Genomic DNA, 70,214 nt, shown 5'->3' with positions numbered 1-70,214 from the left:
GTGTCGTCAAATAACTCGAATTATGCTGAACCATGTCAGAGACGGTTTCCAGTCAAGATTGTATTATTGTATGGAAGTCAATGGAGGACAATTTGAACATTTGATTTAAACAAGCAGATTTGTTTTTTTTTTATTGTAAGCATGATGATAAGAATGTGATTTTTTGAAGATTGTTTAAGTTTGTAAAAAGAGCTTACTAAAAATGGGCTTGTACATATAATAATAATAATAATAATAGCGTTTATTGCTCAACAGTTTCCCATATATAGAGCAAAACTAACATACTTGAAGGATTAATACTATTTGATATAAAAAAACATAAATGACTTATAGGTACGCACGAGACTTATTTTTAATTTCACAAATACTGCAACAAAAAATATCGATATTAGTAGAGAGCTTGTTCGCATTACGACAAATCAGATTGATTGGTGATTTCAACATTAAGTTAGTTTGTGCCCTTTTGCATAAAAAAGTATTGATGTGCCTAGAAGATATTCTTGGAACAAAGATATCAATTTCTGATAATAGTACAGGACAATCTAATTTGCCATTCAATAGCTTATATATAAATGAAACAGATGCCTGATTTCTTCTTTTTTCTAAGGCTACAAAGTCAAATCTGCATAGCAGATCAGGGTAATCACAGTTTCTTGAAGGATAAGTTCCGGTTATTCTAAAAGTAAGAAATTTTAATAACTTCTTTTAGACTCTATCAATTGCTGATGTGTATTGGTGGTAGGTATATGGGATTCCATATAATGGACCTATATTCTAGTTTTGGCCTCACCAGACTGAAATACAGAGAGGTCAAGGTTAGCATATTATGAACATTTTTGCAGTTCCTTATTATAAAACCGTATGCGCGGTAAGCTGAATTTATAATATGATTAATATGATAGTTGAAAGATAGTTGATGATCAAAATAGATTCTTAGATTCTTAATATTCTCAGCTCTTTCCAATATAATGTTGTCGATGTGGTAAGGAAATTCCAGTGCATTAAATTTTCTACTGAATGTAACAATTTTACATTTAGATATATTCAAATGAAGGCGATTCTTGAGACACCAATTTTGTAAAAGATCAATCTCCATTTTCATACTGTTACAATCATCTAAACTGTTTATAGATATATACAGTTTCAAATCATCAGCAAACATTAATTTATTGCAAGTTATTGAGTTGCACAGATCATTAATAAATTGTAAAAACAATAAGGGACCAATATTGGATCCTTGCGGGACTCCGCTGGTTGCTAAATACATATCTGAAGAAAAGCCGCGATAATATACGTAGTGATTACGTCCGCTAAGGTATGATTCCAAAAGTTGACTATAAATTTCATTGAAAACCATGCAAGAAAGTTTACAAATTACTAACTTACCCTATCGAATGCTTTAGAGAAGTCCGTGTACACCACATCTACTTGCCCTCTACGGTCTAACGATTCACATAAATATTGATCAAAACAGCTAAATTACTGATGGTGGATTTAGCATTCACAAAACCATGTTGGTGATCATTATTATTTGTCGAGAGGATTAATAGATACGACTATACAGAATTGCTTCTAGAAGCTTGGCAAAGTTGTTTAGGATTGAAATAGGTCTATAACTATTGATTTCATTTCGATCTTGAGCTTTATGTATTGGACAAACCTTGGCAGTTTTCCAAAGTTCAGGAAAAACTGATGTTCTCAAGATAAGATTAATAAAAATTTGTAGGGAATAAACTAGTGCTCTCAAACAGTGTTTCAATAGAAATGATGAAATTTTGTCTGGAACTGGGGTCATCTTATTTTTTAATTTTCTTTCAGCTTCTGATATTTCTGACTCTGTTATTGGTTCCACACTAACATCTATTGAGCTATTAGGTTCAAAGTTGAAAACAACGTTTTCTTCATCAGCCTCAGGTGATAAATAGGCATTTTTTAAAAATCTACCAAAAGCATTAACAATTAATTGTGGGTTGTTATAGGATTCACCTTCATATAAAAATAACCAAATTATTCAAGGTGGTTCATTCAAGCTGCAAAATTTATGTTTTTCATACACCGTTGTAAAGAGGCTTCCAAGACCTTTCAAATAAAGTATCACTCATCCCCTCTCTCCTATTCAAGAGGGGTTGAAGAGCTCCGTCTAGCGGGATGCTCGTTCAAGCCTAAAATATACGTCAAAAAATGTCCCCCAAACAAAATCATTCGACGTGTTTCGGGAAATTTTTCCACTCACTATGGGATAAGAAATATATGGGGTGGCTCGTCTGAGATGGAACACCCTGTATTTTGGTTTCGAACAATATTTTCAAATATAATCTGTTTGCCTCTTTTGAAAACGGCCGAGGGCTAAAATCCATGGACCAATAATACTGGACCTATGAAAAATCACTTCCATATCTCGCTCTGTTACAATTCCATCTATTATACTAACTGAGCAGACTGGTATCAATCGGGTCAAAAATTGATTTTCCATTGGCGTTTCGGCCAGTTGCCGATCCGTTAAATAACAATGTGAAGCGTGTGCAATAAATGAAATAAGCTCGGCAAAATAATTATTATTCCAGATTAATTTTAGACAACAATCGACCCACAGCTGATTGTTGATTATGAACACACCCAAAAGAGTAAAAAGGTCTCGGAATTAATGGTACCAGCCGCAAGTTTCTTCGAAATTAAGTTGTGAAATATCGCGATCGAATTCAATAAATAAAGAGTTCCGTCCTTGTCTAACAAACGGCGCGAACGGAGGTTTATAATTAAGAGAACCATACTGGCTATCTGTTTCAATTCAATTATTTTTTTTGTGGTAGACTGCACATTGATCCGAGGTTAACTACTGGTTGTGGGATCCGAATTATGGGGTTGCTGCGGGATATAATTTAATTTTCATGTTGGGTTCACAGATGTAAATGAACATAAACTCGTTTCACGACCTGAAGAGACAATATTGCATTAATTATCAAGTGAATACGTGTAGTCTCTGCAGTTGACTTTTTCCCTAAGGTTATTTCAAACAACCAGGTGATCAATTTTTCTAAAAATACTCTAGGCTCAGAACGTCTCCTGTCAAAGCCCATCACAGTATTATATTTAAAATATAACCCTACAGAGAACCTGCGTGACCTTGGTAATTCGGAACTAGCGCTCATGGTGGCGAAATTTAGCATTTAGTATGTGAGAGAAATTGAATTTGATACTGGTCGTTGTATTAATTACAAAGTAATTATAACTTCAAGAATGTCAAACATAATTATTATTAAGAGTGGATTTCAAAAAATAAATACCTCGGATATACGACAGTCATCTTATAAAAAGGTGAAAATTTATTTATAAGTAGGCATGTGAAAGATGTTGAAGAATGGAAGTCTGATTGAAGCAAAAGTTAGACGTCAGACTAAAACTGAATTGCACTATGATGTTACACTTGATGTAAGTTTTTGATTATTTTTTTTATAATTGTAACTAAATGAGTGTGAAACATTTGAGGAGGTGATTTCTCATCGAAAAAAAAAGGATCTTTCATATAAAGAAATTTCATTGCAGCATCCCTTGTTAAGATACAGCCCCTTAAAGGGGGTACATAAAATTTGTATAACAATTTTTTTCACAAGCACTAAAAAAGTTACAATATTGAAATTAACCTAACGTTTTGTACTACCAAAAAGACACTTAGCTAGAAATTTATTTGGTTTACCCCATAGTTGTAAGGGGAGGAAAACGCAACCCCTAAAATTTATTTCCAATGTAACTTTTTGTCTTATTATTTGTTTACCATTTGAAAATTTATTTCCGATAGCCTGTTTCATTCTAAACAAAAAATGTATCTTGGGTTTTTTGCCCAAAATGAACCAGTTCGCAGCAAAAAATTATTTTACGAACAACTACAGAGATACATCGTCATAAATGCGAAAATACGAAACTAACTATCTAGTTAGTCGCTATCAGCGATAGTGACAATTAAATTTGTATGACGCTGTCAGTTTGTGAATTTTCGAAATTGAATTAATACTAATTGTGTGTTGTTGTTCTGTTCTTAATTTGTTACTTTAATAATTTACTTGTTATTAAAATGGCATACACAAATGGGGAAATAGCTGACATGCATTACGTTTACGGTCTATCGCAGGAGAATGGGTTAGAAGCTTCTAGAAGATATGCTGAAATGCATCCTCAACGGCAGCATCCTTCACATTGAATATTTGCTCGACTTCATCAAAGATTACGAGAATATGGTTCATTCGACAATAGAACGCAGGATTGTGGTCGCCATCGAGAAGTACGAACACCACAGCTTGAGGAAGCAGCACTTAATTTGATTGAAGAACAACATGCTTCCAGTACTAGAAAGATTGCTTTCCAGCTAAATGTTGATCATATGACGGTATTTCGAATTTTGAAGGAACAACTCTTATACCCTTATCATCTGCAACGAGTACAGGCACTGTTACCGCGAGACTTTCCGAACCGTCTTTAATTTTGCAATTGGATGCTGATCAGAAGAAATTGTGACTTTCTGAAGACGATAGAATTCACAGACGAATGTAGTTTTTCTCGGGACAAGATTATCAATTTTCATAATTACCACATATGGGCAGATAAAAATCCTCACGCTATTGTCGAAACTAACCATCAAGAACAGTTTTCTCTTAACGTGTGGCTCGGAGTTATTGGGGATGATTTCATTGGGCCTCATTTTCTACCTCCTCGATGAAATGGTGAGGCATACGTTCAATTTTTGAGAGAAGTGCATCCAATACTGCTGGAGGAAGTTCCTTTGAGCGTCAGAAGGGATATGTTTTTTATGCATGATTGGGCTTCCCCCTTTTCAGTCAAGTAGCACGTCAGTATTTAACTGAAACATATGCAAATCAGTGGATGGATCGAGGAGGACCACAAAACTGGCCTGCTCGATCCCCGGATCTCAATCTTCTCGATTCCTCTATTTGGGGCCATTTACAGCATTCAGTTTATCGTACGCCTGTTCGCGATGTAGAGGACTTAAGAAACCGCATCATCGATGCGTGCAGGGTAATCAGAGAGACTCCAGGAATATTTGAGCGAATACGTGGCTGAATGCGCCGACGTCTCGACGCATGCGTAATGTCTGAAGGTAGATATATTGAACATTTACTAGGATTTCTACATGGTGTGTGTTTTGTTATTAATAAATTAGTTTTGTTTATTACCCTTTAATCGTTTAATGCAGGTACTAACTACAAAATAACAATAAATCCAGATCGCATTTATGACGATGTATCTCTGTAGTTGTTCGTAAAATAATTTTTTGCTGCGAACTGGTTTATTTTGGTCAAAAAACCCAAGAGACATTTTTTGTTTAGAATGAAACAGGCTACTGGAGATTATTTTTTAAATAGTAAACAAATAATAAGACAAAAAGTTACACTGGAAATAAATTTTAGGGGTTGCGTTTTCCACCTCTTACAATCATGGGGTAAACCAAATAAATTACTGGCTAAGTGTCTTTTTGGTAGTACAAAACGTCAGGTTAATTTCAATATTGTAACTTTTTCAGTGCTTGTGAAAAAAATTGTTATACAAATTCTATGTACCCCCTTTAAGGGGCTGCTCCAATGAAGTTTCTTTATATGAAAGATCCTACCTTTTTTTCGATGAGGAATCACCTCCTTGAATGTTTTACACTTATTCAGTTACACCCTGTATTTCATTGGAAAGTTGTAAGTATTAAGGTTGATTTAGTATTTCAGATTGATGTTAATCGAAATTTTACTGACAGACAATGCAATTGCCCAGCTGGTTTGGGCAATAAGTGCAAACATATTACTGCTGCCATCAATTTCATTAATTTTGAAAGTCCTGAATCAAAGATAGGTCAACGGTGCCAATGGAATGTTCCTTCAGTACCGAAGGAAAGTGATGAATATTCTGAAGGACCTAAAATAAGCGACTTAATCCCAAAGAAAACTCATCCCAAAGAATATGATCCAGTAGAGTTAGATCATTTAAATATTATGTGTTGTATCTTGGCACAATCATGTCGGTGGAATTGTCAGAGCTGCTTCTCAAAAGCTTGAAACACTGTTCCGAATCAGAAGACTGTACACATCCCAGCAACTTTTGATGCTTCATAAAGCTCAGATCAGACCTTGTTTGGAGTATTATTCTCATGTATGGAGCTCCGCCCCCAAACATATCCTGAAACTACTGGATTCAATCTAGGAGAAAGCCGTCTGCCTGATTGGAGACGCGAACCTCACGTCCAACCTTGATAGTCTGGAACATCGAAGAAAGGTTGGAGATTTGTCTCTCGTCTATAAATACTTTCACGGGAAGTGTTCAAGTGACTTGGCACATTTGAATCCACCAAAAGTAGTACATATCAGAAATACGCGACGGACTTTGGCTACTCATCGTTTTGAGGTTCAATTCAGAACATCTCGAACTTCACTGTTCAAGAACTCTTCCATTTGGAGAACTGCGTCTATGTGGAATAAAATTTCTGAGAACGTTCTTCCAAATGGATTTAATCTCCAGTGATTCAAATCCAATGTGAATCACTACTTTCGCACAGGCACCGCTCTAAGAGCGCCTTAAGGATTTTTCTGTAGTGCTTGTATGTTGTCTTTGAAAAACAAATTCTTTGAAATATGTATCTAATCAATTATAGAGTCAGACTGACTGAATTGATTGCAGTAAAATTCATCCAATTCCTAAATGGAACTGGCCAATACTTGATGAAATTCAATATCAAAACTTAGTAATAATATACGAACACAAAATAACAAAATTTTATCGATGAATTTCAATTTTTTAACGATTATTTCCACCGATGAAATGATAAAAAAAATAATGGCTGCGCCACAAGTGAACAAAAAGAAATAGTGTACCCCAAGGAACCGTTCTAGGCGCAAATGGAAAAATTATAGGTTTTGCTGACGATACAGCAATATTTTATGAGGCAGAATCTTGGAAAGAACTTAAAGTGAAAAAAGATTTCATGCATATAAGAAACAACTTTGATCATAGGCAGTTAACTGTCAGTCACGAAAAGACTGTTTGTTTATTTATCTTTCTGCTGCAATAAATACACTACTTCCACCTTTCAACAACTTGAAATACAAACAGCTCAAACAAAATTTTATCGATGAATTTAAATTTTTTAACGATTATTTCCACCGATGAAATGATAAAAAAATTATGGTTACGCCACCAAAACAGACTCTTACAGCGATTATTTCCTTCAAACCGATAAAATGATGAATAAATGGAAGGCTAAGCCACCAAAATAGAGTTATGCAGCGATAAATCGATTCATCCCAACAGGCTTGAAATTAACATCTAGGGACCTAGTTATGCATCATTCTCACAATTTTCAATCACTGTCACTGTCCTAATCAAACTGAACCAATGGAATTGCTGAATTATATTGCACGCTAAGTAAACAAAAAGAAATAGAGTTTGGTGTACCCCAAGGAACCGTTCTAGGCGCAAATGGAAAAATTATAGGTTTTGTTGACGATACAGCAATATTTTATGAGGCAGAATCTTGGGAAGAACTTAAAGTGAAAAAAGATTTCATGCATATAAGAAACAACTTTGATCATAGGCAGTTAACTGTCAGTCACGAAAAGACTGTTTTTTTATTTATCTTTCTGCTGCAATAAATACACTACTTCCACCTTTCAACAACTTGAAATACAAACCTCTCGTGGTACAACTATCAAATCTGTAGCCAAAATAAAATATCTGGGATTGATCTGCAATAGAATCTACACATAAAATACGTGAAAAAAAATTGCAATCTTTACTAAACACATTCAAAATTCTCAAAAAATGCTTACCGTTCAAACACCCAAAAACTTCATATTGTGATCTGGTAGAAAGTCAACTACGATATGATATAATACTTTGGGGTTTAACAATAAAAATACATATGAACTCACTGGAAATTTTGCAAAATGGATTCTGAAATCAACCACATCGAAAAACTGAAGGTATTACTCTAATGAATTATACAAAGACTATCTGCTACTACCCTTTTTGTTGATTTCATATCTAGGAATATGGACAATAGGAAGCACGTGGCAGGAATTTTCTTTGACTTGTCAAAAGCTTTCGATTGATAAAGTGTTTATGGCTTCCAAACTGTATAATATTGGCATTAGAGGAAATATTCTTGACTGGATCATTTCATTCCTAACAAATAGACAATTCTTTGTAGAAATAGATAGTCTTGAGTCAGAAAGATATTCAGTTGATGTTGGAGTAGCGCAAGGTTCAATTCTGGGACCATTGCTTTTCTTACTATTTCTCAATGACCTCCCAATTAATGTCGATAGGCGCTTTTATCTCATAAATTTTGCTGATGTCACAACATTTGGTATAGCTGAGTCATTTATGGAGAATATGATTTTATCGGTTGAACTCTGTATTAGTGAAATGACAAAATATTGTCATTCCAATAAACTGATCCTAAATGCACAGAAAACAAAAATTATATATTTCAATAAGAACAATTTGATCGATAGTAAAGTCCTACAGACACATAACTCCACTAAGTTTCTGGGTGTAATGATTAATAAATCACTCTCATGGTCTGAGCATATTGAAAGTTTATCTAAAAAACTCTCCAAATCCTACTTCGCAATTCTGCAATTGAGGTATGAACTTCATGAGAATATACTTATCCAAGTTTATTATGCATTAGTATATTCTGCACTATAATTTCACATCACATTATGGGGAAATGCTACAGAAATAAATAGGATATTTGTTACACAAAAACGAATTGTTAGATTGATGTTCAACATGAAGCCACGTGATTCTTGCAGGGAAATTTTTAAGAGTAAAAAGATTATGACAGTTTGTTGCATTTATATATATATATATATATATATATATATATATATATATATATATATATATATATATATATATATATATATATATATATATATATATATATATATATGAAACATATATAATGAAAAACAATTACCACCATCAATATTGCTCTAGAAATGCTTCAAATTTAATAACAACGACTCACAGAACATCCGCATTTGAAAAATCGCCAACTTATGCTGGGGTAAAAATATATAATAAACTCCCTAATCTAATGAAGGCCTGTAATACTCTCGAATTGAAAAAATCACTGAAAGATTTCTTATTGGCTAAATCTTAGTATACATTACAAGAATATTTCGCTGATTGAGTTTTTTGTGGATATCTGTGTGTAAATAATCTTACTCTTTTATATTTTAATTTTACATTTTTACACTTGTACATCTATACGTTTTTACATTTTTATTTATACATATATGTATATATATCTGTATTTTACGGTCCTATGTTTATATGTATTGAATGTATATTTACATGTTTGTTTGTTTACATATTTATAAGTATAAATTGACATGTTCGATACCATGTAGTTGGTCCATGAATGAATAAATTTCTTTCTTTCTATCAGATAATGGATATGAGGCAGCTGTATTATTTCGGTGCGAATATCAAATATCACTTCAACAACAAAACAGCCGTTCCTAGATACGGGATAAAAAACAAACCGTCCCACAGGTTGAAAAATCGATATCACAAAGAGCATAGCCGTATTTCTCTATTAAAATATACAACACGATACCGACAACAATGCAAGCAATAAGAAATAAACGAACCAAGAAGTTTATTTTACAAAAAGTCATATCAACAAAAATTGTAGAAATGAAGTGATTCTCCAAAATGGTAGAATAACATGGTGGGTGTTTCATTTGAAAATATCAAGTTTTTGATATTTGAACTTTGTCAAGTTAATGCTTCTGTAGAAAATCTCCTGTTTGAGAAATGTAATTTTCAGTCCATTTCGACATTTCATCTCACTCTTGGTTCTTGAATATTTCTGAAGATTTTGTTTCTTTCGGCAATAACTTGACAACGCCGCAAAACTTTCGAAAAAAGGAACTACCTCCTTATGTAAATAAAACATTTTGCTCAGTTCAAAGGCGAAAAAATTTGAAGGAAGTGGTCCATTAAAAAAAATGATGATTTGTATTACCCCGTTTCAAAATAGCACTCTGTATATTCCAAAATATTTTCAAAATAAGCAAAATATGACTTTTATCTGAAAAATTTGACCATTCTCCCCATTATAGGCGAGATACTGTACTGTACATAAAGGTATACAGTCGAAATCTCGACTTTTAGAAACGGCAAAAACCAAGATAAATATATCTCAGTTCCATACCACCAATACACAGATATAAGGAACACTTAGCACACTTAAAAGATGGAAGACCTGAAAAATCAGCAGTCGCCTATCATATTTTGCAACAAAACCATTCCATAGACTTTAGTTCATTAATATTAGTTAGACAATGTTAACAACTACAGGCATCTAGATGCCTATGAGAGTGTAGAAATAAATTAACATAATAATGTTATCAATAACGATGGTGGGCCAATACCTAATAGTATACTATATAGCATGTTAAAATAATATTTTATTTATTATATTTATCTGACTATCACATAAGGACACATTGTAAAATTAATTTAAGATAAGTAGATAGGGCAATATTTTAAAATTAATTTTATATAGCTTATAATATTTTAATTAGGTATCAGATTTACCTATGCATTACATAAGGACACATTGTAAAATTAATTTAAGACTAGTAGATAAGGCAATTTGTGAAATTGATTTTATAAGATTTATAAGATGAACCTTACCTTTAAAAACTATCTGTTCTCCTCTGTAACTGACCCTGCTTGAAACGGTTTGGAATCCTCACCATTTGCAACTTATATTATATAATTATTTGTTATTTTTTAAACAAAGGAAAAAATTCATTGAATCTATCATGTTAATTTTTCTATTAAATTTTTGCTCTACTCACTGCTTAGTTATAATCATAAAATGTACACTTTTTTAGAAAGTCTATAGATCTAGTACAAAGAAAAAAATTCATTGAATCTATCATGTTAATTTTTCTACTAAATTTTTTCTCTACTCACTGCTTAGTTATAATCATGAAATGTACACTTTTTTAGAAAGCCTATAGATCTAGTACATGGCAGAACAGATAAACATATCTAGGCCAAGTTACTGGATCTGAGACTTTTGAAAAACACGATATTTTACATGTAAATATATAAACTGTACTTCAATTTATCAATATCAATATATTTTGAGTCTCTTACAATCTTACAATATAATATTTCAATTATCAGATTCACTTTACTATTTATTACATTGTAAAATTAATTTGAGGCAAGAAGATAAGCCAATATTTTGAAATTAATTTAAGACACTCAAGACATAGATACCTAGAACAAGTATCTATGGTATTAATAAAGATAGATGATCACTTGGTGATTGAAACACGTATTGAGGTGTTGAAACTAACGGTTTGGTGTTGGAAGAAAACTCCAGTAAGCAAAACCATAGTTTTGCTTATATATACCTAATATTTTCTTAAATAAGCATTCGAAATCTCATGAAACCTTTTGTTTGCAACCCGTTTGTGATGCAAAAATAAAGTGGCCCTGTAAAGTTAAATCCTAACGAAAACACAAAATTTTGTTTGAGCACTTTCTTAGCGTTTTGAATTCATAATGACCATTTATTACCTACTTTTTACCATTACAAAACAGAGTGTAATATGTAAGCAGAATGCATCATCAGTGTATTAACAATTTCTCTCAATGGACTTGAGAAACAATTGAAAGTTTCACATTCAGTCAAACTGATTTCAATACTTTTGAACAAATTCCCAGGAAAACCATGTGAACATCAGTCAGACAATGTTTCCCTAGCCAGTTCTCACGTGAAACCAAAATCCATTAATAGTTATCACCCTCTTCTCGTACCCCTCTTGAATATAGAATCATCCAGTACAATGAACAACGCAAAATGCGATTGTTTATATCGATGATTTCGACGAACATCTGCCATGGGGGCACGTGCGATGTACGGGTGACCCATCTACTTCCTAGTTCCGGTTCCGTGATTGGTTGCTGTTAGAATGATAGAGAAAAATGAGGGGTTAAATGTTATAAATTGAGCGGGAAAAAATAACTCACTTTTAGTATGAGGAAAAATTTCGAAGAGTATGTTTGGGATCGAAAATTTGAAAAGTTGTCGGGAAAATGAAGTGCGAAAAGTGTTTCTTGTGCGTGATGAAAACTGTGAAGTGATTGTTTGTTATAGTGAAGAATTGTGAAGTTTGGAGAAAATCAGTGTTAACATCCAGTGGAAGTGATTTAATGGTTCTTTGGGATTCATCTCCGATTTCTAAAAATGGTGATTACAAGTGAAAACTAATGTTATCAGTGGCCATAAAATGAGAGTGGAAACTTTGCAAAGGATTAATACTGAGTGAAAGCTATTTTCTGGGTTTTCCAGTTTCCAGGATTGATACTGACCTGAATTTTAACAAATCTTGTTCAATTTTCAGTTACTCGATAATGAATTGAACTTCAGAATAGTTTCAATTTTTGGTAACAAAAAAATAAAAATAATTCAACGAGAGCTGAGGAATAATCAAATAATTTCAATAACTTTCATAAAACTGAATTGTGGCGATTCAATAGACAAATATGAAAAAATGTATTACTTTCAGATACAGACTACCGTTTCAAAAATAGATATTTTATGTAATTACCTTACTTATACAGGATGAAAAATAAATGAACTTTGAATCAAATGTAAAAAAAATTTTATAACCCTACTGGACTAATGTAGATAAACACACATGTGATGCATAAAAATTTCTCATAATCAGTTTGAGATAAGTCTGATTTATAATTATTTTATCAATAGTTTTGAAATTACCCAAAATATCTTGAAATCAAATTTCGTAAGATTTGAATGAATAAAAAATTATTTCCATCCTTTTTTCAACGTAGGACGTGAAAGCTTCATTTTAGAAACCGTAAGCTAACTCCTTGAAACTCTATTAAAAAACACTTCAATGTGAGATTTCCTCTCGAAAGTTCACAAAATCGTGACACGTGTTTCGCTATATTGTGCGTCAGTGGCATCTTTAGGCTTCACAATACTATTGTACTGTGACGCCTGAAGATGTATAGCGAAACACGTGTCGCGGTTTTCTAAACTATAACGTGGGAATCTCACAATGAAACGTCAGTTCTATAATATCCCTTGAAAATGGTTATGATTCATCATGAGGATTCTCACTAAGCTAATGTGAAAACTTTTTGAAATTGATATCTTATATATAATATCAAAATCAACAAATCAAAATAATTTATTCGCACTCGCTACATCCTAAGGATGGCTGCTTCCTTAGGATAGATGTACACGTCAAATACTGTGACATTGAACAAAATATAATAAAATGTCACAAACACTAATAGTTCTAAAGAACAGACAAACATGTGTAACTCTCAGACAACAAGTAAATCAAAAATCATTTTTCAGAAATTCACTGATGGAGTAATAGGCTTTTGCACACAGAAATGTTTTTATTTCTGTTTTAAATTTTTCATGGTCCAGTTTTTTTAGATGTTGTGGAAGTTTATTAAATATCCTTATACCTGCGTAGTATGGGGATCTTTCAAATGTCTTCAAATTATGCTTTGTAACTGAAAGAGCATCCGCGTTTCTTGTAGGATATGAATGGTAATCCGAGTTTTTGTGAATTTATTAATATGTTGCTTTACATATATTGATAATTTATATAGATAAATACAGAGAAATGTTATAATATTGTTCTTTGAAAAAGCGGCTTTACAGCTGTTTCTATTTTTTATATTGAAAATGAGACGGATAATTTGCTTTTGACATATGAACACTCTTTCAGAATTTACACAATCCCCCCAAAAAATAACATTATATGCCAAATAGGAGTAAATCAATGCAAAGTGAGTATCAATAAGAGCCATCTGATTCATCATATACTTCAGTTTTAAAATTGCATAGAATCCTGAGCTTAATATCTTGCAAACATGCTGCAGTTGGTCACTCCATGTTAAACACTGATCTAGATATCCCCCTAAAAATTTTGTGTTGGTACTAGTAGAACATCCATAGTTATATTATTGTGAATTTTTCGGCATTTGAAATTGATACATACGGTTTTATTCAAATTCAAGATGGGATTATTTCTATTACACCAATTTTCAAATTAATTTATAATGTGTGTAAGCATTTTGAAGTGCCTCTGGTGTCTGCGCTGTAACCACTACTGAGGAGTCGTCTGCAAACATCGTAACAGATCCTGTTGATAAGAACTCAGGCATATCGTTTATAAATATGATAAACATTAGTGGCCCCAGTACAGACCCCTGAGGCACCCTAATATCATTTGTCGTTTACTCAGAACAACAGTTTTCAATTTTAACATAGGATTCCCTATTAACTAGGTATGACTGCATAAGTTCAAGCATATCTCCTCTAATTCCATTTGTGCACAGTTTTTGTAAAATAAAATCTAATTGTAGAGTATCGAAGGCGCATGAAAGATCGAAGAAGATACCGGATACATATTGTTCAAAATATACGATTTACTCACAGTATTTTAATATTAACTTTTCGAATAAAAAAATCTAGACTATTCTTTGACTGTTTCCAAACATCCATAGTTTCCGGTCATCCAAAATATCATAAGGAACTATTTCTTCTTTCTCCTCAAATCTGAAAAAAATAAATTAATTTAGAAATAATTCAAAGGTATTAACAACTGCCGAACATTTCATTAGTTCGGACTTCCATTGTCTAGTATGATATAACATGATTTGAAATCCCTGAAAGAATCTGTAAAAAAATAAAAATGAAAAGCTTAGCTGAAAAAATAACAATTATATTAAGCAAAAAACTGTAATTACAATTAAATAAAATACAAGTAATACCAGAAAAATTAAAAAAAAGTTATCACCCGAAGACGATTGTGGATACTAACAATCGAAACGTCGTGAATTAACTTGGTTTGGAATCTTTTAATTTGCAATTTACAGTTCTTGTTAATAATTTGTTTTATTTTCATTTCGTGTAAATATTTCTTTTTTTTGATTTTTTGGTTGTTACTTGTATTTCATTGTAATTTCAGTTTTTTTGCTTAATATAATTGTTATTTTCTCAGCTAACCTTTTCAATTTCAGGGATTTCAAATCGATTTATATTATAGTAGACAATGGAAGTTCGAACTAATGAAATGCACCATGAAACATTGTAAACTACCTTCAAATAAAACGAAAATTTATTAAATTTATGTATATTAATGTATAGGTTTATCATATTGTATGTAACCTCCGTTTTAAGGCTTTCGAGATTTGATTATACCACGCCTTAAGGAGTAGTTAAGATCTGAGCAGCAGCGTAACTTTCGTCTCTGTCCGTATGTCCGCGGGAGTTTATCCGGAGTTGTTCGACTCGCTTGAAAATTTTCAATAAACGATATTTGCGTACAAATAATTGGAGATATCCAAAAACTTCATAGAACTGATGATGTTCATTTCAATGAGTCCTATAAAAGGACATATACAAGTTTTTCGTAACTTGCATAGTTTAGGAATAGAGCATCAAAATATTCGATTGGTTATAGGATTCAATTGACAGGTGACAAGTTGAGACTAAAAACTATGTTATAGTTCAGGAAATGTTGGTTGAAAATTGAAATCATCTTATTTTTTGGTGAAAGTATTGAAAATATCTAACACTTGGAAACAAAAACAAAACACTTCAATATATTTTTAATGTAATGTATAGAGTTCAGAAAATATTGGTTACAGTTTGTGAAATTTCGAGATTTCTGAAAATCGAAGAATGAACTCATTTTGAAAGTGTGGTCACAGTAGTTACAATATTGGTATCCGATGAAATTGAAAACAAATATTTTTTACAAATTTGAGTTGAACAACTATCCTGTATACATACGATCGTAGTATTCATCTAATTGATTCCCAGTGATGGTTTTGAAGAATTTTCAATTAAAACATTGGGAAAATATCAACTAAGCGAATGAATGTATTTACGTACTCTCATCGATAACATGAACGTTATGTTATCCAGATTGATGCTGAAGAGGCAATAAAAAAGGGTCTAATTCCGAAACAGTATTCCATGTAAATAAAGTTTCTACCTTTATCATATACCATATTGTGTAGCAATCCTGTGAATGATATCTGATTCAATTCCATAGCAAATATTTGGAGTACCAACTGAATTGGAAAACATATTTTTTGTTTATTTCAATATTCATGTAAGAGTTTCGAAAATATATTTTCTTTCGTTCAATTCAATTCAATTCAATGTTTATATGAAATTAGTTGTTTCGAGAAGACTTTTTCTGCCAGTTCGTATCTGCATGATCGTAAATACTTTATTTTAAAATCACATGCTTTTTTCCTTTCTTTGGAAGATTACCACATTCAATTTTGTATGAAGATGGATAAGTACAAAGCCAAAACCTTTATACACATGAAATATCACCCGTTTCTTCGAGGCTTCTAAGTTCTATTACTCATCAATGAGGGGCTTGTTTATTTTATGCTATACAAAAGTCATGGGTCGTGTTGGATTCATGGTGTCTGGCGGGAAAAATTATGTCTTTCCTCATGAACACTTTAACGGATAGATATTTTACACACTGTTTTTATTATAAATATTCTCGAAATTGTAAAGACATCCACATCTCGATGAATCGAATATCACCAAGGACTTTGTTCAACAAGACAGAAAAGATTGATACATTGATTATTAAGTTTCTCATAACAGAAATGGAATTTAAAAAATATAATTCACTGGATAGGACCTCCTATTTTTGAAATATTCCTAATCTGTTGTATACCACTGGTACTGGTATGATTTTGTTAACTGAAAACGACACTGAAACTGAAAATTATTGAAATTACTTTGTAAGATACAAATTGCAGTTTTGAAATGAAAGTATCTGAATCCTTGGGTGAAAAAGTTAAATGTTAACCTCTGGATGCATACGAACTTCAATAAACTCACAAATAATTTATCTTGAAATTCTACGAAATGGTGAAGCTATATTTCTTTTTTATATGCCATGAATTTGCCGTATAAGCGTAATAAATTCGTAGGAACTCGTTATCCACTTGTTTATTTGTTGATAGTCTTAGTTTTTATTTAAAATCATAAAAATTATATGACAACTAAAAACCTTACACTGCTGTGTATAATGATGGCCATGATTTCTTTAATTAGTTATAAAATTGTTCTTGGAGTACTCGTGGTTCCCATTAACATTAAAGATAGTAAAAAAATTGTCATAAATCCAAGTGATTATAAGTCGTTGGCTAGTTTTTGGAATTGTTTTTATTGCCGACAAATTTCTTCTCCGTAAGCAATTTCCAGAAAATCACGTTACCTGTCAAAAATCACACACCATTATTATTTTTCTGATGGTTTTCCAGGCTCAATATATAACAATTATTGAAAGTTATGCAATGGAAAACTCTATATTCAACCCTGTTGCTGTTAGATAACTCTGAGAAAATCGAAAAGCTGAAGCCCACGCGACTGAATTCGCGGAAACAACCAATTTTTCATAAGTTTTCGAAAATGCATATATAAATCCTTCATTTAATGAAAGAATAACACCTTTCAGTTCGGCAGGTGAAAATTCCAAGGTGTAAAAATATCGATTAAATATTAAAAAATGAAATTAATTCGTTGCCACTTGGAAATCTCAAAAGAAGTCAAATGAATAAAAAATTTGTTATGCACTAATTTACGTCTCACATCAAGCATATCATAAAATATTATAAATTTACATATGATGAATTGTATTATCGAAAAGACATGTTACTAAATAATATTGTGTAAAGTGATATCGAACAGTGACATGAAATAATTCATTATAACATTAAAATCAACAGTTCAAAAATAACTTTCCAAAACGCTCAAAGGTGCGAAATCGTTTCTTACTTTTCATAAAAGATAATGTATGCATCTAAACTCAAAAGCGATTTTGGTGAAATTTGTGACACGTGTGAATAATTGTATTCGTGCCACGTGCCAGTATAGGGATGTCTGCAGAAGGCTGTATAATGTCCGCTGTAGGTAGACCCACTGTGATTCGAAAGTGCATGTAGATGATAACGACAAGGAATCACATTGTCTGCTGCATAATTGTTCACATCCAATTAGTGTCAGACATAACACATAGTCTTTAATTGCTAACCATCCTGAACTGTTCAACATGGTAGTTATGTAGTTGTATGAATAAGACAGTGTGCAACTGATTTTATGAATATGGATTGTTCAATTGCACCAACAGCCATAGGAAAAGCAAATCTCTCAGCTGAACAAATTGCGTCCCACTTCACAATCGATTTTGTGGGAAAGACACCACCCACCATTCCCACACAAGAATCCACAATGACAGAAATTACTTTTCGACAGCGCAGCATCTAGTCAGACGAATTTTGAACCACCTCAATATCAACAAGGCGTCTGGCCCTGGTGAAGTGCCCGTCATCGTACTTAAAAAGTGCGCAAATGAACTCGCACCAGTATTTTGAACACGTTTCAACCTGTCTTATAAGAAAAGAGTTTATCCTTCTTGTTGGAATATTGCTTGCGTTCAGCCTATTCCCAAAAAGGGCAAGGACAATCTTCCAAATAACTATAGAACAGTCGCTGTGCTATCAGTGATATCAAAAATTATAGAGAAAGTCATTAACCGCCATATCCTCAAATATTTGGAAGGCTTCAACATCTTGAGCGATCATCAATATGGTTTTCGGAAACAACAGGTGACCTTCTATCGTATGACACCCATATTTGGAATAACGGATCTATGGCTTGTCGGATCATTTTACTGTATGACCCTTCAGCTTTTTGTAAGAACATTCACTGCAAGTGGACGTCGATGGATATATCTCAAATACTTTCACCATCAACATTGGTGTTCTCCAGGAATCCATATTGCCTCCAACCCTCTTTTTGTTGTATATCAACGACGTATTGGAAAAAACCAATAATCCAATATATTGCTTTGCTGACAACAGAGCACACTTGTCTAGACATTCCAATTGGATTCCAGGACATCGGCTACGGAGGCACATCCTCACCGGCAGCAGGAGGTTGCATATCTTGATGAGGATTTAGGAGTGATTCCGAGTTGGGGTGGAAGTAACCAGGTTCAATTCAATGCCACAAAAACCCAAGCATCGGTTTTCTCCAAGAAGATAAGAGTCTCCGAACTGGATATACTACTATCAGGTCGGACAGTTTCGTTTTCTGCTTCTTTAAGTTTGTTGGGGGTTAAAATGGACATCAATATTTCTTGGCACAATCATGTCGCTGAAATTGTAAAGTGCTCCTGAAAAACTTGGAACACTGTTCCGAACTAGAAAACTGTGCGCACCTCAGCAACTTTTGAGCTTTATAAAGCTTTATAAAGCTCATGTATATAGCTCTGCCCCAAAACATACCCTGAAGTTGCTGGATTCCATCCAGAAAAAAGCCATTCGCCTGATTGGAGACGCGAACATCTCGTGCAACCTTGATAGCCTGGAACATCAAAGAAGGGTTGGAGATTCGCCTCTTTTCTATAGATACTTCCACGGGAAGTGTTCAAGTGACTTGCACATTTGATTCCACCAAGAGCGGTACATATCAGAAATACGCGACGGACTGCTGCTGCTCATCGTTTTGAGGTTCAACTCAGTACACCTCAAACTTCATTCTTCGAGAACTCTTTCATCTGGAAAACTGCGTTTATATGGAATAAACTTCCTGAGAACGTTTTTTCAAATGGATTTCCTATAGTGCTTGTGTTTTGCCCTTAAAAAAATGGCATAAGTTACGTAGATAAGTGCACGAAACGGGCTAATGCATTAACGTATACCATGTAATGCACTTCTCTTTTCATATATAAACTCTGATATTTTTGAGATTAATCAGTTAGTAAGTTGACTCCATTCATTACGAAGACGAAAGCTCTGCCCCAAGGTTCATTGCAAAATTGTAAAAGAAAGTTTTTAAAAAGTCTTTCATCTGTTTCGAAAACATAATTGGCGCAGTAGAAGCAGAATTAGAAAAGGCAGAACTGAAGCAGAATCACTGTTTCTGATCATTGTTTCCAACCATTCGTCACCAATCAAGAACACTACAAATCCCAGGACAAAGAAGGTACTCTGACTAAGTGTTGGGTTCCCTTCATTTTCCTGTGTTCACCTTGTATATTTGCAAAAAGTGCCAAACTTGAATTATTTTTCGAAAACTTTTTATATAAAATCGAATATTTACTAAATAACATCACACTATTTGATATGGTTGATAGTAATAGTTAACAAAAAATGGTCCAATCTCTCAGAAAACATATCGATCACTCCAGGACAAGTAAATATTCCAACACCCACTATTCAAGCGGCAAAGCTATCGCAGATTTTCTATCTAAATTTTCAGGTGAATTGGAAAGCTTTATTAGAATGTGTGATGAGTTTTTCAATAACTACTGTCGTACAAAGGAGAATAATTTTAATGACTTCACCTTTAATGTAATTTGCTCAAAATTAAAATATGGCGTTTTCAATTTTCTAATGTGTAGGCCAGATTTGACCAGATGGTCTTTAGTTCGCACAACCCTAGGAGAACATTACGGAGATAGAATTGACAGAGAGACACTCACTCGTGATTTTCTCCATCTGACGATTAACAAAAACGAATATTTTTCAGATTTCCTTGAAAGAATAAAACAAATGAAAACACGACTTGAAATCAAAATTACTTCAGATACTTCAGTTCCTGAACCTCATAATGCTCTGTTAATGGAACAAGCAGTAGAGAATGCTCTTGACGTCCTAGTGGCTAATTCAGACAACAAACTTAGACTTTTACTTGACATTAGAAACCCTCAAAGCTAGTGAACCCTCAAGCTAGTGAAGTTGTTCATAGTTACTTCCGCAATGAACAAAGGATAAATTCGCCACAGAGCGAAAAGAGAAGCAAATTACGAATGAATAATCACACAAACAGAGATACATTTGGGAACAAAAATAACGATTTACACCAACCTTACAATGATTTTCATAACCGACTAGACAATATATAAAACGTTGATCAACGACAACCAAGACCGACACAAACTTTTTATGAACCCCGAACTGCTAGACAAACTTTTCCTATTGAACCAATATATATTCAATCACGACAAATCCTATGTCAACCACCTCTCGTTCACCCAGTAGACAATATGCAAGACAAAATAATTATTTCCAACAACTGAATTTTATATCAGAAGAACTATTTATGCCGTGTCACTTCCTAGACGAAACACATATGACAGATACATGCGAAATGACAATATGATCTTTGATACATCTCACAAAATACATTTGAGAAAACTCAAGATTTTCACACAGACAAAGATCCTCAACGTCATAGAATTGAATAACCTTATTTTTGATTCTTTGTCGTACATATACATGGAAAATCTCCCAATCTAACTTTTAATCGATACAGATTGCCATTCCTCTATTTTGAGACCCTATATCGTCGGAAAATATTTCCCTGAAACCATTACACGACATAATAGGCCTCTGATATGCAGTCACCCGTAAATCACAATTCAAAGCTAGGATACAAAATTTTCATGATCAAAATTCCCTTAGAATTTGTATTATTTTTGTCAATATAGGAATATCAAAAAAAGTTCGATCTTCCTCTTTAAGATGATCACTTGGTGATCGAAACACGTGTCGAAGTGTTAAAATAACGATTCGGTGTTGGGAAAAACTCCAGTAATATTCACTAATAAAAAGGCAAAAATAATATGATTGCAGACGCACACAAATTCATCTCTTCGATGAATTAGATGATGTAGATAACCCCTCTATAATAAATAACATAGAAGATATCCCTAAAATATTTCCGGAAGAAATAGATAGAATTATTGACTTCGAACTTTCACAGTTTAATGAACCGTCCACTTCAAATTCTAAATACTAGTTATAAACATTATTCTACTTTCAATAATAATAAAATAGATCAGGATTTACATATATGGAAAATGATATTACGTAAACTAAAAACATTTTTACGGACCTCTAGAGGTCGAAGATCTCATTTTGCCGCGGTTGGAAGATTGTCCAAAAAATTGAAGAACTCATCAATTTAGGGCAAGCTTTCTCATTTGCAAATACAATAATCTTATCATAAAACTGAACTCTATTCAAAACTTGATTCCAAATTTAGAAATTGCGATATATTTTGCTTTATAGACTCAACGTATTGCATAGTTCAGTTATAGAACCACGAAGGTTGAATTCACTTAGACAAATTTCTCTCTTGAAAATCTTCATGAACTACTATAATTTATTTTCAACTCAAGCGATTATACGAGAAGGTTTCATAATCTTCAAAATTCATGCACCTATACAGCAGATAATAACAAATATTTGCAATCTATCCATTGCTGACATAATCAAATCCAGCAAAAATATTTGCGAAGGAGTATCAGTTACTCTCGGATAAACGAGGATAACCCAGATAAACTCCCATCGGGTACTTGTGATACCAGTTCAGCCAGTTACCCCTCAAGTCAATTGCGAATCAAATTGGATACACCAAATCATGCATCGATAATCACTCTTAATAATTTTCACGTCGAAATAGATGGAAAATAATTCAGTCAAGAAGATATGCTACACGACAGTTTAATATATGAACTTCATAAGTTAAATATTACTAGACAGAAATCTAGCCAGTTTTTCCCCACAATGAAGCTAAAATCCATCGACGAAAATGTACTGAAACACATTGAAACAATTGAACAGAATCTCCATGTGGAAAGTCTGCAACCAATCGTCGTTAGCCATGCTTGAATCAATATGAGCCTCATAATAATATTGATACTTTCAATCGGAATATCTGCTATGATTTACTTCAAAATCATCAAACCGACAAAGCAGAAAAGTTCCAAAGACTAAACCGAATCGTTGCAAAATCAGGAACGCTTATTTCTCGATCTTGGCAAGGGATGAGTTATGTAGTCTTAGGAATAAGACATTGTGCATCTATCTCCATAAATATTTCATAGGTTACTCAGATAAGTTCACGAAGCGATGTAAAGCTTTTGGCGATTTAATGCTCTTTCTCTTGCCATATATGAACTCTAATATTTTTAAGATTAATTAGTTAGTAAGTTGACTAAATTAATTGTGCAGCCGTAAGCTCTGCCCGAAAGTTAAACTGAATAATTGTGAAAAAGTCTTTCCTTTGTTTGAAAATCATAATTTGGTTTTTTTTGTGAAGTATATTGTATATCACCGTTTTTGTCCATGTATTGAGGTATCTTAAACATCCAAATGGAAAGTTGACTATAGAAGTAATAGTTTTCAATATATAGTTTGCATGTTTTTAAAACTTCAACATGTAGTCAACTATAAGTATTTATGTTTTTACTCGTTCGAGAAACAATTTTTGTTTCCCATTTTCCAGCTGATTTGCAAGCAAGTTTAATGCTTCACCAACGATACCGATACAAGGTTGAGCAACAGATCTTCAATATCATCAAAACAATGTTTCATGAGGAATATATTCATCTCGTCAGTACTACTTTTGTTAGGCATTGAAAAATTAACATTTTTCAGCTCCATGTAGTCACACCCATTATGAATTCTTCATAACATTGAAACAAAGAATATGAAATTTATCAATGAAGTTTGAAAGATTTTATCCGACTCAATTTATCATTATAAATCATTCAAATCCCAAAGAGAAGATAAGAATTTAACTACCGCTTCAGAAGATGCAACCTAAAATCATAAATCCCTCCATGAACAACGGTTCTTGAAAAGAAAAGTGTGCTCTAAAGCCCCGAACGGCTTCATAGTGCCATAAAAAATGTCCTAAATTTTTATCTAGGTAGTAAATTTCTGTTACCTCCACACAAAAACATAATAATACCGAAATTAATCCCAGACATTCAAGAAAATAATTATGACTTCTATTCTGCTGGAAAAATAAAAAATACAAAAGGACCGAAAAAATATATGCCCATCGAGAGGTAGTCTATTGAAATTGCCTTCAGTGAGTAACGAATCTGAATGTGGGTAGTTGATACACAGGTGTCACAGTTATAAAGTATAATAAAAAAAGAACCCCCAAACAGGTTAATTTCTATTATACTTATGTGGGAAAGTATGGGAACGGTTTCACTTTTTGTGTCCCTTTCAGATTGAAAACGTTGAAAAAATTCACCCTTACTACCGGTTCACGAATGAGGAACGAAATGTAGGAGAGGTAGAAAACGTTTTTTATACCTGAACTATTGGGAACAGTTTTGTGACAGATTTCAGTTATTTCAATAATATCGATATTAACAAAAATTGATATTCTATAATATAGGATAGTTGCAGAAAGACTGACTAGAAATATTATTAGAAAATAATGAATACAATCAATATATCGTCCCATTAGTATGTTAAGATGCTGCAAAACGAATCTGATAAAAAGAAACATGAAAATATAAATTAGTTAGATGAAGAAAATGTAGAACGTATTGAATATGAAGAGAAGATAATAAAGTTACACAAAGAAACATGAAATTACTATTATAAGTCAATATCATTGAAGAAATTTTAACAACGAACAATCGCGAAAAAAAAATCGATAGAATAAAAATCAAGTGGCAGAAAAAACAACAATTCCTTCACACATCTCCAGAAATGGATGATACTAGTCCAATATTGATAAAACTGCACAAAATATAGACCAACAGGAAAAGTTTCAATAAAAATAAAATGTGATACTACAAATGAAAACACACGCTTCTACTCTGTATAAGACTATAAAACCAGTACTTATACAGGAAAAATAAGCGAAGATGTAGTGTAATAGTAATTTACGTAACAAGTCCAGAAAATAATGTTGTTTGGACGTGTAAAAAAAATCTAGGACGAGCTGTAGGCGAGTGAATTGTCTATAGGTATATCCTTCAGCGACATTGGTGAACTTCTAGCTAGTCTTTTTAAATTTGTGACGTTTCTACGATCATCTGCAAATAATGTCACAGAAGTTCGACGATTACTATGGCCTGTGCAATTTTTAGAATTGGGTAAATTTTAAAATTCTGCTATTCCTAATCCGAGATTCCTAACTGAATAGAACATTTTTATTTTTTGTAATTCACAAATAATCTGTTATGTGTTATTTTCAAAGGGATATGTCTTTCTTGTCATTCATTAGATCAATTGACACTTTCGTTAGTTCTTCTCGTCTATACGCACCGCCTATGAAAATAAAGCAAATTAAGTTGATACTTTCATACCCTAAAATTGTGATGTTTTGTTAAAATTACCTTCAGCATAAGATATATTTCATTATTTGCTTCTTTAATGAATTTGTTGATCTGCTCGATGTTGAAGATATTTCTTTAAATAATAACCAACATTCTTCTTTTCAAGTAATACGATAATCTTTGAGAAAGTGGCTAAACTCACACTTTTCTTAACTAACAATGTATTTGTGTGCAGGATTTGACAGTTTCAAATTTTTGCGCCAAATAAGCCAAAATTACTCCCTCTGTAATAGTTTTGCATTTTTTCAAATTCATTCATTTCGAGAACAAATCATATAAGTGTAGTAATCAACAGGGAGGTGACGTGATGTTGAAAATGATCAGAATTTTTCCAAATTCACTTTTTCAAGCAAATCTTCCATCAAATTTGTATTCATTTTATTATTGATTCAGCTTGTACTGTTAATGTATTCAGTAAGAGTTCACAGAGAACAAATAACACATAGAAAATAATAAAGTTCGCGGATGAATTATTTCTGTTGATTTGCAAAATCAGGAAGTTGATATTCAATTGCAAATTAGTTACCGTTTTCCATCCATATACGTACATATTCGTTTTTATATAAAGTAATCATTGGTTATATATCGAAAAATTTAAACCTAAAAAATGATCGATACTTTTAATAGAACTGAATTCCCTAGTACTTCTTGAAATAGATTGAAAAAAAACAAATATTCTTGTCACTTTTATGCTTTATGATCCACCTATTCCAAATGATTGATGTTTTAAATAGTGGCGAAGGAGCCAGTATTATAAGGACTGTTAACTTTTTGTTTTCAACTATTCATATGAAAACTATTTATAAGTTTCAAAATTATTATTCGACATCGAGAAATGTCAAGGAAAACTAATGACATGAACAGATTCAACTCATTCGTGACATGAATAGATTCAACTCATTCGTGACATGAAGTCGTAATTTTGTAAATGAGTTCCGGGCCGAGTGAGTACTGTGTTAGGAATCGCACGTTAAAAGGTAATACCTCGTTAGTCCTCAGCTCGCACAAGTTTCTCAACTTCTGAGAGTTGTCGTTTGTATGGGGGCGACAGCTGATTAAAGGAAAAACAGATTTTCAAACAGATTTTTTTTCTTCTTGAAATGTTGTCCAGATGGTGCTGAAGAGGCAATAAGGCAAGTGTCTTATTCCGAAACATCGGATGTTTGCCATTTAGAATGACAGTGTTCCATGTAAGTGAAATTTTTCCTCTTTCAGTTACAATATTTTAAAGCAATCCTGTGAATGATATCTTATTCAGTTCCATAAGGAAAGTTTGGACTACAAACTGAATAGAGAAAAGTTTTATTTTGTTTAATTCAATGTTTATATGGAAGTTGTTGTCGCAAAAGTACATTTTTCGTACGTGTAATTCAATGTTTACATGAAATTAGTTGTTTCGATAAAGCTTTTTCTTTCAGTTCATGTCTGAAAGTAACTTTTTTGAATGATCTACATATCTTTGTAAATAATTTATTTTGAAAATAATTGTTCTTTTTCTTTCTTTGAAAGATTCTCATATTTTTTTGTATAAAGATGGAGAAGTAGAAACCCAAAACCTTTCCCGAAAAATAATACTATTAATCTTTAATACAACTTAACTGAAACTTCTGAAATTTACCAGTTCTGTTGAGCTTTTGTAATAACTTTAATGGTATTTCAATAACTTATTGTAACAATGTTGTAATAACTCCAATTTATTTGCTGTCTTCAATCAATGCTTCTAAAAACGTTTAAAATTCTATGTTTATCTTGCTCCTTGAAATTATATTAAATCAAAATCCTATTGTGAAACTGAACATTGTAAGTAATTGCTATTTTTCATATGATTAAAAAAAACAACGAATTTTTATTGATTAACCAACTGAGGATGTCACTATATAGTGAAACGAGTTTTAGGAATGAAGTCTATGACGTAAAAATTTGTAATTATTAACTTACCATTCGGTTGAGCGTTGTTAAAAACGGAAAAAAGATAAAAAATAGGGGTTGACTGAGAAACTGTGAAAAGAATTTTGCACAAAAATAATTTCCATACTTATGAATCATAGTTCGTACACACAAAAAAGATTACGATATTCGAGTAAGATTCCTGTTTTTGAATTGAAGGGTTTTTTTTCCGAAGTGACAGTGAAAATTCTATTAAATTTCCCAAAAGTTACACTGTTGGATGTAAACTACATCAAAATATTTTGAATTCATCTGCAGCAAATTTTTTGGTTAAGTCTGTTAGAAAAAGAAACACGAGTAAGAAATTCGGGGGTGATAAGAACGAAGAGAATTTTGTTTATTCGATTACTGACATTTACGTTTATACACTAAAATTCCAAATCTTTTGACAATAAAAGAACTGGAGATGTAGTTATTTCTTTCTGATTACAAACAAATGTGCGTATTTTCTGGGCAAGATATGATATCAAAGTGAGGAAATTTGAATTACGTTGTGTTCGAATCGGTAAAGCGAGTCAAACTGTATAGAGTTTAAATTATGAGGAAAGGTATACATATGAAAAGTAAGCAGATTTTTTTGAATTTTTTTAAATTCATCTAAAATTTTTTTTTTGAGTATTTTTGGAAAAAGTGACAAACTTGACAAGCTCAGAGTACCACATGACAAATTTACTGCGGATCTTTGAATGAATCTATTATGAAAAGTTTCACATGTGTTGCGGATTTTATGCGTGACACTGTATATCAAGTTATTACTGTAGTACCGAGTTATATGGAAATTTTTCCTCGAACGATGTCGAAAATTAGTTCAATTTTTAACAGTCAATATCGCCAAACAATTGTTAGACCAAAGCAGAGATGACACGGTCACTGTCTTCTAAATCATCTCATGAAGAGGTTCGCATTGTCGGAAGACAAAGTCTACGGTCTCTTTTCGGAAGATAACTAAGGTAGGCATATACTTTGGGCCTAACCCGCCATTGATCTGAGATGTCATTCACCGAACTAAGCGGCTTTGTTATGTATGGACTGGTGTGAGCCACAATAAACCCTCACGGGTTGAAATTGGGGGTAGAATAGACCCACTGTTGTGGAACCTCACAACTTGTAGAAAACACAGACGAAACTTACTGTATTGATAATGAGGCTCTCTATGACATCTGCTTCAGGACTCCGAAATTGACCACCCCTACCTACGGAGATTTGAACCACTTGGTATTCCCCACCATGTCCCGAAGTCACCACCTGCCTTAGGTTCCCTGGTCAGCTGAATGCTGATCACCGTGAACTAGCTGTTAACATGGTTTCCTTCCCTCGTCTTCACTTCTTTATGTTTGGATTTGTTCCAGTAATATCCCGAGGAGTTACAGCAGTTACAGTGTTCAGAGGAAGGGTGACCATGAAGTAGACGAACAAATGCTCAACATCCAGAACAAGAACAGCAGCTACTTCATCGAATATATCCCCAACAACGTGAAGACTGCCGTTTGTGACATCCCTCCCAGAGGTCTGAAAATGTCCGTCACCTTCCTTGGCAACTCCACTGCCATCTATGAGTTGTTCAAACGTATCTCCGAACAGTTCACAGCTATGTTCAGGCGTAAGGCTTTCTTGCATTGGTGCACCGGGTGCAAGATGGAATTCATTGAAGCAGAATCCAACATGAACGATTTGCTGTCTGAATAACAACAGTACCAAGAAGCAACTGCCGACGAAGATGCAGAATTCGATGAAGAACAGGAAGTCGAAGTCGATGAAAACTAAACATTTTTTCATCAGATCTGCGAAGTCGCTTTAGAGATTTTTGTGTCTTGAGCATGTTTTTGTACAGTCCACATTACCTTTTGGAAATTCGAATGCAACTCAACAGTGATTATCTAAAGTAGTTAACATGTTTTTGCATATTTTGTTCGAAAAATAGGCATTAAATCTGCTGCCATCACTTATTCACTTTGAACCAAAGCTAACCTAACCCAACCTAACCTACCCAACCTAACCTAATCTAACACTATTAGATTACTTTTTATCATTTCCCGAATAAAGATTATTTTCACCAATTCCTGTGAAAAATAAACAGAGAAAGCTTACAAGATTTTGGGTAATTTAATTAATTGCCGGATTATATATGACGGTGTATATTTTGAGAAAGGAGAAAGAATGGACAAAGTAAGAAATGGGCGCAACCTCTATAATCAAGCAATCAAAAATTAAATAAAGTTTAAATAACATTTTATCTTGGATTAATCGTTGCGATCTTGAAACTTTCGGTCGGAACATGAATCATGCAGTGATTATGAACACACGCTCCATGCACACAGTATGTAATTCTGGGGCGTCTTATTATGTGCAACTTTTCAATTTTCGTGATCTACTCCGCCCCTTTAATTCAAGAAATCGAAGTTGGTTTAGCAATTATATTCCTCAAGTTTCATCCACGTCGAATTTCATGGTAGTTACTGGAAAGTGGAGGACATATTATTTTCTCAATCTGACAGATTTTAATGATGTTTTATAATGTGGAAGATTTATTGAAAGATGACTTTTTCTTTCTATTTCACCACCAGAATGTAGAGAGTAGGGGACTACCACAGTCACTACATACTCAAATGAGGATGTTATGAATGAAATGACAAACTTCATAATAAAAATTGTATTATAATTTACTCAAATCAACTTATTTTTATAATAGTGAAATACCTACATATAATTATCAAAAGATAAATCGCTAGACATTTTTTCGAAGACAGAACACAAGCATTACAAGAAAATCCTTAGGGCGCTCTAACAGCGGTGCCTGTGCGAAAGTAGCGATTCGCGTTGGATTTAAATCGCTGAAGATTGAACTCATTTGGAAAAACGTTCTCAGGAAGTTTATTCCACACACACGCAGTTGTTCAAGTGGAAGAGTTCTTAAGCAGTGAAGTTCGAGGTATACTGAGTTGAACCTCAAAACGATGAGCAGTCACAGTCCATCGCGTATTTCTGATATGTACTGCTCTTGGTGGAATCAAATGTGCCAACTTACTTGAACACCTCCCGTGAGAGTATACATAAATAAGAGACAAATCTCTGATGTTTCTTCAATGTTCCAGATTATCGAGGTTGGAAGTGATATTTGAGTCTTCAATCAGGCGGATGGCTATTTTCTGAATGGAATCCAGTAATTTCAGGGTATGTTTGAGGGCAGAGCTCTATACATCAGAACAATACTCCAAAGAAGGCCTGATCTGAGCTTTATAAAGCATCAAAAGTTGCTGAGGTGTGTACAGTTTTCTGATTCGGAAGAGTGCTCCAAGCTTTTGAGAAGCATCCTTTGCAATTCCAGCGACATGATTGTGCCAAGACATATTGGTGTCCATTTTAACCCCCAACAAACTTATCGAAGCAGAATGTGAAATTGTCTGTCCTGACATTATTATATCTGGTTCGGAGACATATATCTTTTTGGAAAACCGATGCCTGGGTTTTCGTGGGATTGAATTGAATCTGGTTACAATTCGAAATCACCTCTAGGTCCTCATTAAGATATGCAACCTCCTGTTGCCGGTGAAGATGTGCATCTGCAGCCGATGTTCTGGAACCCAAATGAAATGACGAGACAAGTGTGCTGTCGTCAACAGCAAGTCGTTGATAAAAAGAAGGTTGAAGACGATATGGATCCCTGGGGAACACCAGCCTTTATGGTAAAAGTATTTGAGAGATATCCACAGACGGTCACTTGCAGGGAACGTATGGTGGGAAGATATAGTGGTTCTCTATATACGATTTTTGATATATCACTGATAGCAAATCGGCTGGTCTATAGTTGTTTGGAAGATGTTTCTTGGCCTTTTCGATAAATAGGCTGAACGCGAGCAATCTTTCAGCAAAAAGGAAAAGCCCCTTCCTGGTAAGACAGGCTGAAAAGTCTGCAAAATTCTGGTGCGAGTAAATTGACGCACTTTCAAAGTACCATTACGAGCACTTCATACCAATGCCAATGCCTATGTAGATATTTTGTAAATATACAAAGATATTTACAAGGTCCGTATTTGCTTTGTATAACAAAAATGTAAAAAAATCTTCAATTTTTTATAAACAAATTGCTATTAAAGTCGATATAACAATACATACAAACCTAGTCTTTAACTCATTTTGAATATTAATCAATCGAAGGAGAAATTTTTTTTTCTTTCTCTACTTCTTCATCTTCGAACAAAAATGTAGAAAAGTTTCTGAAAGAGAGGAGAAATTATTCAGGTTCGAAATGAACTCTTTACAAAGATGTGTAGATCATGCACGGACACTTTTCATGTAGATAGAAACTACAAGTCTGGAAGTAAAAACACAGAAACGCTTGTTTCCCCAAAAACTAGTCTCTTCCAAACTTTCCATTTCAATTAAATAAATTTTCATGATAACAACCTGAAGTCCATTCAGGTTATTCAGGAAAGTTATATTAGTTACTTAACAAATCAAGAGGCTGCTAGCATTCAATGTTGAAAATCATTACAAAAATTTTTAAAATATTACGCAGAGAAATGCAAAATATAATTCATGAAGAGAAAAATAGTTCCTTAACTGTCTATTTAAAAAGTGGAAAAATGAAAAAACAATTATGCACAATATAAACATCTTATTCAGGATTTTCAATCATTATTTTTCCATGACAAAAAAAGTCCCACACTTTTTTCATAAAAATAGAGTCGCAGAAAGCCAAAATTGTTTACCATGAACAGAAAAGTTTTATTTTCATATGTTAGACTTATCTATTGGTTTAGATTTATCGATGAAGCACGTGAAAAATTGCACACAGATGTCATTATTAGTTGCGGAAACAATAATAGTAAACATTTGTAACCCAAATTTTTTCATCATTTTCACATATTAAATTAATTTGAAAAAATTTATATAAAACACTCTCATGAACTTTCATCACATTGAACTAAACGGAGACCAGGAAAAACGTTAGCTAAAAAAATTCAAGATAAGAATTTCTTCCCAACAGAACTTAATTTTTGAAGAGTTCAGGTACAGCATAACTTTTTCAAAAGTTGAAATTGATATTTATTATTATGAAAAATATATTTCGATGGCCATGCTTCCATTATGTAATGATTTTGAAGGAAACACATGAATAATAATGATTTATTGTGAATTATTACTAATAGTATTAGTAATGAATAAAAGACTGATTGTCTTTTTCTTATTTCAACTTTTTTTAAATAATTGTAATTTTTTATCTGCTGTAAAACCCTTGAAATGCATTTAACCCTCAGTTTGGTGGAAGTATAATTAATCATCCTGGGAGATGCATCAAATAATTATTGCCATAATTCAATGCCTTTCACACAGTATCACACGTGTTGTTCATAACAAAACAATTTTTTTTGTGTCGGCTCCCGCTCGTTGATATAATTCAAAAAAGTATTCAGGACATCATTGTTTCTATTCCAAACAGCAAAAATATCGTCAACGTATCTCCACCAAACTTTGGGACCATTCTGATAAATTTCAACAATAGATTCTTCAAAATACTCCATATATATGTTACTTAAGATGGGAGATAAAGGGGAACCCATAGCCATGCCAAATTCTTGTTGATAGAAATCATCTCTATATTGAAAATTTGTTTGTCTTGTCTTTTAATTAAGTTATTTTACCAACTTCAGTCACTGTGAATACCATAGTAAATTTTCCTACTAAGTAACAAATTCAATAATTACTGCAAACGAGAGGTATCAATCAGCACAGAAGTCAAGAAAGAGTGAAACATTATAACTTTTACTAATATGTGTGATTGATGACTTGTTTATTTTGTGGGAATTTGTTGGAAGCCATGGAAGTTAATAAATCATTTAAAAACCTAAAATATATACCCCTAAACGAGCAAATCTATTCATGTAGGTCTCCACTATTGAATTTATAAGTATGACAACCCCGGTAGTTTCTATAACCTCCAGTGTTGAATTTTATAGTTGGCACCCTTGTTCATTCAATTACCTTTCCTTTCAGCTCACCTACAAACTCCCTATAAACCTCGTTTTCAGATTTCAAAGGTTAGTTTCATACTTGATAATGGGATAAAACCCGAAACCGGTCGTTAAAATGAAATAACTAGTAGAAATTAGACAAAAGTGTTTTCATTCATTTCATTAAAATAACTTGTACTACACCACATAGTCATTTCATGTAATAATTTTAATATTTACGAGGCGGAAAAGAGAGAGAAACAGAACTGCGTGTCGTTTACATACTGATGTATATTGCATTTTTTACAAACAAATAAAAATCATAGATATACGAGTCAAAAAGCAAGTGCCCAAGGATAGAGTCTTGAGATACGTTTTTTTACATGATTTTCTCCGTGGGCATAATCCATGAACTGTATTATTATTAATATTTTTATTTTATGCTCAATTATTTATTATTTGTACGTTGAAAAATAGGGAAAAAAATTTTGTATATAATTTTCATTTATATTCATTCGTCGTCGATATCCTCGAATTCACTTCATCAAAAACATCGAGTGGACTTATTGCAGTATTTAAATCAACATCTTCATCATATTCTTCACATTTTCCGCCACAACCTTTTGTACAATTACGAAAGATTGTGTTTATTAGATTATCGGGTGCTGGTGGCAATAAAGTTGTTATTGGTTGTTTGTATATTATTTTTCAACTCCCCCACGGTTTTGGATCAATTTCTTTTAGCCAGGTTTGTATTTGATAATAGACTCGATAAATATGCTGTTGAGCTGCTGAAGAAGTGGGTGGTAATAAATAATTGAAATTTCACAGCTGTGCTTAGTCTTGTTAGTTTAGCAAAGCTGCAGTATCTGTAATTGTCGATTGAATTTTCTGATTTTGGAGCACCGTACATTGCTAATAGAAAATGTATTCCAGCATTGATAAGGGCATCTCGAGCGCAATTTTCTTGTTGAAATATTTCTACAGAATTCTGTAAATCGGGTCTTTTTTCAAACATCTTCGTGACTTTAATTTTTCTTTTTCCAAAAAGTGGTTAAGTTGTGCCACATCCTGTCATACCATGTAGAAACAGAATATTTTTCTTGCAGTGTGGATACTTGTTGAGGTTCTCAGTCCAGTATATTTTTGTTTCAAAATTGTTTTCTCCTGGTTTCTTAAAAAATAGATGAAGGTTGATCAAGTATTTGTGTGCGTGCTATAAGAAGTATCAATAGATTCTATGTCTTCGCCAACGATAATTGTAGTATTATTTATTGATTTTTCCATTGCTGTTTCAACTATTAAGACGTCAGCATCATCACGTGGTTGTCTTGTAGAAATACCAACTTTTTCGAAATTCTCAATGAGCATTTCAATTAACTTTCTTTTGTTAAATCGATTAGATAAAAATTTTTTTGACTGATAGGAACTTCCATCGATTCATTGTAGTGCACTTCACAAGATGTAGAAAAGGCTGCGGTTCGTCTTAATCGTTCCATCGCTTTGATATTTTTACTGGTATCAGAGTAACCATCAAAAATTGTCTTCAATATTTTGACCACAAAACGCCCGAGTAGAGGTAAGAAGTTTTAAGAAAACTTGAATACATTGATGAAAAGCAATAGAGTTGACGCCTTATATGTATACGGTATACAATACCGTGCTTCCTCAGCGCTCTAGTCCGAAAACATTTAACTTTACAGAAAAATGCAAGATATATTTTTGTAGACAATAGTACGAGGAACAATTTTTATAATGACCTTTATTGACCTCCGAGTCATAGGTCGCGAGATATTCCCGAAAAACTGATGTTCGTGACCTTTTGACCCTTCTAACTTTTTTAGCCGGCACGATATCAATATCAATTTTTCACATCTTCATTAAAACGCCATAATGAAGGTGTATACCAAAATTCAGCTCAGTAGGAATTTTTCTGCAGACTGAGGTTAAAAAAATCTAAAATGCCTTGATTATTTTCACAATTCAACAAACATGCTTGACTTTGTATAGATTTCATATGGATCAGAAGATATTCTGTGTACTTCAAATTTTCAAGTGAAGAACGTAACAGAAAAACAAACACTGAAAACAATTAATCATTTTGAAATACAATGAAACTGACTTTGCGTCTGTAATGAAAAATAGGAGCATGGCGGTCATTGAAATAATAGTCAGGAAAATGAATAGCTGTGCAGTATGAGACAAATCATCAATTGTCATTTACGGAAAATCATACCGAATTTGAATCAGATGAAAACATATTGATTATCGAAATAGATGAGCTAATAGGAGAGCTTAACCCGATTTCTTCCATAAGTACTGTTTTAAATAGAAAAACATGCCTAACCTCCTACAAAGAATCGATAAAAAAACTTTATATGCGGCGTTTCATAATTTAATTACGATAATAAAATTAATGTATGTGTATCCTGTTTTCTCAACTTCCAGTGAAATCGGTTCGAAATCTAAATATTACGAAACACTTCATTAGTTTATCCGCATCTATCGAAAATTATGTCTGTAACGATTCGATACACATTTTACAAGTTTTTTTTTAATTTGACTTGTTGGCACCTTAGTCTAGAACAAATCTGGAAGTTAAATTATGGACCAGTCAACTTTAACCGATTGAGTTGAAAGTAGATAAACACGTTTAATTATGGATTAATGAAATGTCCCAATTTTAAATCCAATATTCAGAAAGCCACAAAATGGTGATTTTAAATTTCCTTATCAACCCCCAGGATTCAGGTATCAAATGAAAGAGTTTGATAAGGTAGGTACTATGAACAGAGTGACGTTATTCCAAATCAAATATGGCGTATACTGGAAATGGCGATTTATAATTACTGCATTATAAACCAATACAAAGTGCCTCTGCCAGATTCCAACGAATTATAATTAGTGGCACATCATATTTATAGTCGAAGTAAACGATACTGTGCACACTTAAAGTTGGCGAAAATCTCAAAAGCCAAAAAACCAATACATAGATATGAACTGGCTGCGAACTAGTCCACGTGAACTATAGCATTGGCGATTCGTATTGGATAATTTTTACTATAACCAAGTTTTACGATTGGCTGGAGAGTCATAAAATTAAATTTGAAGTCATGTTATGGTGACGAATAGAAATTGGGGAATGCGGGGATGGTTATCGCCATCTCGTGTCATCAATGTTAGTTCAGGAACTGATCGCGATACGAGTGTTGAAATTAGATATTGGTGCAGTTATAATTACTCAACATTTTTGTTACCTGTATGAAACGTGGCGTCCTTGGACAAGTACGAATAGTAATAACGAATGTGATAACAACGCAGACTTTTTCCAGTGTAGTGATTCCAATAGCAATGGTGAACAATGTGAAAAAGAGATACCAGAAAAGACAAGATCAACGACGAATTTTCTACTTGGACGAAACCTAGTATGACACTCATGACACAGTTACGAAAGGGTGGACTGATGTTTCGAGAATGTGTACGCTTAACATGCCTGCAAACAAAATTTGATAAGAAGGTAATAGAGCTAATTCAAGAAGAAGTATCTAATATTACCGAAAAGGAATAAAAAAGTAATTTTAGTTGAAAAAGACTATATAGAGATTGGACAAGTAGTGAAGTGTTTTTGAAGCGATCGATTATATATATATATATATATATATATTTATATATATATATATATATATATATATATATATATATATATATATATATATATATATATATATATATATATATTAGTTATTGGGATTCTTATATAATTAGAAATTATTATTGATTAACTAAATTAGTTAGCTCGCTATCTATATTATGAAATGGAAGCTGTTGGAAATGTCAATAAAAATGGAAAAGACTGCCTAATGCCGATTTCTTCTGTAGAGAACTGGTGTTACAAATAGTTGTCTCCATCTTGTCTGATCCTACAAGTAAATTAGTGGAAGCAACAGATAAAGATGAAAACCTTCGGTCTTTTATTCACCATATCATTCAAGAAATTTCAAACGGAAGGACAACATTACCCAATTATATACAATATTATTTCAATTGTCATGAGTATTTCTTTATTCATGAAGGACTACATAATAAAATATTAGTACCCAAGTCTGTAATATCAATTATTCTAATCCAGATTCATTCACTTCACTGGAAAAGTCAGTACTCAAATGCAAAAACTCACTTGTAACAAACCTATTCCTGAGTTACCTTGGCAGAGTTGCCACAGAAATATTTGAATTCAAGGATGATGAATATATTCTCATTGATAATATTCAATCGAGATTCATCGATTTGGGATTGTTCAAAAACATCCTCATTATTGGAAACAATTGAAATTTCCAAAGTATTTGAATTAGACAACGGTTCTCAATTTTTAAGTAGACATTTTGAAGATATTGCTTAACGATGGAACTTCAGGTACGAAACTAGTGAACTCTTACCACCCACAACGGTGATGAGGTGCTAAGGCGTCCAAACCGCTGAGAACATTCTTAAAAAATGTTCCATAGATAAAACCGATCCTTGCTGCTCAACTATAGAAATATCAAAAAAAAACAACGTGATTGGTACTCCAAACTAGAGATTATTGAAACAATTAACTGAGAATCATAAACCCACTCTCGAAACCGAAAATAATTGAAAACAGAAAGAATACTCTAACGGGCAGACAAAAATTAAAAAAGTTGCAAAGATAGGAGAAAAGTTTAACATGAAGTCAATCACCAAAATTAGAGAAGAGTGAAGTTAGTGATATCAAGAACCCCTGATCACTAAAATTTGCAGAACCGACAAAGGGAAAACAATCAGAAGAAAATATGGTAGAGAAACAAACACTGAACTTGCTGAAGACAGATTACAGATATAATTCCCTGCATCTGCATTACGAAAATCACGATGCAAGACATTGTCAGAATCAATTCTGACAGACTAGTGAAGGCTCTAAAAAAATTGGGAATATATGATTTTTTTTAATATAGTAAGGGGATAAAAAAATCAAAAATAAATAAACAAGATGATCACAGAAGCAATTGGGATATATAGCTTGTTCGTGACAAAATATATAATAAAAATAGAAAATTACTTCTCAAATAAACTCAACGAATTGACTCTTGTTCATCTGGCAAGAAGCTATAAATTTTTGTTGCTATGTATATATGGTAACGCTTATTTATCGTTTTCCTGGGATAGAATGCATTAACATGTAAGAGTTCCTTGTTTCAAGTTATGCTCGATACTTTGAAAAAGGCTTTTATTTTAATGAACATATATTAAAATATTGTAAACATATAGGCGCCTTATATTTAGTAATTTACTCTCAGCGAAAATACTATCCGGAGGGTAAGTTTTTCTATTATATATTATTTTGAGTATAGGCTTGTGAAGAATTGATATTTTTTTCAGATGGACCTCTGCTGCATTCCCCCAACCTATAATTGCATATTGCAGTCGCGATTCGACCAATGCCATATAAAGTATGCTAAGGTGAGTAACACTCAGTGAGATAATGAAATTGATTGCATGAATTTAAAATATTCAATATGAACTTATAAAATCGGTAAAAAAATTTATTTGAAAAAAATATAATTTGAATTTATTGAAAAATCAAAATACGATATTATTAAAATTGACAGTTGAATAAAAGGATATGTGAACCAAAAAATATTTAGGATACCGAATACGTGAAATATTCGACAAAATGTTTTGATAAACTTATTATTTTCGTCAAAAAATTGCGAAAAAATATGAATATTTCGATATATTTAAGAAAAAAATAGTCGATTTTTTTTAATCAGTCTAATATATAATCTGTAATATATGTTATTTTCAGATTGTATTCGTATACTTTTTTTTATATTACCAGTATCATCTTTGTAATCTTCAATTATCTCCAATAAACGTTGGTAACGTATTTTTAAATCAGGTGAATGGAACGAAAAATGTTTTCTCATAGTTAACTGTTAATTATGCATGTCTAAACCAATTGAATACTATACTGAGAGTTTGAGATTTGACCAGCTATCATCAGTATATAAGATAGTTGTGTTTTCAGCGAAACGTATAACTTCACCCTTGTTGTTTAGGGATAATCGTCCCCAAAGTCCCAAAACAGTGCCATGGGGCACTTCATAAGTAATTGAGTATCGTGCATTTTCACCATTTGAACCCTGCTGTTCAAATCGCTGTTCACGTCGTTTTCCTCTAAGGATAATACCGTACTCTTGATTACAAATCTAGTTATATACTAATTGAAAGTAAAATATATCGATTAGGTAGATGTCGATACTCATTACATGTACTTATCATCATTTCACTTCATTAAATATAATAAGTGAACGTTACATCATTTTATTGTAACCTCGATGTGCTAGCCGAATATTTTCGATACGTTCAACCTCGAAATCCTTGATATTTTCTACCACACCCTCATTCCATACAATCCCAAGTCACCCTCGTTTCTTAATCTTAAGATGTGTGACGCAATTCAGTGCCTTCTTGGTTTATTTTCGTTGTTCAGTCGAGGGGAGAGTTGAATAAGGCAACTGTAAAGATGCTCTCTGTAAACCGTGAGAACTTGAGACAGGTGTTTTGTTGGTCGTTATCTGGACCCACAATTAAGCTACCGAATTACGGGGATACCTTTTTTCGGTCCATCTCGGTGATTATAATATTTAAATGCTATATCTCCAAGTTTTTTTAATAGTCTGGGATAGACGATTAAGCATTTTTTGTCAGAAAACGATGTCATACGTTGACAGTAATCATAAATCTATTCAGATCGGAGGCAGCAGCATTTTTTTAAGAGATCATTATCGTCGAATTAAAATAATTCGATCGTAATTTATGAAATTGGGATACGGGCACGGTTCATGTTTTTTATGACTATTTCGTAATTGAGATGTAGACACTCAGTAACAAGAGTAATATGCTGCAATATCATATAGTAATAACATCAGATATTATAATTAACCATAAAAGCACGGCATCGTACAGAACATGTCATTACAAAAAAATACATTTTTCTGTAACTAGTGAAGAACGCATCAGTTATTTTACCGTTTTTGTACTCTGATTCGGGATATCCTTCACACATACATTTTATTCTGAAATAGTCCTGTTATGAGTCACAGAAAAAGTATAGTATTCTACTCGTGGAAAATGGCCATAACTAGCTCGCAAATGATTTATGATGCTTGCCTCCGGCTCGCGTCGACTATCCCACGAGTAATGGCCACATTTCTCGTTCATTGATTCTACTGTCGAATAATATAAAATATTATGACTTATTTGTTGGGCGATTGAACTATCAACGAATGAGCAAATATTGGTTTCTCACTTCATAGATGATGTCATACTGCAGCCATATTCAATTTCACAAAAATAACTTCTACGCCTCCATTTTGATGATCATTTGTTCTAAATCGTTCTCAAAATAATTTCATATGCTGTTAGATGGTTTGAAAAATATATAGGTTTCGAAATAAAATTCTTATAATGGTTTCATTTTCGGTTAAACCGAAATATGTTTCCAAATGTTTTTCCATTAGAAATATCGGTTCCACTGAACTATAGTTACATCCTGAATTTCAAACTTCTTACCACAGAAACAACAGTGTACAATGATTTCATTGTCACCTGATAGAGTAAATACAAAACAGTCATCTTGGGTTGAAGTCACGAATGGGGTACCCCAGGGTTCAGTACTGGGGCTTTTATTATATATTATTCATGTTAATGACTCATACCACCACATGCTACTTGTAAAATTCAAGCAAAATTATGTGTAACAATGATTACACTGACTAGTTACTTGATGAAAATGAATAACATCACTATTCATAGTAATAATCAAACAAGTTTCAGACAATGAAATTTACTCAAGACGTTTTTTACTACACATTTGTTTCTTCAGTTGACCTGATTTATTTAACTGAATGATTTGTAATTTACAGTCCTACAAAGGAAATGGTTAATATTTGGTTAACCACTAATAAAATCACTAGATATGAGTTCAATATATTTTAGTTTATTATTTAGTAGCAAATGGAATTTTAGTTTGGGGAATGGTCGATCAGGCGGTTGAAATATTCATTCTTCAAAAAAAAATATCGGAATCATGGCGAAAAGACCATTATCGTTCACTTTTTCTGAAATTTGGGATTGGGTCTCATCCCATCGTTCTCAGTTCCAAACGCTTCTTTATATTCATGATGATTGAAACCTTCACATAATTCACGATTCTGGTCACGAATGACCAACCAAATCGAGACGGTAACATGATTAGCATGAATAGTCCGTTTTATTCATTCAATCAAATGCTATATGGCAATTCAATCTCTGAGATTTCCGAATTTTACCCCACATATTTTCTGAACCGTGCTGAAAATCGCACTTCAAAAGGTAAGGCCTCGTTAATCCTTATCTTGCACAAATTTCGACTGGGACAACAGCAACAACTGGTAAACAAAAAAATACATTACAATACATGCAACAAATAACTCAAATAAAAGAGGAACTTGAAATTACTTGGATTCATGGAAAATGAAGGATGTTTTATTGAAATTGTCTTTACATCCCTAGATCAGCGCATGAATTTTTGTTCGTTCACATTTTTCATCTGTTGGCTTGATATTAACTGAATTGAATACCTAGTCTTTTACCTTAAAATTGTGGATGAGTACAAATATATGTTCTTTATATAATCTAATCAATACTGGGATCTACACTTGGTGCAACGAAAGATTACACATGTACCTCTTCTTAAAATATACCCCTTTCAATTAAAACAAGTTTCCTACAGCTGAGATTTGATCAAATAAGCGACTGAATGTCATTACGTACTGTCATCGATGACATAATTAGATTCAACTCATTCATGACATAAAGACGTATTTTCATGAATGAATTGAGTGCTTCTTCTTATAATGTTATCCAGAGATCGGATGTCCACCAGTAAAGATGACAGTGTTTCATGTTACCTCTTTGAAAGAATTTTATACAGGGCTTTTCATGATGAGCGTTAATTAGCCGTTCCTGACAAACTATTCAACGGATCAACCTGAAAATTTCACAGTATGCATAAATCAATATGACTCACACGCCTAAATAATTTCAGACAAAGCGGCGTTGTCGCTTCTACTATAAAATAGCGACTTCTTTGATTTTTCAAATGGAACACCCCGTATATAATATCATATTATGATTCATTATCACTTTGTCAACAAATTCATATACTATTTCCCTATACCTATCTATTACCGTTTAGAAGATATAAATTAATTTCGATATTTTCTTTACCAAACATGAACTTTTATAAATGCTGATAATCTTGAACTCTCTTGCACTAAAACGATCGAATTTGAAATGGAGTGGAGTGATACTATGAGGACCTTCACTCCGAGTCATATTTTCATTTGCCTCATACAGGGTCTTCAAAAAATGCAGATACTTTGATCTCATGAAAAAATGAGTGTAAGTAACTCAATTTTTTCAAATGGAACACCCTGTATAATTCAACATTTTTGAGTTCTACATCAAATTTTAGATTAACCTTGTTCAGATAATACTATTTCTATTTTGAACCGTTTTCGAGATAAACTGTTTTAAACGGAAACTGACGTGGTTTTCTTGCTCGTTTTTTTGAATTCATCACTTATTTTGGATATTCAAATTATTTTTTTATACTTAGTAATATTTCTTTTTGATCCAGTTTTTTAACTGTCTCAGATCAGTCAATTCGAAATTGGTATGTACCTACCTTAGAAAAAGTTACAATTTGTATACATTGAGGTATTGGTCTTTAACGTACAGTACACATTAATATTTTTTAATAGTGTGCTTTGGAAAAATAAATAAACCAATTATTTAACGTCAGACTTTCGTTGGTGGTTTTGACTGATTGTGATAGCTACCAATTATAATAGAATAATGTCAAGATTAGGTTACAGTAATGAAGATTTCTTGAATTTATCAATAATTTATGGTGAGTGCAATAGAATTGCAAGTAGAACATGCCGAGTATTTCATGAAAGATATCCACAACTTCCGAAGCCGAATAATAATGTGATGAATCGACTACTAAAAAACTGTAGGATGAATGAAACCTTCCGTCCAAAAATCATTCGTAAGAAGACTAAAGTGGATGATGATGACAATGGTATAACAGTTTTGGGATACTTTCATGCATTTCCAAATGCTTCTCTGCACGAGGCTGAAAGGGGGATAGGTATACCCTACATGACAATTTTTCGAATTCTTAATAAGCATAAATGGCATCCCTATAAGTTCTACTGTGTCCAACGTTTGAAAGAGACAAAAAGTTCACAAAAAATGGAGTTTTCAATAGACACAACACTCATTATTGGGCGCCAGAAAATCCCCATGTTGTCCGCCAAAGGGGTTTTCAAGGAAAATAGCAATTCAATGTATTTTGTGCCATAAAGAATGAGTCAATTTTTTATATCGAGTTTTATGATGAAAATTTGAATGCATCAAAATATGAAGATTTACTGAGGAATGGAATTCAAATGATTTTAAATAATAGATCAGGAAGAGAACGTGTATGGTACCAAATGGATGGTGCTCCACCCCAAAATTCTCATTCAGTCAGCGAAGCTTTAACCGAAATCTTCGAAGACAGATGGATAGGTAATAATGGACCTTTTCGTTGGCCTCCTCGAACACCAGATGGCAATCCATTAGATTATTTCGTGTGAGGTTTCATTAAAAATATGGTTTACTCTACTCCAATAACAACAATGGAAGATATGAAATCGAGAGTTACAACTACTTTCAATAGTTTGACTCCAGACTTGATCAGAAGCGCTACACATGACAATCTTTTGAAGAGATTACATGTTTGTTTAAGTAGAGGTAGAGATGTGTTTGAACATATTCTGAAATACACTGACGATTAAATTAACTCGTTAATTTATGGGTTTATTATTTTCAGTTCGTGTTTCAGCGTTAATAAAACTATTGTTTGAAGAGAAGTTTCATTCGATGGTTGAGGAGTATTTAAATAATTATCTATTCATTGTATTATCTGTGACTAATTGAGAAACATCAAACGAAATCTGTTTTACAAAAATGAGGGATGAACAAGGAAACCATGTCAATTTCCTTTTGAAACACTTTATCTCGAAAACGGTTCAAAATAGAAATAGTAATATCCGAACAAAGTTATTCTAAAATTGGATGTAGAGCTCAAAAATGTTGAAATATACCATTTGAAAAAATTGAGTTCCACTCATTTCTTCATGAGATCAAAGTATCTGCATTTTTTGAAGACCCTGTATGAGGCAAATGAAAATATGACTCAGAGTGAAGATCCTCATAGTATCACTCCACTCCATTTCAAATTTGATCGTTTTAGTGCAAGAGAGTTCAAGATTATCAGCATCTATAAAAGTTCATGTTTTGTAAAAAAAATATCAAAATTAATTTATATCTTCTAAACGGTAATAGATAGGTATAGGGAAATAGTATATGAATTTGTTGACAAAGTGATAATGAATCATAATATGATATTATATACGGGGTGTTCCATTTGAAAAATCAAAGAAGCCGCTACTTTATAGTAGAAGCAACAACGCCGCTTCGTCTAAAATATTTTAGGCGTGTAGGTCATATTGACTTATGCATACTGTGGAATTTTCAGGTTGATCCGTCGAATAGTTTGCCAGAAACGGCTAATTAACGCTCATCATGAAAAGCCCTGTATAGTGGTTTGAAGTTATACCTGATAAAAGGGTAAAACCCAAAACCGGTCCTAAAAACTAGCGGAAATTAGACAAAAATGTTTCTCATTCATGTCATTGAAATAATCACAGCTTTTAAACCACAATGGTTGAAATGCTGAATACTAGAGGAGACAACCCACAATTAACTCAAACTAAACGGAATACATGTTATTTAAACATTCCTTATATAGGAAAAAATAATTTATAATAACAAAATTATTAAAGTACTGACGATTTAATGAATATTGAGATTACACAAGTTGATGATGTGTGTGTAATATTTTGTTGCTCCGCAACTGGATCTCTCTGTCATCCATATAAGTCTCGTCATTACGTCAAAATGGAATGTATTACCTCGTTGAGAAATTAGTATGCAGGAATATTTTTTGTCATCAATACCGAAGAGTTACTAGTTCTGCTGGTACTTGCAGACAAATCAGGACAACTAGGAAAACTGCACCAGTAATGAATAGCGTAAAGTATCATAAGTATATTCCTGAAGACCTCAGGATAATCATCGCGCAGAAATGCGGGACATTACCTACATTCAAGGGGAAGAAAAAGAAAAGAAGCACCATATTTGTCTGCGCTCAGATGGTTATAAACGCCGGAATAAACGTATTATTATAACTTTTACCAATGGCAATAAATCCTGCAGTAGGCTACGCATACAACTCGAATTAATTAACAAATTACCACTCTTAATCGTAGTAGCCTCATTAATATTCAGTAGATTGTCAGTTGTTTTGCGCGAGGCGCCGACCGGCATCGTCCTGCTACGATCTCTCGTGGGAAAATCAAGCAGGTGTAACTCTGCAAACTCTTTTAGTTTTTTCTGAAGAAGTACTGACGTAGTCAAAAATACTGAACTTTCAAATAATGTCGAGCGTAAGACAAGTAGCAACTTTTGTCTATAGTTTCATTTGGAAAATATAAATATTAACCAAAATAAAAATTTTCTAGAGCCATCCTTGTAGTCGAAAAATTATTCAAATCTAAATGAAAATTTATATTTTCGACGTTGGATGCTGTTACTGCGTTGGCCAGTACTGGCTCTGAGGGTAGTGATCTTCTGTATCGTCAACATTGCAACGGGCCAAGCTTCTCCAAAAAACAGCCTCAGATTGGGGCATATATACAGCGTATTTCGGAGATTAGATATATTCGATCAGGTTAAAAGCGGAAGTAAACAAGTAAGCAAGAGGGATAATTGAGCTATCATACGATGTTGTTGAACTTGATCGAACGTACGTAGCACTTTGTCATTTTTAGAAACCTACAAATAGACGTCAACTATAACTATGAATATACCAGTATATTTTTCCACATATTTCCCAATTTCGATTATTTTGATTTTCGTAATGATGTGTTACCTACAAGTGATTTCATGGACGAAATGTGTCACTAGTGGGTTATGATGCACTGTTTGTAACCTTTGGTGTAGTAATTACTGGAGTTTTTTCCCAACACCAAACCGTTATTTTAATACCTCGACATGTATTTCGATCACCAAGAGATAATCTTCAAGATGATCACTTGGTGTTGTTAAAAAACTTCAGTAATATTCACTAGTGGATTAATTGAACATTTTCAAAAATAAACACATTAGCTTAACAACTCCAACTAGAAATCACTTAAATTTTTTTGTATACTGCAATTTTGGAATATTATGATGAGGTAATATTTATATGAAAAAAGTACCATTACCACCAAAAAATATTTGTCTCAATATATCTACTGCTAGAGGTAGTCCACAAAGTTACTGTATAATTTTTTGACGATATTTTATTGTAAAACTCTCGTTTGATCTGCAAAATATCTGTTCTTCATGCTCGAGTACCATGTAGTAGTTGGAGAAATTTTTTTATTTCCCTATCTGCCTGAAAGCTATCTTATAATCACAGAAAATCTCACTTCTGACAGACACAGAAAGTCCTTCTTTTGATACCATTCGACAACACTATATCCAGGGTGAATGAAACTAACTGCTCAATAAGTTGTTCGTACTTTTTCCTGTTATGGTATATGTTGTAATCAGAAATGAATCATTTTGCAATTCAACGTTTTGTTCGTTAGATTTCACATCATTTTTCATTTTTTGAAATACGAACTTCTAGTATTTTTCATCGACTTTTTTAGCCACTGTAATAACAAATTCAGCTGTGTATTACAATAATAGTATATTATGCAACGATCATGTAATGATGGTTATTAAGACACGAGCATTAACCGGGATACGAAACGAGCCGAAGGCGAGTTTTGTATGGTATATGCGAGTGTATTAATATCCATTACATGAGAGTTGCATACGCTATTTTTTCTAAACCAGATAAATAATGAAAAACTATAAATATTATATTTGTATTGAACACATTTACAGTAATTAACTCACATTTTTTTAAAAAAACACAAACTTAATGGTATTATCATGGATATATGAAAACTATAAAGATTCTAATTATATTTATATTGAATATAACAACTGTAATTAATCTGATCTTTTAAAAATATTGGAGTCGATGGTATTCCTTCTATATCGCTGTTTTCAGACATTTTGATAATATAGGTAGGTAATATGAAAACTGATTTTGACAAATAAAGCAATTAGTTACTTAGGTTAGAATCTAGGACAAACAAAGGAACAGGATTCTTGATTGAAAAATTATGGGTTCCTATTGGTTGATAATCTGTATCGTTATGAAAAATCTGTATCATAATGGATATCATTATGAAACGGATTATGGTCATATAAGTGTATTGTTAGAGTACGGGTGTATTTTCCGAGGTTTTTTTTCATCATCACTGTATGGTCATACAATATGAAACACTATTGAAAGTTCCTCTGCATTTTATCATTCAAAATAGATGCGGTAGAGTCAAAAAGTAAATTCGAAAATTCTAGTTTTTGACGAACATTTCAATAGCAACCACCAATACTCTTGAACTGAAAAGAGATCATTCTAGTTCTGCAAAATAGGAAACTTTTGTCCGATTCAACTGACCTTGTAGGTTTTTCTGTTTCCGAGATAGCAATAGTGGGGGATCAGACGAAAAAAACGGCCTGTATATTATATCTAAGTATATTTTCACTTTTTTTATTCATCACAGTCCCAAAATAAGAAATGTTTTTATACTTCTCACGAACACTATCGAACTTTCGAAAGTTAAAGAAGGTTTTCTTGATGTTGAATAGTTGATTGAAGATTTTGCCACCTTTGAAATTTTGAATTTATTTGTGTATTATAGAAAATCAGTTGGAAATGGTTTTTTACGTTGACCACGCCATATGAATGACAATTCCCACAAGTCGAAACTTAGGCATGCTAAAAATTAACGAAACCTCATCTTTTACCGTGCGATTCGTAGCACGGTTGATTCAAATATTATTCTACTTTACCCTCTGATGAACAGTTTGAGGAAATTTGTATATGTTGATTGAGTTTCCACTACTTTTCATCTTATTTTCACATGTGCAAAGACCCCGAATGTAAATGCTCGATTAGATATCGTTTTTTCAGTGAGAAGATAATAATTTAATTTGGAGAGAATACTTAGCAAATTTATAAATTCTAGCAAAAGTAAAGTCACAAGCTGAAAATGTAATTTTATAAAACATCGAAAATATCTACAGTCTCTTACATTCCAATACTAAAATAAATTATTCAAGATATATCTTTACTCTCATGGAATTAATTCATGTACGAATTGAGATGTGTAATGGAATTTGTTGATACTTGGTGAGTATCTAAGTAACACTTCATTTTGAAATTTTCGCTGAATACTATCTTAAATTGTAGAAAACGAAGTTTATCTAATAAATACATACATTTTCCTTAGATTTTGACATATTTCTAACATTGACATATTTCTTTTATTCATTAACGTATTGCCAATAGGTCGCTCTCACAACTACTGACAGAGGCTTTACATGGCCAAGAACTGCACGTTGCCCATGATAAGTCTTGCAAAACGAGGAACGTAAACAGTGTTTTTCATTGTTATGCATTATTTTTAAATTTCATATATTACTTGGATTTTTTTACCCATCAACATTCTTCGCGATGGGGAGCAATTTATAGCAGGATGCGTCATGGAGTCATTTAGTTGATCCTTTTTTACTAATCGCATTCAGTCAGATCAAGTTTTTTCTGGATTCATTTAATTCCCTTCGGGACAGAATGAAAAATAATGGAACTCTCTGAATGTTATATATGTCTTAAAATATACAGGGCGTTCCAATGAAAACTTGACCCCCCCCTGTAAGTCAGAAACGGACGTAATCGTAATCGAAAATTTCAAAGGACACTTCAGGTTTTATTTTTGAGGGGAATAATTCTGATATGATAATCATACTCAAAACTTTACCCTCCTGCGATCAGCAACTACTCCCTTTATTTTTTTCAATGGCAGTGATACATCATTCGAAAGATCTTTTGTCCCTTTATTACTTCTGTAGTTTTTTTCTGAATTGGTTCATTCGTTATCGAGAAATTAAATGTTGAACGTTTTATTTAAGAAAAACCAGAAAATTCGTTGTCGCTCATTTTATTAAAGAAATCAACAAAAGTAATATTAATAGCAACTCAATCAATGAATAAAGAGTTCAAAATGATCTCCGTCTAGTTCCATACAATGATACAGTCTACTTTCGAAAGCGTCCTTACATTATTGAAGCTGTCCGGAGTCAGAAATCGGCATTCCCGAAAAATTCTCTGTCACAGGTCTTCTAGATTTTCTAGATTCTAGATTTCTAGGTTTTCTAGAATGTATTCAATTAGTAGTATACGTTCTGAAATGGATGACACTGTTTGATTTTTATGCACTGGTATTTTTTGTTGAATCTGGTTGTCGCAGAAGAAAACGTAGATAGTTGGTCACTGTTACTTCTTCACGAATTATTATTCAGTCATCCTTGTTCACTGTGTTTCAACATGGTTCATTCTACTAAAGAGAGAAGAGAAGTTGTTGCAACCTAACATCGAAATAATGAATGTGCTAAAGCTGCTGCAAGAATTTATAATACGAATCATCCAGACCACAACTTGAGCCATCAATACGTTAAACAGTAAAAGGATAAGTTTCGAACTTCAGGTTCTGTTCACAACAGAAGAAGAATCCCGTCCTAGTTGTCGCAGAAGAAAACGTAGATAGTTGGTCACTGTTACTTCTTCACGAATTATTATTCAGTAATCCTTGTTCACTGTGTTTCAACACGGTTCATTCTACTAAAGAGAGAAGAGAAATTGTTGCAACCTAACATCGAAATAATGAATGTGCTAAAGCTGCTGCAAGAATTTATAATACGAATCATCCAGACCACAACTTGAGCCATCAATACGTTAAACAGTAAAAGGATAAGTTTCGAACTTCAGGTTCTGTTCACAACAGAAGAAGAATCCCGTCCTGTCAGAAATGACGGAGTTGAAGTTCCAGTTTTAGGACATGTACAAATGGATAATCGACAATATATCAGACAAGTACCTAGAACGACTGGTGTATCAACTACTAGTATATTTGCGGATTTTGAAAGCCTACTAATTCCATCCTTTGAGAATAGGGCTAGTTCAGGAAATAAACTAAGATGATCTTGATCGTCGACTTCAGTTTTTGAGAAGTATTCAGCGAGAAAATGATCAATAATCCAAACATATTATACAACACATGTTTTTCAGACAAATGAATGGTGATGAATGATGATGGTGAAGTGAATAGACATAATTGTGAGCGATGTGAATCCTCATTTGGTGATGGTAAAACATTCACAAACTCCACAAAAATTGAATGTCTGGGCCGGCATTTTTGGTAATCATATTGTTGGACCATTCTTTATTGAAGGTAATCTCAACGGAGACACATACTTAAATCTATTACAAGACTGTGTAGATCCTATGATTACACGAATTTTAGAAAATGATGACACTTTAGAAGAAAATGAAATAACATCTCAGCAGGATAGTACACCCCCACATTTTGATGTTCGGGCGAAACAATTTGACAAACGTTTTCCAATGCGTTGGATCGGCAGAAGGGGTCCTATTGGAATGGCCAGCTAGATTACCTGATATCACACCGATGGACTTTTTTCTGTAGGGACATTCGAAGTCGAACGTGTACTCTACCAAGCCTACAAAGCTAGAAGACCTGCGACAGAGAATTGCTCAGGAATGCCGATATCTGACTCCGGACATCTTGAATAATGTACAGAACGCTTTCGAGAGTAGACTGTATTATTGTATGGAACTAGGTGGGGGTCATTTTGAACAATTCATCTATTGATTTTGTTTCCACTGATATTATTTGTTGTTGACTTCCTCATTAAAATGAATGACAGCAAATTTTTTGTTTTCTCTTTAATGAATTTCTCAATGACGAATGAACCAATTTCGAAAAAAATTACAGAGGTAATAGAGAGACAACAGACCTTTCGAATGATGTATTACCCCCTCCCCTTCATATCCAAAACTTCACCCCCCTACTGACCGCAGAGGGGGAGTGAAGTTTCGGGTATGATTTTCATATCAGAATTAGTCTCCCTAGAAATAAAAATTGACGTGTTCTTTCGTATAGCGAAAAACGTGTTGCGGTTTTCTACGGTTTTGTAATCTATGTCTATTGAAAATCTGACGATAAAGTGTTATAGTTTTATTAAAAACTTGTGCTTCATGTTCAAAGTATTTGGTAATTTTAGCAATCTTGCCAAAGTATGTAAAACAAATAAAATCTTTTCATTGCAGGAATATCACGTTTTGTGATATAAGACTCTTTCAATGTGTACCATTATCACAAGGCAATTTTGAGCCATTTGTCTATTTGATGATAATGCATTGGCATGATTGATTTTAAATGACGTCTCGATGTTCATCATATTCACTTATCATAAATCCCTTTCATTTGATATACTTATAATACGGTTTATTATGGTCAATTAGATATAGGAATAAAATACTTTGTCTAATTTCCACTTACTTAATGTATTGATATTAATACGACCAAGGTTTCGGTTTTTACACCATTCTCAAATGTTCTAACACTACTGACCTAAATAGAAATATCGTAGTATATATATCCGAGAGTAGGTAATAAGATATATATCTACATTCATCATTACCAACTATATAAATTTCAAACTGTTATTAATTGCGTTGTCATCTTTATAAATTCAAAAGTGGAGACCTATAGAAATTTGTTTGTTCGTTAAGGATTCTATATTTTGAGTATTTAATTGATTTATTGATTTCCATGGCTTCCAACAAATTCATTTTCCTTCCTTTACTACATGTATGTAAGATTTTGAGGTTTCCCCTACTCATTTTGTGGTTTGTTTCTTGTAGATGTTCGTACATAGAAGATTTGAATATTTTAAAAATTAACAACGGTTTTCAAAGAATACATTCACAGATTGTACGATCCTCTTCAACTCTTTCAGTCCAACCTCACATAAATTAGCAGCTTTTAGGTCCATGATACACAGAGCATTCACAATCCAATTACCTGAAGAGAATTTTCAGAATTAATTGAAAGTCATCAAACAAATAACGGTCAATAATCAGGTACCTGTGCCCTTAATCGAAAAGATTATTTTAGGTAAAACCCATAAAACTATTATGAGAGAACTTTACCCATACATCAAAGAACAGAATACATACAAATATAGCAGCATTAATTACTCAGGTAAACTTTCAGTAAATATTCAAAATTACTTTTCCAAATTCAACATAATAACATCTTTCATAAGTGATAATAATTTAGGCAAAATCATATTTAATGCAAAACCTAGACGTGACAGAATGAAGAAATCTGGCATATATAGAATAGAATGTAGTGAATACTCTGCAGTATATACAGGCCAGACCGGCAGAAATTTCGAAGTAAGACTCCGTGTACACATCGGTGTAGACAAAAAATCTTCTATGTACGAACATCTACAAGAAACAAACCACAAAATAAGTAAGGAAAACCTCAAAATCTTACATACATGTAGTGAAGGAAAGAAAATGAATTTGTTGGAAGCCATGTCCGATATTTCTATTTAGGTCAGTAGTTTTAGAACACTTGTGAATGGTGTAAAAACCGAAACCTTGGTACATTAATACATTAAGTAAGTGGAAATTAGACAAAGTATTTTATTCCTATATCTAATTGACCATAATAAACCGTATTATAAGTATATCAAATGAAAGGGATTTATGATAAGTGAATATGATGAACATCGAGACGTCATTTAAAATCAATCATGCTAATGCATCATCATCAAATAGACAAAATGGCTCAAATTTGCCTTGTGATAATGGTACACATTGAAAGAGTCTTATATCACCAATTTGCAGCAACCACCACATTGGATTTAAAAAGTCAGAATAAAATTCTTACATTGTCACGAAAACAAAACGAGTGCGTAAACTTTCAGCTTAATCAAACGAGGTGAACTGTTATGAAATCAAATTTAAAAAATCAAACACTTACTAACATACTAACAGGTCAAGTTGACTTGAAATAATGGATATCAACGGAAACACGGTTGTCCCCAATCACTTTAGACGATAGTTGTGCAGGTTTACAAAGTAGTAAGGAAGGATAGACTGGGAAGAGGAATAGGTATCCCTATTCATCATAAAGAAAATATTAAAATTGGTGCTATACCGACAAATGACCAGAGCCGCTTCTTCAGTTTGTTATAGATAGTGTCAAAGAACTAACAGAAGAATATTTAGAAGAAAGAAATATGAATTAATTAATAACAAATCACGATAATCAAAATAGAATCTTGAAGACCGATTTCAGAAGATCGTGAAGATCAAAAAACTCTAATTGCTCATTAAAAATAAGCTAGAGTGAAACTCTCTTATTGTCAATGGAGATACATACAACTTGAACCAACTGAAAAAATCTGGAATTCTAATCACAAAACTAATGAAAAAAAATACTTAAATCGATAAGAGTAAAGAAACAGAAACACCCCAAGATTTGAAATCGAGCAAAACTGAAAAACATCCGAACTCATCACCAACAGAACATAAAACAGAAAAAAAAGAAAATTCAACGCTCAGAGTCGACGTGAAGTGAAAAACTTAACATCTTCAAGAATTATCCGCAAGCAAATGTACAATTTCAATCTTTAATAACCGTTCTAACACTGGTTCTTTTTCTTTAATTTCTTATCCTCAATAAAAAAATGTATATTTCATTTATGTTGATACTTTCCATTCCAGTTAAAATAGAGTTGGAATTTGAATTTATTTTAAAACTTTTTGCTAGTATATATCTTGAATAAAATGGATCGATATTTGCGAGACTTTGACTTTCCGATATATAGAACCACCGAGATAAATGGTGATAATGAATTAGATTTAATTTTGAAAACAATATTATATTATTATTGTCAGGTTTTGAAACAGGCTATACCATAACAAGAGTTTTCTTCATGGGTAATGGTAATTCAACTCCCATTTTATATACCTACAATATTCTTGGATAGATCATGATTGTGATAAGCTTTGATCGCTTGTTTTTTAAATATATCAGTGATTTTCTGCGTGCAGGATTATATTATATCAGAGGTCAATATCACATACAAGCTACAGGTTTCAGTGATTTTCATGTTTACTTCAAAGTTTTTCTATTGCTAATTTAGTTGTTGTACTATTTCTGGAAATAAACATCAAAGCATTATATTCATTATCATTATAGGTCGAGAAAATGTACCATGGTCTGTCAACCTGAATGTGAATTATTTTAAAAAGTAAATATTGTTTGCCTGCCTGCCGGGAACAGGAGCATGATTAGCGTTAATTTCCTCTCTGATTTACAAGGTCTCGGCACGTACAACAAGAAATACATCCAATTCTCCTTTCCAATCGTCAAATCGAAAAAAAAAAAACAATTCGCATGAAGATTGTACGTGTCCGAACGTAATTAAAAACCAGAAGAACCTATCAAGCTGGCTAATACGCTCGTAAAGCATTTCAAATTACAGATTCCCGCAATAAATGTGTCTAAAAGCCACCATACGAAATTGATGTGCTTCTTCCATAGAAAAACTTCCTGCATAATGCGCGCATTTAAGTCGAAGCAAGCCATGAAAAAACGCATTATAATTTGTGCCTGGACGCATCTCTGATTAATCGACGTTCCTCCGACCACCCCATTTTGAAAAAAGCCCATTAAACCCTCGGTAACGCCCCACGGCTGTCCGCATGAAGATTGCAAATTACAAAACGAGTAGTCGCGAGTCTCGAGTACCGCTGAAACGGGTTCTTTATATTGTTTAATTTTCATTTAGGTTGTGGGAATTTGTCATCATTAAGTGGTAATTAGCGATTGTCCACGATAAGGGATACGGACGAATGCCTGTACAATAATCTGACAACTGAGTGGCCTGCTTGTAATGATGATAAATAATCTTGACTGAATTTGGGTTGAAATTTGAGTATTTTCAGAAAAATTATAACTTTAAATATATAGTAAAATTTTTGGATAGGCTCTATCTACCCACTGATTTTGGAAAAAAACTTTGAATGCACATACGTATCGACTGCAGGTGATCAACTCGAAACCTAACAATAACTCGACAATAATTTATCTATGAGTGGCACAACTTCGCGTTTTCAACTTATTATTTCGTTCTCCGAAAAAGAAGAAAAAATACGAGATTTAAAAAACAAGAAATCTACCGGAAAAGATGAAGTCCCAGTCTATCTCCTGAAAAAGTGTGCTTCAGACATAGCACCTTACTTAACATTCATCCTGAATAAATCAATTGAATTAGGACAATTTCCAAAAATATCGTTAGTGACACCTATTTATAAAAAAGGAAATGAAATGTCCCTCATGAACTACAGACCTATTGCGCATCTGAGCACTTTATCAAAGATTCTAGAGAAAGGTATATCAAAAAGAATATATAGCTTTCTGTGTAAGTTTGATATACTAAATATTAAACAACACGGATTCAGAGAAGGTCAGTCCACTGAAACGGCAACAATAGAGTTCATACAAATAATAAACAAAAAACTAGAGAGGAAAGAATCCATTATTGGACTCTTCTTCGACCTGTCATGTGCATTCGATACGCTAAACTTTGGTTTCATCGTACCAAAAATAAATGCACTTGGGATTCGTGGAAGCATATATCACAATGGATTCGTACATTTCTAGAAGGTCGTAAGCTAATAGTGAAAATTAGTGAAGAAACTTCCGATGATTACTTAATCGACAGTGGTATTCCTCAGGGGAGCGTTCTCGGCCCCTTAATTTTCTTATTGTTCATCAACGAATTTCCTGATTACAGAAATGACGGAGAAGTTTATATATCTCCGCAGACGATATATCTATAATAGTATCCAGCCCAGATACAAATGAGCTACTCAGAAAAACAAAAAACGTTCAAACCGTTTGATCATAAATTATTCTAAAATCATTGCGGTTCAATTCCACAGATCCAAAACAGGAAAACTCTCCACAGAACAACCAAACATTAATAATCAGACAATAATATTTTAAGAAAGTTGCAAATTTCTAGGTACAATTGTTGATAGAAATCTCAGATGGGAGGAATGCATCACTATGATCTGCACCAAATTGAATAAACACTACTTCGCAAAAAAAAATTGACAAGTTGCCTTGATGCGGAGGGTATCTATAATTTCTGTGTACTATACATTGGTTTACTCGACTATAAGTTATAACATTATAGCTTATGGTTTGGCCACCGATAGTACCAGAGTCTTTTTAGCACAAAAAAGGATAATTCGCCTGATGTTCCATTTGGATTATTGAGAATCTTGCAGAAATATCTCCAAAGAAAAAAACTTCTCACTTTCACGAGTATCTATTTATATAAACTTCTGATTCACAACTATATTCACAAAAACAGTCTCATGCAAAATTCAAAATTTCACAACTAGCAAAAAAACGAATTTAGACTAAAACTAGCCACATACAACAATTACAAAAAAACCCAAAATATACAGGCGCGAATTTCTACAATTTATCACCCCTAGAATTGAAAAACCAGTGGAACCTGTTCAGATTCAAGTCTAAACTGAAATCTTTTCTGCTCCTGAATACATTCTATGATATAAAGGAATTCACGATGTGGTGTCAGAGTCCTAGTGACTCTGCCAAACTAGCAAAAAAACGAATTTAGACTAGAACTAGCCACATACAACAATTACAAAAAACCCAAAATATACAGGCGCGAATTTCTACAATTTATCACCCCTAGAATTGAAAAACCAGTGGAACCTGTTCAGATTCAAGTCTAAACTGAAATCTTTTCTGCTCCTGAATACATTCTATGATATAAAGGAATTCACGATGTGGTGTCAGAGTCCTAGTGACGATTTTAATTCTATTGGATAGGTTTATATACCTACGTATTCTTATATTTTACGGACGTTAATAATTTTTATATTTTATTTTAGCAATAAGCAAAACGTAACTATGGTATTTTGACTTGTCAATCCAAAGTTTATTTGGTGTCTGATCAATGAACTTCTATCTATCTATCTATCTATTATGACGAGTATTATAACGCTTCTCCTCATTTCCAAAGTTACAGCCCTTGAAAATCCAGAAATTGCAACTTTTCAAACTTCTTTTTACACCACAATACAAACTAGAGAAAACCCGTATTTATTCACCATAACACCATCATATCTTATTTCACTTTCTTTAAGAGTATTCAATTTAATAATCACCTTTTTGCTATACAAATTTTACGTTTTTGAGGTTAACGTCATAGTTGGTATCCCTGTTTACTATACACATTTCAATTTCAAACCAAGTGTTTGTGTGTTCATTATCATGAGGGAGAAGTATTTTCAATCGATTAATATTACACAAAATTCTACTGATGAAATTCATTATTGAGATCTTCTATTGTTTTTGGCACTATATTGAGTGAAAACAATAATTTCTCATGTTCAGCATTTCAACAAAATAAACAATTCTAAAAGTGTTCGAATGTAATTGGGCCCAACAATAGAGTACGTATCACTTTCCTGCACAAAATGATTCAAGAATGCTGACATATTCACGATACCTGCCATCCTAATCACCTTAAACATCAGTACATCCATCAATAACTCATCTCGAATGTCAACCGATTCAACCCAAATCTTCAAGTAACCCGTTTTCAATTATTACATTCCCGTACAATAGAAATTCCGATGTGTTTGCACACGACATACACACGTCATTTGGCCGTTACCATCCTACATTACCAGCACACCCTCTTCCTATTTTTCGAAATCGTGCTTTACACACGTTTTGCATCCACTACTGTCCCGATGTTGCCACATTGGATTGTGATCAGTACAATGAGTAGACACTCTAATGTAATTGAAACGACTTACCACCAAATATTAATAATGTAACATAGTTGGTGCATGTGGATACACATTCCTATGGAGAGTACTTTGAAAAAGCTGAATAAATGAAGGAAAATGTTCAAATTATTCACCAGAAGTAGATTTTTTTTATAGAGTTGAACTAACTGAAACTAAGAGGGACTAGAAATGTTTGACGTGATGAGCATTAGGTTTTTATTTGGTAACAATAGATTTCATTGAATAAAAAAAAATTAATTATATTTGAGCTGAATCATACTTATAATTATACCTAGTAGAAATTGGTATCAATTTTCTACATTTCCTGTAATTTAGGAATTAGAAAACAATTTATCGATTTGGAGGACAGCAAATCAAACTTTGACAAGACTGACACGTAGATCGTATCTAAAAGTTCAAATTACAAAAACTTTCGGATATTTCAAAACTAGAATTTCAGAACACAAAAGAAATTTGAATTGTAATAGACGAATACCACTTTTTAAACAACAACCACGATTTCGATTTGAACTACGTCAAATTACAATCTTTAGAGAATATTAAGGACAAACATTGAGCCGTCGGAAATTTCTGAAAATCAATAAAAGGTGGCAATTGAATTATCTGTTCAACAACAAGATTTTAATCACTCAATCTTGTAATGCGCTGTTTGGAACCTTTGGTGTGGTAATAAATATTACTGTAGTTTTATCCCAACAGTATACCGTCATTTTTAACACCTCGACAGGTGTTTCAATCACCAAGAGGAAGAATAAACTATTTAATCTTCCTCTTGAAGATGATCATTCGGTGGTCGAAACACGTGCCAAGGTGATAAAAATAACGGTTTGCCGTTGGAATGAAACTCCAGTGATATTCACTCAGTTTTATTGAACTTATTTTCATAAAATTTCGAAAATTATTTGTCACCTACAACTTTAAAATACCTATAATTGATAGTGTACTGGAATTACTTTTTTTTTAATCTATCTGTTAAGCATTATCAACTTCAAGTGAGGAAGCTACTTTGTAACCAAAAACGTCTTCAGTAAAGTTAATAATGTGTTTAGATAATGTTACTGGATTTCATCAAGTAACGGGTTGGTGTGTTTCAAAATTCGTGAAATTTTTTAAGATAAGTGCGTTATCATAGAAAATATAATATACTGAACGAATGAAGTTGGGTAACAGAATTGAACCAGGACGATTTTCAAATTATTTATTATACATAATCACTTGAAAATCTGTTATCCAGTATGAATGTTGCCACAGATGATTTAGATTTATAACTTACAAGCAATTTTTTTGGATTTTCCAATGAAATGGTAATTTCACTCATCTTTTCATGTTATTCAAAGTTTTGTGGAGTGGAGGTGACTTTTTACAAATGAATGTACACAAATAATTGATCGGCTCGAAATATTTCTCTGAAAGTAACGCCATTTATTCGAAAAATGGCTCTTGCTTCATTGTCACCGAACCATTCTGTATTTAATTCAAAATCATCAATTTTTCAGATGGGAGGAAAAAATAAAGGAAATACATCAGCACATTTTCCCAGATCGAGTATTTCCAGGGAAACGTGGCAACGGTGCCTACCGAAAGAGCCCTGCCTTCGCGCCATGCACCACATCCTAGTGGCAGGTGGTTCGTTCGAGCCTGGGAAACTGAGTTTCAGCAGAGTTCCCACACATCGCACGCACCTGGCATACGACGAGATCGAATCCTCCTCATGACTTGCACGTGGAAGAAGGGTGGCGGATTGGATTTCGTTAACGTTTTTCACTCGAGGAAATTTCGATGCCGTTTATTTTTTTTATCATAACTTTAGGGATGCTTTTATAGTTTTTTCTAGGATAAAACGAGGAACAGCTTCATTAGATTTGATTATTGTTAGGTTAATGTAACGAGAACTTGAAGAACACATGATGACTAAATCGTTTTTTGTTATAGTTCAAGTAAACGATATAGTGCGTCCTACCTTCCAACAGCTCCCTTTTAATAATATAGTTAGGGAGGTAAATAATTTGTTTATTCAAATCATTTCTGATTATATAAGAATCACAATAACTATATAATATATATACAGGGCTATTCAAATTCGTTTCTGTACATGGGTATCCCGTAAACGATGAGAGATAGAGTGTCGGTTAAATTGTGGCAAACTTGTATATTTTGGAGACCTATTCAATGATGTAAAGAGATCGAATATAGCTCATTTGGTTCAGCAGATTTACAGGAAAAACCAAAAAATCCCAAATTATTTTTTTGCCTATATCTTCTTTATTCGCAGACATATCAAAAATCTGTCTGTTTCACTATCACTGTCATCATTTGAATCAATAATAAATCTATTTCCAATCTCCTTATAGTATTTTTCAACTAAAATTACTTTTTTAATCCTTTTCTGCTAGTCTTCTTCGGTAATATTAGATGCTTTTTTTTTAATTAGCTCTACTACCTTCTTATCAAATTTTGGAAAATTTGTTTTACGTCTGACGCTTTGTTTAAATTTTCCCCAAATAAACTCGATGGGATTGAAAACACAAATATAGGGGGAAAGTCTCAGTATAGTGTGTCCATACTTTTCAGCAACACTCTCAAGGGCATACACTTTTTCAAATGTTTTTGTCTGTTAAACTTCAAGTAGTTGGTTTTCGTTAAAGTAATCTTCAAAATACAAATTGTTATCCATTTAATAACTTTGGATTTCATCTTTCCTCAAATTTTTATTCGGTACTTTTGTGAGCTGTCGCGAATGATAGCAAGCGTTGTCAAGAACTATTACACTATTCGCATCCAAATTTGAGATCAATGTGTTTTCAAACCATTCCTCGAAAATATTAGCTTCAATGTTTTTATGATAGTCAACATTTCAGTCCTCAAGTTTTTTTCCATGTAATTTCAAAGAATTCGGAACCCATCCTTTACTTCCTCCACAATGCACAATGATTAGTCGCGATTCTTTGTTTGCAGGCATGTTAGGCGTACACATTCTCGAACCATCCGTCCACCCTTTCGTAACTGTGTCGTGAGTGTCATATCAAGTTTCGTCTAAATAGAAAATTTGCCGTTCTTCTTGTCTATATTTAGTTATTTGTTCGAAGTATTTGTTACGCAATTCCACTATTCTTCTGCTTTCCATAACTGCTTGTTGTTTGTTTATTATTTTAAATTTAAATCCTCATTGTTTTTGTAATAGTTGTATATTGTTCTTTTCAATGATTTTATTAGATGAACATTTAAAAGTTTTGGTAATCCTCCATCACATCGCGTCTTGCGTTCATAAGGTTTGTTTTTGACTATTTTACGTATAGTTGAGAAAGGAATTTAGGTCAAATCTGATGTTGCTTGTAATAGTTTGTTTCCATCGAAACCAAACTTGAGATTCTTATATACATTGAAACATACTCTCTGGGTTTCAATATGCAAATGCATCCGAATCTCATTCACTATTGTAATCACTACAATGGAAAAAGTCGCATTGTTATCACACTTGTTATTACTATTAGTACTTGTTCAAGGATGCTACATTTTAAACAGATAACAAAAATTCTAAGTAGTTATAACTGCACCAATATCGAATTTAAACACTCAAATCGCGACCAGTTCCTGAACTGAACACGACGGCGATAACCATCCCCGCAATCCTGATTTGTATTCGTCACCGTAACATGACTTCAAATTTACTTATATGACTCTTCAGCCAATCATAAAACTCGGTTAGTAAAAATTATCCAATACGAACCGCCAAGTCTACAGTCCACGTGGACTAGTTCGCTGCCGGTTCATTTCTATGTATTGGTTGTTTTGGCCTTTGAGAGTTCCGCTTACTTTAGGAGTGCACAAAATCATTTACTTCGACTATATTTGATTACGTTTTTGTAGGAATCGCACCCTTCTGACGATAATGTAACGACTCAACAACAGACTGCGTACCAGTTCAAAAAATAAAAGAATCTGTGAATTGACATTTTTTGAATCTGTTAGTTATGATCTCCATAGAACTTTTAAAAGTGAAATGAAATGGTATATTTTTGGGAGAGATTTGTTTTTAGAAAAAAATTGTTTTGTTTTCACTTCCTCATCTTAATAAATACAAACATTTGTAGGAAATTTTCAAAGGCAGAAAGCTATTGAATTGAAAATGAACACTTGCAAAAAATGCATTGTATTATTTTCAGACAAACCGAAACAACTACTTTCACATGAACAGTGAATTATACGAAAGAAAAAATACTTTCAAAAATACTACTTTTATATGAAGATTATATATACAGTAGGTATATAAACAGTAGGTACGCATTCCAAACATTCGTTTTCGATTGAAATATATAAAAGATTGTTTTTTCGGGGATTCGGTCTGTTTAGAAAGTAAATGATACTCTTTTAAGCTGCCCGAGCTTTTGCTAATGTTTATTAGGTTTATCGAGGGCTGTGCTATGTGAGGATATTTTCTTTTGAAATTTCAATTTTGAAAGACAACGTGAGAATGACAACTTTTTGACTAGGATATCCTGGACCCGGAAATCACGGCGGTAGCTATAGCTGCCTCCGTGGTGATGTTGGGATATTCTAGGAATTGTAGATCTCCTGACTGAAATCACAGAAGATAAAAAGCTTCAAATCCTTTTTGTAGAATTTAATATTGAAATACTCAAAATAAAGGAAAATTAGTTGCATCAATCAAAAAGAAATATATATATATATATATATATATATATATATATATATATATATATATAATAATTTTTATCAAGTACATTCTTGGTTTTTTCTCATTTTGTCTTCAATCGAGGACCGCCTGCCCGATACTGACGATGCCCAATAGGCTGAAACAGCTGTATACCGGTGGCTCTTAAATTGAAATCAATATGGGAATGATCAAAGAGTACTTATCTATTTATTTTTTGATTTTCATGGAATTATTTTCCAGCAGCTTGACTGCATTAACCTTTCTAGATTTCATATCATTTCTAGAAACATGTGGATTCGTTTTCCGATGGCATTTCAGGTTAGCTTCCCAAATTTCTGCTACCGCAGTTGTCGGTTGATTGGTCAAACCACCAACACTGACATAAAAAACTTGGCAAGTTGACTTGGGTGTCACACCAATAGGTGGTTCCACTTATGTTTCGCTTGCGTTTACGCAGCTATTTTTATCAAGTACTTTCTTGGTTTTTTCTCATTTTGTCTTCAATCGAGGACCGCCTGCCCGGTACTGACGATGCCCAGTAGGCTGAAACAGCTGTATACCGGTGGCTCTTAAATTGAAATCAATATGGAAATGATCAAAGAGTACTTATCTATTTATTTTTTGATTTTCATGGAATTATTTTCCAGCAGCTTGACTGCATTAACCTTTCTAGATTTTATACACATACACATATATACATACAGAGATATAAATATTAACGAGTGTGTATGATATGAGGCTAATAGCCAAAAACACGTGTCCGCGGTTTGCCCCTATTTTTCGAGTGTTCTGTCCACGAATTTTCCCCTTTTGATATATATATATATATATATATATATATATATATATATATATATATATATATATATATATATATATATATATATATATATATAACAATGTAGGTTTTCACGGATGGTAGAATATGATGTGTTGTTTTTCCGGTCGACGTTTCGCCATCATCTCAGATGGCATTATCAAGACGAGTTACTGCTTCGCTTCGAGAGGTGTAACCATATATATATATATATATATATATATATATATATATATATATATATATATATATATATATATATATATATATATATTTATATATATATATATAATGGTAATGGGGTTATGGAAGAGAATTGATAAAAGTTTAGAGTTGAAAGTTACAATTGCGAGTTGAATTGGTGTATTGTGAGTTAAGAGTAACTACTAGTAGGTATGTATACATCCGTTTTCATATTAGATGAAGATGAAAATAGACTAGGATCTGAGGTAACTAATTAAAGTTTTTGAAATGAGAAGAAACAAAAGTAGCATGTAGAATATCAGTGCATATATGGAATATAGTAAATAAAATATGAGTACCTACTGAGCTAACAAACAAATGTAGATGTAATTGAATGAATTTGAGTAGGTATTGTAAGATATTGATGTTAAGTAAATGTGCGTCTATTTTATTTAGCTACTTCATGATTTTATTTCTATACGATCAGTTATAATTTTTCCATCGCTTCCCAGAATATATTTTTTCAATTCTCTTTAAAATTTTATTTTTTTTTCAATTTTGATATACTATTACATTACTATTTTTGCAGTAAAAGCATATGCGCTTTGGGATAGCGACTTTTTCACTTATGGTTGTATTGCTAAGTAATTTTGGCCTGTGTTATAATCGTGTGTGGATCGTATAACAACTCCGGTTGTGTGTAATTTCACATTTACACAATAATAAAATAGTTGCCTCATATCCATGACTTTGCATTGTTTATATAACAGGTCTTAGGGGTATCTTGTATTTGCTATCATAATTTATTCGAGGAATTTTTTTTGTAGTACCTCAAGTGGATTTATATGTGTCCAAAGAGTACTGCCCTACAGAAAAATTCCATATCGACAATGACTTTTCACCAATGTGCTATGTGGAATTTTCATTAAATTCATTGGCAGAAAATTATTGAGGAATTTGAATTTATAATAAATTGTTGTAAGTTTTTTGTGATGTATTTAATATGAACGTTCCATTTCAAATACGAATCTAAATGAACTCCTACATATTCAATATTTTCACAGCATAAACTGTAAAAGATTCATCTTGGACTTTCATATCGAGTTGTTGAAACGGGTAATTTCCAGCTTTATCACAACTGAAAGGTAGGAAGTTGGTTTTATCTATGTTGATTGTTGATTGGTTGCTGTCAAACCAGTTTTTTTGAATCCTGAAATCAATTTCAACTTTATGTTTCAACTCAAGCCCTGTTTTTGCTTCGTGGAAGATGTCAGTGTCATCGGCATATCCTATTGCGGATCCTTGGAATTTGAGAAAAATAGTTCATTGACATACAAATTGAATATATAGAGGACCCAGTACAGTTCTCTGAGTTATGCCATGTTTAATCTCTCTCAGATCACTCATTGCGAACAGATTTGCTCATTTTCCTCTCAAACCTATTCGCTCCAATGTCGACAGTATCGAAGGCCTTTGAAAGATCAATGAATACAAATTTATAAAAGAATTATGATATAAAATTTCACTTACATGGAACACTATAATTATGAACGCCGGACTTCAATAATGATCCATGTAATTGAAATTTTATATCTCATATCCTGTACCGTTCCTATGTATAAGTATTTCATGCCATAACAATTATTTTGAGTGAAGCAAAGTATTTTTCTTACATCTGATGCAATGTTCATGCGATTGCAGTTTATTAGGGACTGCTTTTTCTCCCAGTTTGTATTTGAAAGTAACCCATAAGCATGATCTTCACACATTGTGAAGAGCCGTCTTTTAATAAATTGATGAATGTAGCCATTACTTCGTGGTAGAAGATCATCATGAAAAATGAGAAATCAATCTTTATATGTTTTTCCTCACAAGATGAAACTGCAGTAACGTTAGTTACAAATGAAAGTGGAGGAAAAAAAATAGAAAGTTTCATTTCACATTCACTTTCAACTTGATTGCTTATTTCTTCATTGAAACAATTTTTCGTGATGAAGAAGTGAAAGCCAGAATTTTTTTTTACAAAAAGTAATCCCTCCAAAAATAAATAAGTGTGTAAATGCCTTTATGTACTATCATCGTGAAATGAGTAGATTTTTCTCACCCGTGAATGAAGTCGTAATATCAATGAATTGATGATAAGGTACCTAATGATAAGGTACGAAATGTCGCCATTGTCGAAGATAGTATCCCATACAAGAGAAATGTCTTATCGTAACTACTTCATATATTATATTGTGTAGCAATCCTATGAATGATATTTGATTCAATTCCATCACTAATGGTTAGATTATAAACTGAACAGGAAAACGTTATTCTCGTAAAACTCAATGTTTATATAAAAGTAATTGTTTTGGGAGGGCTTTTCCTTCCAGTTTGTATTTGAAATTGACTTCTATGCAAAATCTACACATCTCTGTGAAGAGTTCCCTTTGAACACAATTACTTTCCTGCTTCCTTTGGAAGTTTTCCCACAACTTTTTGTATAAAGATGGAGATATGAAAACCTAGTGCCAGTTATAACGTACGCAGAAATAAAAAATTGTCCATTGACACTTTTTGAGTCTGTTAATCATCATTTTCATCGAAGAAATTTGAAGTATTTTCGGTGATGTACAAAGTATTATATTTGAGGAACCCTAAATATTCCAAAATTTCGGTTATATTTATCTGTATTCTATGTGCTTGGCGTTGAAAGAGAATTGATTTAAAAATGAACCACTTCTGAATGAATAAACATACTACATGTGGGTGAAATTGAGTATTTATTATTGTTAGTCAAAATAGAATTCACGTCACAATTTACAAGAGTATTCATATTTACATTTTCAATTGTTAATCTACACATTTTTCAATTTCAAAATTTGTTTGAGATTCACAAAATATACTTTTATGAATAAGAAACAATACTTCATATAGGTACTTTTATAAGTTTTCAAGGCTAAATAAATTCCAATTTTATGAATTTTTGATTTGTGATGATAATTTTCACATAGTTCAAAATGTTTAGATGTAGCGAAGAACAGAATATTTTGTAGTGTAGTAGCAAAATAGTGATGAAATGATTATATGATTATGAAAGTGATTATAATATTAAATAAAATAATGATAATAATATTTAAAAAATATTAAACATGGTTTTGCCATTTTCCACAAACCATATCTTGTTATACATTGTTATACATAATTCCTCGACACATCTCTATCAGCATGAAGTAGCAGTATATGATTCACATACTATGGCTTCGGAGAAAGTAGCAAGTTCTATCAAAGAAATTGCTGTCAACAACGGTTACAAAGTAGATATCATGGAACCATTTTTTTTCCAAAAAACCACTAAAACAAACCATTTACCAGTTCGTTCCCATTTCAAGAAATGATCAGTGATATCAAAAATCATGGAATAACGCAATCAAGAAATATGAAAAGTAAAGACCTGTTGCGCTCGATATTTCTAAAGCATTTGACCGTGGGTGACATGAGGGTTTGCTGGCCAAATGTTGTTGCTATGGCTTGTCAGATCATTTTTGTGTTTGGCTCTCCAGTTTTCTCAAACAACGTTCCCTGCAAGTGGCCGTCGATGGATATCTCTTGAATACTTTCACCATCAACACTGGGGTTCCACAGGGATCTATATTGTCTCCAACCCAATTTTTATTGTACATCAACGACTCATTGGAAAAATCAATAATCCAATATATTGCTTAACTAACAACAGCATACTTGTCTCGTCATTCCATTTGGATTCCAGGACATCGGCTGCGGATGCACATCTTCACCGGCAGCAGAAGGTTGCATTACCTAATGATGATCTAGAGATGATTTGGAATCGAGTTGGAAGTAACCAGGTTCAATTCAATGCCATGAAAAGCCATGCATCGGTTTTCTCCAATCCAATATGTCTTGGCACAAGCTGGAATTACAAAAACTGCTTCTCAAAAGCTTGAAACACTTTTCCGAACCAGAAAACTGTACACACCTCAGCAACTTCTGATGCTCTATAAAGTCCAGATCAGATCTTCTTTGAAGTATTGTTTTCATGTATGAAGCTTCGCCCCTAAGTATACCCTGAAGTTGCTGTAATTCATCCAAAAAAGAGCCATTCGCCTGATTGGAGACGCGAACATCGCTTGCAACCTTGATAGTCTGTATCATTAATCGAAAAAAGGTTGGAGTTTTGTCTTTCTTTTATAGATACTTTCACGGGAGGTGCAATTGGCTTGGCACATTAGATTCCACCAAGAGCGGTATCTATCAGAAACTTCCCGAGACCGTTTGTCCAAATGAATTTAATCTCCAGCAATCCAATTCAACGTGAATCGCAATTTTCACACAAGCACCGCTCTTAGAGCGCCTTAAGGATTTTCTTGTAGTGCTTGTGTTTTGTCTATAAAAAAAGATAATGTCATAGGACATTGACATACTTTGGAAAACCCTCCAATAATATCACCCGTTCAAAAATAAGGTTTGGACGTAGCTTACAGAACAAATAATAATTCAAGCAAATTTATTGACAACAATCAAGAAAAAACTTCAGTATCGGATAGATCAAGATATAAGCTGACTTGTTCTTGTCAAAATTGCATATTGAGCAAACTAGAAAAACATTTTCCGAAAGAATGAAAGAACATTCGAGTAGTTTCTTGAAAGTAAAGACCAACTTCACGTTAGAAAACCATCTTTTGGCACAGGGACATGAGTTCAACATTTGGAAGAGAAAGTTTTGAAACCCCATCTTTTGGAATGCTTCGTAATCAATAGATTTGAGAATTCTGAAAATATACTGAATGATCAAATCGAATTGAATTCTTCTCCTCTGTTGAATCTGTTTTCTAATGTGGAAATTGATACTTAGTTTATTACATGCCCATTCAATGTTTCAATGCTTTTTTAGTTAGTTAATATCTGAACTCTGGTGAAACTATTGGCAGTTGGAAGGTCATATGATTCAAATTCTTATATGAAGTACTAATTATGGAAAATTAAGTCAATATGAACGCGCCTGAGAAAGCTATTGTATAGCGAAACACGTGTTGCGATTTTGTATAGTGTTCAGTGAAAGTCTCACAATAAAGTGTTACTTCAATAAATATAAGTTAAAAAAAATAAAAAACACGCTTTCAAAGAACATCGAACTAAAAAGTTCAAAATATTTTTTTTAAATAAGCTTAAAACAATAACGCTTTGTGCCATATTTTTTATACATCAAGCGCCCGCCGCTTTTTTCACAATAATACTAGTATTTTTCGTTCGTTATTGTTTCAAGCTTATTTAAAAATAATATTTTTAACTTTTCACTTCGATGTTCTTCAAAAGTGTGCTTTTTAGTTTTTTTAAACTATATTTATTTTTCAGTTTTCAATTTCATGTGCTATAAAAGCGTGTTTTTAGTCTTTTTAAACTATATACATTTTATATAAACTTTGGGATCAATCAGCCGCCCAAGGAAGGAAGCAGGCGCGCAGAGGAGGGTTACAAATAAGGCAGCAGGCGGCGTGTTAATAAAAAAAAACTTTTTTCAAATGAAGAAATACATGTAAAGTGAGTTCGAATTATATCAAGGAGGTTACGTACAGCGCCATCTGCCCGCCAATGGATCAAGCAATAATATCGATAATTCTGTCAAATACAGATCCCGAGCATTCAAACGGAAGTTACAAGCAAACAAACATACATGCATGCATACAGGTGAAGCTAATAAAAGCGTAATAAAATAATAATACAGAAAATAACGAAATAACATATAAAGTATAATTTATGTCATATTTGTATACTAGGGATTGTTATTTACTTGCAAAATTTTATTTTTCCTGACAGTAAAATCTCGAATAATCATCAACAGAAATGATAAGAATGATCAAGACAGAATTTGAGTAGTCACGGGATGCTTATCTCATTATTTCTACAAAATTAAATTTATTTTCTAATGCATTATAATAATAATATGTTTATTCTAAACAGGTTTACACCCCCCAAATAGAGAAAATACAAAAAATTAGAGGGTAGAAAAAAAATTCATATTCAGATAATGGAAAACTATCATAACATCGAATTTTCAATAAAGTGTTTGCTATCATGATGTATATCGCACACGTCGGACACTCCCATATTACAAATATCGGCGGCTTTAATAAATTTGTCCTAGTATTCCTATTGTAGAAAGCAATCATAGGTCTGGATTGTGATCTAGGTATAAAAAACTGAATTAGTCTCAACAAGTCACTACAGTCAATTTCGTTATTCAAGTCCCGCATTACAACGCATTAGGACTTAGGTGTAATAA

General features: G+C 32.9%; 1 pseudogene; it reads left to right on the top strand.

Annotated features, from left to right (window-relative positions):
• Nucleotides 1-26,449: 26,449 nt before the first annotated feature.
• LOC111509741 (tubulin beta-1 chain-like) lies at nt 26,450-28,985 on the top strand (annotated as a pseudogene).
• The last annotated feature ends 41,229 nt before the right edge of the window (nt 28,986-70,214 follow it).

Source organism: Leptinotarsa decemlineata, unplaced genomic scaffold, assembly GCF_025532065.1.
Source record: "Leptinotarsa decemlineata unplaced genomic scaffold, Ldec_3_MD MMD2_tig00001393_RagTag_RagTag, whole genome shotgun sequence".
NCBI lineage: Eukaryota > Metazoa > Arthropoda > Insecta > Coleoptera > Chrysomelidae > Leptinotarsa > Leptinotarsa decemlineata.
This window is presented reverse-complemented; position numbering and strand designations above follow the sequence as displayed.